Source organism: Condylura cristata, unplaced genomic scaffold, assembly GCF_000260355.1.
Source record: "Condylura cristata isolate star-nosed mole 26May11 unplaced genomic scaffold, ConCri1.0 scaffold00011, whole genome shotgun sequence".
Lineage (NCBI taxonomy): Eukaryota > Metazoa > Chordata > Mammalia > Eulipotyphla > Talpidae > Condylura > Condylura cristata.
In genome coordinates this window covers 56334642-56389361 of record NW_004567112.1, presented here as the reverse complement: position 1 = coordinate 56389361, position 54720 = coordinate 56334642, and the positions used below count along the sequence as shown (strand labels likewise).

General features: G+C 43.2%; 1 protein-coding gene and 1 pseudogene across 2 annotated transcripts; both read right to left on the bottom strand.

The window, feature by feature from the left end:
* Positions 1-2499: 2499 nt before the first annotated feature.
* UPB1 (ureidopropionase, beta) lies at positions 2500-31103 on the bottom strand. 2 transcript variants are annotated; one of them, XM_004680916.2, is made up of 10 exons: positions 30932-31103; positions 25083-25254; positions 23215-23302; positions 16883-16977; positions 14441-14602; positions 12620-12789; positions 8779-8860; positions 7773-7815; positions 6562-6716; positions 2500-3435 (listed from the first exon to the last, which is right to left on the bottom strand). In XM_004680916.2, the coding sequence occupies exons 1-10, from the start codon at positions 31033-31035 to the stop codon at positions 3352-3354; spliced, it is 1155 nt and encodes a 384-aa protein (XP_004680973.1). In that variant the 5' UTR covers positions 31036-31103; the 3' UTR covers positions 2500-3351. The 2 variants fall into 2 exon arrangements, with proteins under 2 accessions (XP_004680973.1, XP_012578948.1); XM_012723494.1 differs by lacking the exon at positions 25083-25254.
* Positions 31104-37687: 6584 nt separating this feature from the next.
* Positions 37688-41033, bottom strand: LOC101625397 (annotated as a pseudogene).
* Positions 41034-54720: the final 13687 nt, after the last annotated feature.

The window sequence follows — 54720 nt, the reverse complement described above, 5'->3', positions numbered from 1 at the left end:
AGGGAGGGAAATGCACGAGACTATGGTGGTGGCACAGGGGTGATTTTTTGATGGGAAACCCGCGGGGATTACAATCGAGATGTACAAAAAATTAAAAAAACAAAAGAATTATGCTTCCTTTTGTCTTTTTAAAAAAGAAAATATTCTTTATTTTTAAAAAGATTTATTTATTGCATAGAAGAACTCAGGTGTAGGCCAGAGTGTGTGTGGGGTGGAGGGGTGGGGTAGGGTGGGAAGGTGAGGGGATTCACCAGAGACAGTGTGGAGAGAATAGCAGATTTTACTGAAATACATTAAAGGGAGCAGTGGGTGAAAAAAGGAGAAGTCTACTGTGCCATATGTGGGTCACTTCCCTGGCCAGGGATCAAACTGAGGCTGTAATGGTGACAGTGCTGATACTTAACCTCTAGGTCACCAGGGGTTAAGAATAGTTTTTTTTAATTTCCTTTTCAAATTGTTCATTCTTCCTGTATAGAAATGCAACTGATTTTTGTATATTGACTTTGTATCCTGATACTTCATATGATTTCACTATTTTACAATTTATTTATTAAAGATTTATTTTATTTATTTATGCATACAAGAACTGGAGTGCAGGCCAGAGTATGGGGGTGCGAAGATTCAGCAGAGACAGTGGGTAAGAGAACAAGTGGATTGACTGACATTGCTGTGGGAAAATACACAGGTTTGCTGTGCCATGTGGATCACCTCCGTGGCTGGAGATCGAACTCCTGCTGCGGTGGCTGCCAATAGCTTGATAATGCTGAGACTTAACTCTTTGTTCAGGGATTAAGCTCAGGGATTGGAAGGCCCAATCTTTTCAATTTATTAAGCCTTGTTTTGTGGCCTAACATAGCCTATCCTTGAGAAGGCCTTCGCCTTTCTTTCTGTTAGATGTACTGTGGTCTTGCCATCATCCTCCTGACCCCTATGTTCCCCCCCACCCATTCTAGCAGTGAAGTCACAGGTTGGCAGGCATGCTGCCCACAGAACTGCAGAGTATCAAACACACCCACCTCTAGCCTTAGAGGTGGGAAAACTGAAGGCCAGAGAGGTCAAAAGCCTTCACCTCAAAGTTACACAAGAGCCAATGGGCCATAGAGCCAGTGCACTGAACTCTCAAGTTCTCTCCTGTGGCACAGCAATGATCACTTTGAAACAACAAATTCTACCTCAGGGTTATTCAACAAACACGTGTTGAGCATCTGCACAGTACAAACATGAGTTAAACCTTCAAATGGCACCATTTGTAGAGGACCTGCCTACTCTAAGATGAGCCTGACCGTCTCACTGACATGCTGTGAGAGGTATGGATAATCAAATTGCTTCTGGCATATTAGAGCTTATTCTATAAATGCACCAACTGATTACCTAAGTTGGTCTCTACACCTCCTTAGACACTGATGGCTGAACAGAAGAGCTCACTATGTCTGCAGGGCTGGATGACAAAGTAAGGTACAAAGGATTGTCAGGTGATCTGAAAGGCCTATTGAAAGAGAGCAAGTGGCTTAATCCAGCATTATGGTCAGATTGCTCCATCCAGCTTTCTTACCCCCGGTTGCTGTCCAGGAGCATCCTAACCCTGGCATGGGTTGTCCATGCAATCCAGCTGCTGCACAGTGAAGGACCAGGCTGCTTCTGTGACTGGGGACTACAAGGGCCCCACTCTCACCTCTAATGCTTTGGTCAGTGTGGAGGTCTGAGACTTGGCAGGCTGAACTCTCATTGTGCAAAGGGCAGGCACTGAACTCACACAGCCCAGGGGTTTCCTGGTCCATCTAATCTGCCTCTTACCAGCATCCTGTGACAAAAAGTGGAACAGAGGACATGGTCTCACTTTACAGATGTGAAAACCAAGGCACAGAGAAATGGGTAACCTGTCACATCAGGCAGGCCTAATATGTGTATGTATGTAGTCATACATATTAGACACATGACCATGTATATATATATATATTTTAAATAATATAACAATTTATTTTTACATCATTTTGTACATTTTTTTTTCATCTCAATTGTAATCCCTGTGGGTTTCCCATCACCTGTGTGCCATCACCATAGTCCTTTGCACTTCCCTCCCCCTACTGTTTTTGATCCCATTCCCCACTCCACCTCCACAAAATGTCTCTGGTATATGGCTGTTCATCATGGCCATGTGTGTTATACATTTTTTAAAAATATAGATCATATGTGTATTTGTAGTATGATTATTATAACAGAAAATATGTATCGATATGCATACACATATCTATACACATACACATGGGATATATGTAGATAAGTTTAGTGCAAGGAATTGCATTGCATGATGATGGGGGCTGGTTAAACAAACCCCAAATCCACAAATAGGGCAGGCCACAAGAAAGGGCAGGAATCCTAAGTGATTTTAAATCCAATGAAATTAGATAGGATTCCAGAAAAACCTAGAACCAAACTTGTCCACGCAGAAAACTCATCTTTAAGATTCTGTTCCTTTAGATCCACTTCTGATATCAGAATCTGTATCAGTCAGGGTCCAATCAGAAGTAAAATCAGTTGGATATATATATCAAGAGATTTATTATAAGGAATCAACATAAGTGATTGTGAAAGTTGGAAATACAAGTCTGAAATCTATAAGGCAGGGAGTGAAGGAATGGAAAACTGGAAGCCCCAGGCAATGGTGGAAGCTGCTGTGTGCAGGCAGAAGTTTCTTCTTCATGAGGAAGCCTCAGGCTTGCTCTTAAGTCTTAAGTTGACTAAATCAGGCCTATCTGGATTATCTGGGATAATGTCACTTGCTTAATTAGCTGGGTATGGACTTATAATCAAACCTATAAAATATCTTTGCAGCAACACCCAGGTTAGCATTTGATGAAATAACTACTGTGGTCTCACAAGTGGACACAGATGGCCCCCTCTGCCACAGCCATCTGGCAGGTGCAGTGACCCTGGGCCAGCCTCGCCTCTCAAACCAACACATACTCACATGGTGACCCTCAAACTGCTGATGGTCTCAACAGGGAAGTGGAGTCTTACAAGGAGGGTGTCCCATGTGTCTAACTACAAATTAACCTTCACTATTAACTAGATTCACGTAACAATGCAAGCAGTCATTTTCAAGTATATAGTTCAGTAGCATTTGGTATGTTAACTATGTTTGGGGAATCATCACCTCTATGCAGGCAGTTTCGTTAGCCTAGAAGAGCGCTTTATACCCACTAAGCAGTCACTCATCAGTCTACCCTCTCTGCCTGGGCATGTTTAAAACAATCAAGATTACCAGGGCACCATTAGGGAGAGAGCTTGGAGTTGTCAAGTCGGTTGCATGTGCTCCCCTGCTGGGGTACGCGTGCCTCTCTTGCTGGGAAGCTACTCTTTCACAATATTGGGGCTGTAGTTTGGTTTGACAGCTTCAGCAAGCTCCTGGGCATACATCTCATATCTGCCAGTCATCTGAAAGTAAAATAGACATAAATTAAGAGGTTCCTCCTTTAAAAACACTTACCACTTGCTCACCACCACCTCTCGACACTAGAGGGCAGCCACGGGACAGAGACGCTTCAGGAAGACAAGTCAAATTGAAACATCTGTGATCCTGTGGCCCCTGGCAAAGGTCACAGATGACTCATACCCCCTGGCTCCTCCTCCATGAAGGTCTCAGTGTGTTCTTGCGTGGTATAGGAGGGAGAAGGCTTGTCCTGCAGTCCTACAGAACCCCAGGAGGGCAGCCCACAGCCAGCCTGCTCCAGGTCACCAGTCAGGAATGGAGTTTGTCAGAATTTGCACACTGGTCTCCTGGATCTGAGTCTAAGGATTCATTCCACATGGCATCACCACAGACATAGAGGCTGGGAGAGGGAGGGCACAGGGCTACACAGTCCACCCAGGGTACTTATACCCAGTATTCTTCCTTCCCCCTCCATAATCCTCTTCCTCTTTACCAGACTTCCACAGGACTCATGCAGATCACCAAGCATAGACTGGGAAAGTTTCTACTTTTTAAGTTTCTAAAGAAAATCCTTCCTCCTTAAGGGGCAGGGCTCACAGTGAGTGCTTTGGGGGAGTATCTAGATTTAAGAATTTCACAGGGCAGGTGGTGGTTTGCTGGGGCCAGGTTACAAAATGTGTGGGTTCCCTTTGCATTTAGGTGCTCTTTAAGGGAGTATTTGAGTGGGGTTGTGGGCTTCTGCACTTCCCCTGAAATTGGGGCTAGGGTTTGGACACTTCTTGTAATATAGAAGGTTGGATGCACTGGAGGGTGCATAACGCCCCTATAAGATTTGGGGCGTTAGTGAAGCTACTTAGAAGCAAAGTAAAGAATGTGAGGGCACTATTTGCTGCCCTTTTTTTGTTTGTTTGTTTTTAAAATAATATAACTGTTTATTTTTACATCATTTTGTGCCTTTTTCCATCTCAGTTGTAATCCTCGTGGGCTTCCCATCACCAAATCACCCTGTGCCATCACCATAGTCCAGTTGTTCGCCTTTTTTTTTTTAAATCTAATGAAAGCAAACAAACAAAAGTTTCTAAAGAGAAACCTATATTCTGTTTCTTGGTTCCAACTTCTAATTTGCATGGAATTTTGCATTAATCTTAGCTTCCTAGGAGAAGTAGAGGTAGGTTGAGACATGGAACATGCCCAAGGACCCTTGATACAGGGGGCAACCAGCCTGGAGCACATCCCAGGTTGGATCTGAAGTCCTAGTTCCTCCCAGACATGTGGGCAGAGTTAGTCAGTTGTGACAATGTGACACTTATTTGCATATATAATTTACTTAAAATTGGGCACAAAATTTTGGAACTACTGTCCAGCACTAACATAGGAAACTGCAGTCATGATGAGATGCCACAGTCTGGAGGCTACCAGGCCATGGGTGCCATTCCAGGAGAGTGGACACACACTCCTCTCACAACCCCTGGTGTCACAGGCAGTAAGGCTCAAAGGTCACTTGGGGTCTCCAAGGTAAGTTTCTTGTTTTATACGGTGGACTACAGTTGACCTTTGAACAACATGGGTTTCAACTGTGTGGGTTCATTCAGATGTTTTTCAATAACTGGAAATACTTTTTAAGATTTCTGGCATGTAGGCATATAGCCTAGACATATTGAAAAAAATTAAGGTATGTGATGAGTACATAAAATACATGTAGATAGTAGTCTACCATTTACAACCATAATATATGTACAAACTGGGCCCTCCCTGTGGTGCAGGAGGTTAAAGCAGAGCACTAAGAAGCTAAAGCCACTTCAGCATGAGTTCGATCCCCGTCCCAGAGGTGATCCACATGGTGAGGCAGACCTCTCCTGACCAGCCTGCTGCTCCCCTCAGCAGTGTTCTTCATCAGTTGGCCTGTTCTGCTCTCCACTCTCTCTGGTGAATCCTCTCACCACCCTTGCACCTCTCTCTGGTCTGTACCCCAGTTCTATATGCATAAATAAATCTTTAAAAAAATATGTACAAATTATTATGAAGTCAAAATTTATCAAAACTTGTGCATACACAGACTGTACACAGTGCTATTCACAGTTGACAAAAATACACAAATGTAGAGCTGCAGTATTAAACCATAGCGGTGTAAAATTAACTGTCTGCACACTGTGGTGACTTTGTAGCCACCTCCTGCTGCTCTTGTGGTGGATTCAAGTGTTGCCTTATATACCGAAAAAGTTGGGGGCCTTCCTGGTAGTGCAAGGGGTTAAAGCACAGCACTATGAAGCTATCTGCAGCCTGTTCTATCTCCACCCTGGAGATGACCCATATGGCATAGCAGACCTCTCCTGACTTGCCTGCTGCTCCCCTCAGCAGTTTATGTCAGTAAATCTGCCTGTTCTGCTCCTCACTCTGTCTCTGGTGAACCCTTTCTCCCCCCCCTCCGCACTTCTGTACCCCAGTTCTTCTATGCATAAATAAACCTTAAAAAAAAAAAAGCTGTGTGATGCTGATCACTGTGTGAGCAGTTCCTCTCTTCAGTAAAAAGTGAAAAAAAAAATTTCTATGTGGATTTTTCAACTGTGGGTGGGTGTGTGGGAAGGATAAATGCCCCAAACCCCACGTTGTTCAAGGGTCAATGGTACTAAGGACTGAGGCAGAGAAGACTTGCTTGAGGTTAGCGAGCAAGGTCACGGAAGAGCCAGGCCTAGATTCCACTTCTCGGCAATTCTATTTCCCTCCCTCATCAAGGCCTAGATGGTGTGGTCTGGCCACAGGCAGAACCAGACATGCATATTTATCTTGTGATAAGTGTAAATGCCTGGAAAGGCAAAAAGGATTAGAAAAGTCCATCTATTTTATTCTCTGGACAAATGAAATTGAGATTAATTTGGCAGAAGGCACTCTGCATGTAAATCAGATGAGAGATGAGACCTGCTGCTTGGGCAGTGCTTGGCCCAGACGCTCCTCCCTGGCTGGGAAGGCTGGAGCCAGAGAGGCACAGACCTGGGCCTTTTTTGCTCATCTCAGATCAGAGCCACACAGGAATGGCCTGGCGTGAGGGCAAAGCAACAGAGGCAGTTCCCGGTTGGGGGTGGCGGGGTGTAGGAAAAGGAGGAACAGGGCAACACTATAGGACTCGGGCTCACCTTGAAGTTCCAGATATCATTCATCTGTCGGCAGAGGTTGAGGTTGAGTTCAGCAACCAGCAAACCGTCCCTATTGCGGGGGAGCCCGGGAGTGCGGCTGCTGTCGGGGGCTGCTACATAGCTTGAGCCATAAAAGTAGCCGAAGTCCTGGTGAGCTTTGGAGGAGCGAAGGAAACCACCATCACCATCAACCGTGAAGACCGAGCCAGGAACCCTGACACCCAGAACGAGAGGGCCGGCCGGCCGTGCCACTCTCCCCAGCAACTGCCCAATGCTGAAGCCTTAAGGATTGTGTCTCTCTTCAGGCTGAAGGCCCAGCAAGTTTGCTGTAAGTCATCCTCACAGTCTTGCCTCTGGCCTGGGGATATTTCTAAAGGTCACCTCTGTAGAGGTGTTTTGGTTCTTTGCTCTCAACATTAGTTACAGCACAAGAACACCATATGGCTCCTTGGGGGCTTCCTGTGTGACCTGCTTCTTGCGGTGGACCTGCTTCTTGCAGTGGCCACACAGTGAGCTGGCGGCTCTGTCCTCCCTGGCCTTGCCAGCTTGTCACCTTCACTCTCCTGCCGCTCTTGGGAAGTGGGGCTAACTTGAGGAGCCACCCCAAAGGTGCATCGGGAGCAGGTGAACGCAGTGCTGAGCCAAGCAGGGGCTTAGGCTTGTTCAGAAATCTCTTTGTCCCTCCCTCCCACATTCTGGGCCAGAGAGTGGGACCAGCAGGGGAGGCCTCACAGCTGAAGTGAGGCAATACTTGCCATCATGTGAGTGAAAATAGGCTGTGGATTCTAGGAACCTGAAGTAATCTATGCCGGTGTCTGTTTTTTTTTTTAAATAGCTGCCAGGAGGTAGACAAGGACAGAGGAAAGGAGGGAGGGAGAGCTGTCTGCGGGGTAGATGAAACACGCCCCTCTTTCAGGGAGCACACAAAGGACTCTCCCATGTCTTCTCAGCCTATCTTCACACAGGTCCCTCGGGGGGAGGAATGGAATCCAATCTTCATTCCATCCCCATTGGAGAATGAGGTGGCTGCAAGCCCAGGACTGCCTGTCCAAGGCTCGGCCATACTCAGCCTCCCCAGTTGTGGACAACAAAGAAAAGAGAAGTCAGCCCAGTGGTACACGGGGCAGCCCCTCCCTGGAGGAGGCTGATGGAGACGGGAATGGTGGGGACCTTTCCTCAGGTGCAACACCATGAAAATTCATGCAACGTACCTTTCTTTCCATCTCCAGAGGTAAACTCATTTGGGAAAAGCTCCTGTGAAATAAAACCAATGTAAGATACACCTATAGGTGGCACTACCACTCTGTTCATCACAAGTCAGGCTGAGGCGGCTTAGTAAGAAATATTAATAGTTAGCAACATAGAGGGCCTGTGCTCGCTGGGCTATCAACAAGTCCTTATTAAACGTCCTTGCTGAGCACCCAGTAATGAGCAAGTGCAGGTGGCCAGACCAGCAGGGAATCTGACAAGCAAGGTGAAGACCCAGACTGCCGCTGGGGAGTTTATAATCTGCCGGGAGAAAAGACTTCGGGCACTGAGTGGTTCTGAGGCCAGTGGAAGGCTAACAGCGCCAGCCAGAGTGATAAAGTTCCAGCCCCAGGTCTGTGAAGGAGGTAAGAGGGTGTCCACACAGTTTTCAACATTCCCCAAAGCTTAATGAAAACACACACCAACCTGTAGCGGAGTTACAGACTAACTAAAACACTGAGTCTCTTTATGTCGCCAGAATTAGGCTGTCTTCAGTGTAGAAACTATCTCAGACTGATGAGGTGCTGTTATTAGAGTTTGACATCTCCTTAATAAGAATGGGGAATAGGATTATTACATAATAAACACATGGTGTGTGTTGGTCAGACTCGTTCAGTGCATGGGATCCACAGCAAGACATGGGAGAAATATGAAACTGGATAGTTGGTGTTAACAGCATGAGAGCTGTTCAACATGGTCTCGTTGAAAACAGAGTAACATAGTGATATCCCAAAAGAAACAGGCCAAGTCAGTTTCTCCCCATCTGTAACTCTTAGATTTGTGGCATGCAGAGAGAGTAGCTAGAGGAGGGCTGCCAAGTTCCCCCCCCCCGCCCATGGCTTTCCCCACTGGCTGCTGGTGGCCTAAGGGGCCTCCCTCCTCTCTGCAGGCAGCTTTGCCAGCAGCTTATCTGTCTGTCTCTGCCCCAGTACCCCTGGTGACAGAGCCATAGAGCTGGGTGGGACTTACCTCCCCCACTCGGTTGATGGCACAGGTGAAGCAGTGATTGGCAATGGCTGCGTTTCTGGCCTCAATGGGCCATAGAGATTCACTGTGAGGGAGGAAGGGGAAGAACCTGGTTGCTGACTCTGCAGCCAGACTACTTGGGGGCTTAAGCCAGCTGTTGGCCTCCTCAGGGTGTCCAAAGAGACTCATGTCCATGGGTAACCCCAAACCGTCAGCCATGCTCAAGGCCATGCAGGCTGTTGGGGTGGCCTGCTGCAGACAGAACAGTCCTGGATCAGCTCCTTGCCTGAGACTCAAGTTTCCTTTTCTGAAGCTTTCTCAAGGGAGATTGTGAAGAACGAATTAACATTCCGTTGATGCTTCTAAAGGGTGCTGTGGGGCAGGAGCTCCATACCACCACAGCTACTTCTCATCTCCTTCCCTCTGCCCAGTCAGGTAAGCAGAGCCTTGCCAGGTGAGAGACAGGAAGGAGCTGGGGTGGGGCCCTTGCTGGTGGCCAATGGAGGTACTGCCTGCCTCATTCCTACTCTGCTGTGTTGCCTTGCCAAAGCAGTTTCCACAAGGGGAGATTTAGGTTGTATAAACAAATAAACTTGAAAGGAATTTAAGTATCAGGGGAAGACAGTTCTGCAGCAGTGGTCACCTCTCCTGAGCTGGCTCTGGGTTCCCAAGCGCCTTCCTGTTCTCCTCTCCTGAATCTTGAGTCTCTATAGAGAACCCCTGGTTCTCTCACTGGTCTGGGAAGGAGCCACTCCTCAGGCAGGGCTGAACTCTGAGCCTTTCTTAGTCCAGCACTCACAAAGGGGAGGAGGTGGTGAGGGGGAACCTCACCCCAATTGGAGGCCTGTCCTTTTCCAGCCCACCAACTAAATTGTGCCATGGAATTCAGTGGGTCTTCTTGTCACTAACTATCTCTTGTCTAAGGAACAACATCATTAAGATTCTGGATTGACAGGCATAATGCCCACTTAGAAACACTGAGTGACTGGGAGCAAAATGTCCTGGAATCTTCCTTCCTGTCAGCATGCACCTGGTTTAAACCAGGGAGTAGGTGGAGGGGGTGGGTGCTTGTCACAAGCCTAATTCTCAGGAGGATTCACGAGTCTGGAAAAAAAAAAAATCACAGGCTTGATTGAGGGGACTCATTTTGCTGCTTCCCCCCACCCCAGCTGCTAAGCCAAGCTGACAAAACTTTTAAGAAAGGATTTTTACAGAAACACGCCCGTAATTGACATTTTCAGGAATTAAATAGACAGTTGCAGGGCGAGTGCCATAAAACATCTTTCTTGCAATTCTCTAGGGAGGGTATGCTGCGTAGGACTCAGATTCACAGCTGGCAGTAAAACTTGTTCTCTTAAAGCAAGCAAGGGGAAGGGAGGAGAGGTTTGTGAGAGTGCAAGAGTCAAGGGGAGCCTGCTGGGGGCCTGGGGACATCTGTCCTCTTCCCAGTGTGGTGTACACAAGCCCCTAAGGATAATCACAATGGGAAGATAAAATGAGACCAGGGGATTGGAGACAACTTTCTGATAAACATAGATATGGGGCAGAAATCTGAGACCACTCAGGTTTCATGAATGGTCAAACTGACTCAGTTCATCAAAAAGCACTTTGATTCTATTGTGTGTTTAGAACGCTGAGATTCCAAAATGGGCAAGGGCACAGTGTCACCCCGTAGTGTGTATGTGGGTGCATGTATCTAATATGGGGGTAGGAGTCACCAGAAAAGGGACAGGGGCTCTGGAAGCTGTGGTCCGGCACCTGAGTAGCTAGCGGGGACTAGCCCCGCATCAGATTAAAGAAGACTCATAACTCCACTAACAACTAATTTTAAGAGGTGCATTCTGAAACCCACTAAGAAGCCACCCATTGTAAATTTTCCACACCCCATGAACATTCTTAGTAAAAAATTTTGCAGAACTCTGACCACAGCCTGGAAACTTTTTTTTGCTATGGGCTTTTGTCATGTTGCTGCATCATCTTCCCAGCTCATGGAAAACAGGCTAAAATTTACCTAACCCTGACATTTCTCTCACTTCCAGTTTTCCTTTTTCATATAACGCTGCCAGAAACATCTTCACGGGTATAGCCTTCTCTTCTGATATTTCCTCAAGCTTACGTACTAGGAGAATAATGTCTGGCTAGAGAATGAAAAATACTGCTTTCGAAAAGACCTGCTATTGTTTTAACTGCCAGCCTTGCCACACCCTTGAAAGGCACAAGTTGGATGATTGTTGGCTGAGGAAGGAAAATCAATAATTTTTAATAAGCCTAATAGGCTGCTGAGGACATAAGCAGTTGTGTGTATATTACATCAGGGTGCTTCTGTTTGCTTAATTGGGCCTAATAAAAGCTTGAGGAAGTGGGGTCAGGGAGGTGGCCAGCTGAGTCTGAGGCTGCAGTTTTGCCTGCCGTGGCTCAATGGCCAGTTCAGTTCGGGCCCAGATGCTCAGCAGGTTCCTGTGGGGAGATGAAGCAGGAGGGGGCTGCTCTAGGAGGTGGGCCGGTAGCTGCATAATCAGTAACCTCTATATTACACTGCTAGAGGATGCTGCCCAAGGGGTCTGGCTGCCATGATGCCCTAAGAGCCCCAGGGGAGAGCCAAGGCATGATTTTTCTCCTGAACACAAAAACCTTTGACAGACACAAGGTAGCAAAGAGAGTTTGCATCCTACTATGGTAAGGGTTCTGCTCTGCAGATCAGAATGCTGAGGGAATACCACTCATGAGAAGGGGACACCATGCTCAAAAAAAGAGAAAGTTTTTAGGTAAACATCACCATCACATTCTGATCTTTAGAAGAAATTTGACTAAACTGAGTCAAGAGCAAGGACAAGAGGTATGGACCAGCAGGGAACTCAAAAGTGTCAGGCAAAACTCCCCAAGGGCCTCAGCTGTCCCCGCTCCTCCCAACAGAGTGGGACACTCCCACCCCTAGCCCTGCCCTGCCGGATAGTCCAGGAATGAAAAGTAATGAAATGTAATGGAATGAAAGTAAGCATCTCCTATCCAGGAGTCCTGCTTTGGAGGAAGTGAGTTGGGAGAAAGATATTTGCACATACGTGTCTAGAGCTCAGGCTCTTGTGATGATACAAAACTGGAAACCACCCAAATGTTCAGCCTTTGGAGAAGAAGCAGCAAGCCAGCAGTGCAGTCCCGCTGGGTCGTCTCGCTTGTTGCTTTAATTAAAAGAGGGTCCTCCCAGGAATGTAGGTACTGCTGGGCCCACCCCACCACCTTGGTCAGAAGCTTTATCTGTTGCAGGTTTAGACTAACACCTAAATGCATATAGGTGCTAGAATAAGAGAACATCCTGCTGGTTAAGAGTAAGTTTCAGAGCTGCTTGACAGATCTCTTAAGGATCTTCTCAGACCCAAGCCCCTCATTTGTCCCTTCTCTTATCTAAATGTCTGGCCTCTCCCAATGCTGGGAAGGTTTGGAATTCAGCCCCTACTCCCCCTGCTCTTCCAGGAGCACACAGAGCTGTGACTGGGAGGGAAGTTCTCTAGGCCGGGCACTGATGAGTCACTGGCCACTTTATAAGCTGAGCTTTTAAAATCCTGACAGTTGGGGTACTGAGGGATTGGGAGATTGTTATTATCTATGTTCACAATTGTGGCAAAGGTTGATACTTTATAGCAGAGCAGCTCTTTAGGGGAACTGTAACTGTCACTTATGAGTACTTCTCTTCAGGGAAAGACTGGCTAAATACACAACATGCAATCCCAGGGCTCAGGTACGTGGGAGACCTGATGGTGATGCCTGGCTGCTGTCTCCAAGCCCTCAGCCCAGCCTCAGGCCTAAGGGGACAGCTGAGAAGCTCCCCAGGTCCTGCCTGCAGAGCTACCTGAGTGCGCCGATGGTGGCTGAGGGGTTGAAGATGATCTCAGCCCCGTTGATGCTATACATAAGCCAGTTGAGAGGGTGGTGTCGCCCATAGCAAATGTTCACTGCAATCCTCCCGAATTGAGTCTGGAACACAGGGTGGCCCAGGTTTCCCTCCATGTAGTAAGTTGACTGCAAAACAAAGGGCCATACATTGAAGCCTCTGAGGTGTAAATTTTCCCTTGTCTTACACTTTACAGAAAAGATGAAATACTCTCAGTAGTATTTTCAGGGAGTAGGGGTCAAATCCTAAACTCCAGGTATGAGACGATTTTTAAGTCCCAAAATTTCGATACACTCAAAGGCCAAAACAAAATAAGAGGACAAATAAACAAACAAACAAACCCAGACACAATCTCAGCAAATCAAACCAAGGGGTAATCCACTATGGTTTAAACATTTATCCACAATTTCTTGCATGACATGTCAAAAAAAAAAAGTTTCCAAACATACTTCCCACAGTATTTTAAGGATAAACTGGTTAGATTTCAATCACGGTACAACTGAAGGCTAAGGTCTGGTCAACCTTGGTATGCATTGGTCAATATCCTCACCAAACACACATGCCTGAGAGCTGCTCTCTGGTAACCCTCGCTTTGCTCTAGAAAGAGAATGTAGTGTGAGGAGAATATGACTTGCCCAGCTGCTGAACTCCCCCCCAGACATGTTCTTCAAACTCTGTGTGCAGGAGGCTAAGGATGTCCCTGCCAGTGCCGAGCAGGCAGGTAGGCCCCAGCCCTGTCATCCTCTCTCTCTGCCTGCCCCTCAGGGTGCTGGCTCTGGAACATTTTCAGGGACGGCAGTAGAGAGGTAGAGGGCTATTCAGGTCCTGAACAGATCTTTTCCCAAGTATTTTGCCTTCTCCTATTAATTCAAACCTGCAAGGGCCAGGCAGCAATTAGGATGTACACATGGTGGACATTGGAACAGATCCTGGTGTGTTGAGACAAGTTCTTCACTATCTGCAGGGAGCTAAAGATTAATCTTAGGGTAAACAGGGACCTGTCTTCCCACCCCCGCCTCCAACTGTTATTGAGAAACACGGGGTTCTTCTTTCTTCCCAGGAATCTCAGCTAGCTCTGCAGACCCTTTCTTGTCTCCTGACCAGTCTGAGAGTGGCCGGGAACAGCACAAGTGAGCAGGGGCGTGAAGGACTGGGGACACCACACCCTGGGCAACTGCATATACAGCAGATCAAGCTCAGATTTCCTATCTTAGGTATTAGGTGGAGTTCACTTCCTTCCTTCAGATGTCTGCTCCCTTCAATTAACCATTCAGAAAGCTCCCCTGGCATGCTCTGATCATAGGCATCAAGCCCCATCTAACACACAGGTTCACCAACACACACATTTCCCACTGTCACTCTGCAGGTGGACATGGCTAGGACCCCTCTTGAGCTATGAAAAGGACCCCAAGCCCTAAGACTAGGCTGTGAGGAGTGGGTTTAGAGTCTGAGGGACTGCAGGAGTCATTTCACGTGTGTGTGCTATTTATTTTGGTTTTGATTTCTATACTGATTATTTAAAAAAATTTTTTCAGAAGCCTATACAGGTGATATTAAAGAAAAAGACCAGTGCAAAATGATTCACCTGGGTGAACCACCTACATCCCATCTGCCGCTGTGACACAAGGCAGTGCCTAGAGGCCCCTGACCAGTGAGCCACACTGTGTCCCAGCACTACAGAGGTGACATGGTCCGAGAGAACCTCCCTACAGAGAGGCCCACAGAGATCTGCATGCAGAAGGCATGAAAGCTGGGCTGGTCACCTGAGGGACAGCTCACCTCATTGAAATCACCCACTCTGGGGATGTGGTTTTTCCTGGTCTTCCCCAAGACGGCTCCAGAGTTGGAGATCACCACCGCCGTATTCCACAAGACGTCCCCATGTTCTTCATCTCGTTCCAGGATGGGCGACACCACCACCATGTCATGCTTCTTTGCCAACTGGAAAAATGATAAAATATCAACATTTACTTCCAAATCATGGAATTTTCATTGAAGAATTCAATGACCCTACCCAATCATTAGCTCTGGCTCAGAGCTTTCACTTGCATGCATTCATGGTTTTGTTCCCGGCCCTCTCCCACCCCCCAGATATCGTAGCCCTTACTGCCATTACAGAAACTGAGGGGGTGGAGTTTGTTGGTGCAGTTCCAGGTACACAGTGTGGAAAACCCACACACGCCTCCCCGTCTAAGACACAGGATCTACTTCCTGAACTCTAGCAAAACTTAAGGCAGAAGGGCCTCTGTGGTTCACGACTTGCATGTGCATGACCAAATGCTTCTGCAAATCCTCATGTCCACAACTTAATTAAATAGGAACAATCACTGATCTTGTACACTATTGCTAGGGGTGTAAAATAGTGCAGCTGCTGTGGAAAACAGTGTGGCAAGTTCTGAAAAATTAAAAATGGAAACAATCATAGGGTCCAGTTCAGGGTATGTATCCTAAAGAAGTGAAAGTAGAATTTCCAAGAGATATTTGCACCCATGTCTACAACAGCACTCCTCACAACAGCCAAAAGATGAAAGCAATCCAAACCAGCATTGATGGATGAATGGAAAAATACAATGTGGTCTCTCCATATAATGGGATATTTTTAAATCTTAAAGAGGAAGGAAATCTTGTCACAAGATGTCATCCTTGACATGGATGAACCTTGAGGACGTTATACTCAGTGAAATAAGTCAATCACCAAAGATAAATACAGTATGAAACTGCTTATGTGAGGTTATTTGAAGTGTTCAAATGCATAGAAAGTGAAAGTAGAACTTTGGCTTCCAGCACCTGGGGCTGGAATGTAGTTGTTAAATGAATACAGAGCTTCAGACTTAAAATATGGAACAGTTCTGGATCTGGTTCAAAACAGTGTGACTATACATAATACTACTGAACTGTACACTTACAAATGGTTACGATGATGAATTTTATGTTATATGCTTTTTTAACCACAATAAAAAAAAAAGAAAATCATATCACTTCTCATCTATACTAAAAATAGGGGGGATAAAAAAACTCCTTGATACCTAATTCCTTTTGTCTCAAAAGGAAACACTAGGACCTGATGATGGGCAGCCCAGCTGGCCATGTGTCTTCAGCTCTAACTAGCCCTGACTGTCACTGACTTTGTTGACAGGAGAGGAGAAGGTACACTGGGCAGAAGGTCCCTGTCACAGTTCTCACTCCACCCGCCTTCTCTCTTCCTCTGATCCTGGCTCAGGTGTGCCATCTGCAACCACCTCCTAACTAGTGCTCTTCTTTCCTTAGCACAAAATCAACAACCTGGTGGATGAGAGAATTTTTTCTCTGCTAGCCTGAGAATACTGATGCCTAGAATCACAGCTCATGGAATCACCATGATCAGATATGGCAGAACCCCTCCCCAAATATAGACCTAAAGTCTGAAATGTGAACTGGAGAAATGAATGGAGGTTTGTTAGAAGTGAGAATAAGGATGTGTTATCATTCACAAACTCTTTGAACATTATGGATCTTTTTGATTACAGATTCATTAAGATATAGCCCACAGAGCAAAAGATTCATTTCATTTATAAAATTCATTTTTAAATTATGCTATTCACTGGTTCTAAGTACATCCACAGAGCTTTGTAACCATCACAATCTAATTTCAGAACATTTCCATCACTCTAAATACAAATCCTGTACCCATTAACAGCCATTTCCCTTCCCTTTTCCCCATCAGCCCCTGGCAACCAATAATCTGCTTTCTGCCTCTATGTATTTGCCTATTTTGGACATTTCATATAAATGGGATCATACAACATGTATTATGAGGTTTTAATAAAGAAAAATGAAAATCAGTTTCTATACTGATGAGACAGCTCATGCACAGCTTACATAACTCAGGCAAGCAGTTAGCAGAGTAGGCAGAACTCTGGACAAGGGCCAAGTCCCTGGGTACCTGTTCTGCCAGTGTGCTGCCCCTGGCGCAGTACCTTCTATGGGAGTCACCCCCGGGGCACCCTGGGCTGCAGCTCCCTCACCTGAAGAAATCACTAAGGGCCCTTCTGGCTCTGAAACTATGATGTTTAATGAAAGTACACTGAAAAGGGTAGCAGATCGTCTTATCTGTTCTAACCTACCCAAACAAGCCCCCAAAGGCTACATTTTCCATGAAGGGTCATAGCTGGCAGCCGTGGCTGCACTCTGTGACCTGCACATGTTTGGCAACCGTTGCCAGAAGAGTAGTTAATGTCCTACCTTCTGACAGAACCTAGTGGTGGGACCAACCTCTGCTGACTCAGCAAATTCCGTCCATGGAAGCTTCTCTCTTGTACAGAAAGCAAAGGGCATGGCTGTGAAGAGGAGAAAGGTCAGAGTCACATCCAACACTCATGCCTTCTGAAGGGGCTCCTTGGCCTGTGGGCAGAGGATCTCCACTGAAGAATCTGGCCCTGGATTCTACTCACTCACTGGATCTGGACACTGAGCAGACTCTACCCTTCTGGACTTCGTGATAAAATGAAGGGCTAGGTCTCAGGACTGTCCTATACTCTTAAAGACAACTGCAGCAGGCCTTCCCTGGTGGTGCAGCGGATTAAAGCACAGCACTAAGCAGCTAAAGTCACTTCAGCATGAGTTCAATCCCCGACCTGGAGGTGACCCACATGGCGCCGCAGACCTCTCTTGACCTGCCTGTTGCTCCTCTCAGCAGTGTACTTTGTCGATCTGCCTGTTCTGTTTTCCTACTGTCTCTGGTGAATCCTCTCACTGCCCACTACCCCTGCATCTCTGGCCTGTACCCCAGTTCTGTAGGCATAAATTTTTAAAAATCTTAAAAAAAAAAGATAATTGCAGCAGGGACTTGAATAGACATTTACACACCCATGTTCAGAGCAGTGTTATTTACAACAGCCAAAAGATGGGAGTAACCCAAGCATCCCTGAGTGGATGAAACGAAATATGGTGCGTACACACAATGGAATATTGCCCAATCATGAAAAGGAAATTCTGACACATGCTATAACATGAGTGAAACTTAAGGACATTATGCTAAGTGATGTAAGTCAGTTACAAAAGGACAAATTCTGTATGATGCCACTTACAAGGTGTTGAGAGTAGTCAAATTCATAGAGACAAAAAGTAGAATGGTGGTTGCCAGGTGGGGGGAGGTAATGGGACATTCTTGTTTAAAATGGACATAATTTCAGTTTAGGAAGTTGAGAAAGTTCTGGAGATGGATGTGGCAATGGTTGTATAGTGACATGAATGTACTTAATGACAGGGAAATATATGCTTAAAATGATTAAAATGGTAAATCCTGTGTTACATATATTTAGCACAGTGTGTGTATATATTTTTAAAATTTTCCAAAAAGTTAAAGCCCAAAACTGTTCCCAACCAGCAGATCCTTATCTGCTGGCCAACCTGTAGGTTGCAAAAGCACTACTAAGACTCCTCAGGGATACTAGAACATGGTGCTGGGACCCCTAGCATGCCACTATGGAATAATCCCCTTCCCAGGGACAAGAGCACTTCTTCAGGACAAGAAAAGCCATTTGCTTAATGATCCCACAAAAGTTTGGGAACCACTCCGTGGGCTGAGAATTTGCCAAGGATATATGCATTATTCCTATGATCTTGAGTAAGATGCGACCAGAGAGAACATTTAATAATAACTATCTTTAAACTAATTCTTGTTTATTTTCCTTACTCCCCCAAAACAGCAGATACCTATATGTGTAGTGATAGTTCGAATAACACTGGACACAACAGGGTCAAAATCCTCTGTGGGAAGGCTAATGTGCTAGGGGTGAGCGCCAAGGACCTCTGAGCAGGCATTCCACTCCTCTTCAGCCATTCTTGAAAGAGCTGGGACATTTTCACTTTTTAATAACTGCCAGACTAATCATGGTGTATAGCACCACGATTAAATATGTGCTTTCTTTTCCCCTAGTGAGGTGAAGCACCTTGCCACATGATTACTGGCCTTACTGGATGACTTCCAGGCACTTTTGTTTGAAGCCTTTGCCTACTTTCTATTGTGATGTTTGTCTTTTTCTCCTTGGAGTACAGAATTCCTTGTCTGGACTGATTCCAAACACTGTTTAGATTCTCTTTCTCTCAATAATGCAAGTCCATTCCTTTCAGGGGGGATGGACTGGCCTAGGAGCCTCTGCAATTGATTTTGAACTGACAAACCTGCAGAGAGTGTTTGTGGAAGCTTTAACTGGTTGAAGATTGCAATTAACCTTTTCCAAATGGGGGTTACCTCCTGATAAGTTACCAGACCTGGTAATAAGCAGCTTGCCCCTGAGGCCCCTGCCAGGTAGGTAGGACTCTTCTGCTTTATGAGAGGAGGAAGAGAAACTTAGCCTCCCTACTCCTACCAGTTCCAGGAAGTCTGGAACCTACAATGGTGTCAGTGTAAAGAGATCACTGATGGTACCACTACCATCCTGGCTGCTAGGTGGAGGCCCACAGAGGCAGCTAAGAAGGCAGCAGGTTCTGCCAGCAATAGCCTCAGGGGCCTTGGCTCAAGACTCCCCAGGCTCTCTTTCCACAAAGAGGGATGAACTATTTTAAGGAAGCCAATGACAACAACCAAAACAACAACAACAAAAAAAAAACTGTTGACAACCAAAATGTCCCTTAATGACCATTCATTCTCAGCTTTCAGAACATTAGGAGAAATTCAAATGTCCCAAGAGAATAAATTCTCCTTTTCTGATTTCATTTCAGGTTGCTAAGCTCTCCAAATTTATCCATTTCCATTTTAATGACTTCTTTTCCTGTTTATACAAGCACTCTAATGTAAATGAATCTTCAAAAGAAGGATGTGGAATGGAGATTGGGGGAGTTTGGCTGCAAAGTCCTAAGTACAGTTTTCTTATTAGAGGGTAAGGGAGTTGCCACATCATTGTAACACCACTCCTAAGCTCAAACCTGGCCCTGCCTTCAGGAGCTGCCAATCTAGAAGGGCAGTGGGGGGCAGATAATATAACTCGAGAGCTGAAAGTTATTTGAGAAGCTGAATTTAACTTCTGAATTATAACCTGGCATTACTGTAAAATCTGCTAGGACAGAGTGTTTAGCTCTGTGTAGAGAAATTCTTGGCTCTCATGGACAAGCGGTTTTCCTGATCCAACAGAGGGAAGAAACCATTCAATATGTATTTTTTAAATGTCTGTCATGTTCCATGGATTTTCCTATACACTAAAAATAAGATAAGGGTGGGGAACGAATTTTTAAAATGTGCTGTGATGGAATATTATACAGCCACAAAAAGCAATAGAATTCTGACTCACGCAACAACATGGATAGATCTTGCAAACATTAGCTAAGCTAAAAAGCTAGACACAAAAGGGCAGAATATGCACTTATGTGACAGACCTAGAATAGGCAAAATCATAGAAAGAAAGAATAAAGAATATCAGAGGTGAGAGAGGAAAGGGATTTGTGGTTAAATAACTTCAGAGTTTTCATTGGGGATGATGACATAGTTTTGAGTGCTATACAATTCTGAATGTATTTAATGTCACTGAATTATACACTAACAATGGTTAAAGAGAGAAATACTATGCTATGCATATTTTACCATGATGAATTTTTTAAATGTAGAACAATAGGGCTGGGAATTGCAATGGGAAGATAAACAAGACCCTGCCATTTGCCTCATGGAGCTTATAGTCTAAGAGAAGGGACAGAGAGGTCAAAAGGGTGGCACAAACAAGAGTGAAAGTATACAAAACCAAGATGAACTTCTGGGTATAGGTGGCAGATTGGACACATACCTTGCTCTTTCCTGAAGCCCCACCAACATGACAGTAAAGGGACTTTTATACAAAAGTATAAAGCTGCATGGATGGGGCTCTGAGGGAGGGGCAGTAACAACAAAACACAGGAGGTTGGAGAGTGTCGGGGAACATTAGATGTGTTAGAGGAGCACTGAGAAAATCGAGTTTCCCAATAGTGGAGGAGACCCAAGCCCCCCCAGTCTCTATAATACACCCATTAAAAGCTTAGGAACCAGATGTGCCATGTAGCTTAGAAGGCAAGGAAGAAGAAAGGGATGACAATGAAGAAGGATGGATTGAAAGTCTGTTTAAGAAGCAGAAGTCCAGAAGCCCTCTCTACTGCAAAAGGCTGGGACATGTTCCTTCTACCTAGTAGAAGGCTGGAGGCTCCTTCTCTAGCCCTAGAGGGTCTCTGGCCTTACAGAAACCAGGGCAGAAGACAAGCAGAGTGTCAAAGACAGAGAGATTATGTAAATACCACTGTACTGGACCCCTGTCCTCTTATTTTCTGGGTAGAAGATAAGAAGAAAGTTTTCTGGGGAATCTGAGCACCCTTAAAAGAATGACCTAAAGACACTACCATGAGGGAATTATCTAACAAACAGTTAAATTGGGTCATCCTATTATGAAGTTCAGCAGAGGAGCCCCTCCTACAAACTCAGAACTTGCTTAGTCTTCAATCTTAAATTATAATCAGGGGGGAAAAGAAAAATTTGGAGAAAGTAGGGATGATGCAGAGAGAAAAAAATACGACTTAATATATTCAGAGATAAGAGAAGTTATTGTAGCTGTAAAATAAGAACAGGATGTGGTAAAACATTAACTTGCGGACCAAAAGAACTCTTGTAAATTCAAATGATAAGAATAGAAATTGAAGGCTGAACAGTGGCTGAATAAAAAGATTAGATAAAAATCTACCAGAAAACGAACAAAATGGTAGAGGTAAGAAATGGGAGGAAATATGTAAGAAAACTGGTAACCAGTCCAGGGTTCCAATGTCTTAATCATGGGAGTATCAGGATGAAGGGGGGGGGGGAGGTTGGGTAAGAGAAAAATCACTAATGAAACAATACAAGAAAATTTCCTTGTAATGAGGAACCCAGATTTCTAAAGTGTTAGAACATACTGGGTGCCCAAAATAATGGATTAAAATAGAACACACAATGGCACACTGTTATGAAATTTCAAAGTATTAGGGGAAAAAAAAAAGAAGATACTATAACTTTTCAGAAAAAAGTAAACATGTAATAAACCACAGGTGATAAGCCAAAATGTCTTTAGATTAGTCCAACAAATCCAGAAGATAAGAGAGCAATTAATTCAAACTTCTGAAGGAAAATAATTTTTAATCAACAATTCTATACCCAACCAAACTACAGAGCAAGTGACAAAAGACACATTTTCAGATATGCAGTCTGAAAGCTTACCTCCTGTATTTTCTCCCAAGGGAATTACTCAACCAAAATGAGGGAGTAAAGCAAGAAAGAGGAAGGTGTGGGATAGGAGAAACACAAGGCCAGGCAAAGGAAAAGGCAAAATGACAGCTGTGTAACCAGCAGAGGGTGCAACTAATTCAGAGCAAAACTGTCAGAAAGTTCTGGGACACATTCCTTCAAAGAGATGGAACTGATAAGCTGCTTTATGGATCTAACTCTTTTGAGGAGATTTAGGAAACTGGAAGAAAGCTTGGGGTAGAATTTGTGGGAAGTATGTAGAGAACAAAGCAAACTCCATGGAAAACAGATGACTCAGGAAAAGAAATCAAGGTTTATACAATGGCTTATTAAAGAATGGTTGGGCGATGGATCAGGAAGTATACATATGTGTAGGGGGCAGAAGGTGGACAAGGATCAATCTTATCATCATCCATAGTGGGAAGCAACAGATACAAAACTGAAAATTTTTCTAAGGAGCAACACAAAGTTAAATTTCAACAGAACTGTCTAAGAGTTGAAGATGGTTACCTCTGGGGTAGAGGACAGCTATTTTTTGGCAACAGACTTAACAGACTAATTTGTAAACTCAAAATCATGAGTTTTTTTTTTTGACAAAAATGAAAATGAAAGAAAAGGTACATGGTACCAGGTACCTATAACAGCAGCAGAGCTTTAAATAGGAATAGTGGCTCTGGGCTGAGACCTGGAGCTTGAGCAGGGTTCATAAGGCTAGGTGTGGAGGATGCATTCCAGCTAGAGACCAGCTGGTACAGTGGTCTGGGAACAAGGAGATCAAGGAAGAGCCCAGTAGAGATGGACCCTTGGACAAGGGCAGTGGTAAGGAGTTGGGAGGAAGGAATGAATGGATTCATAATAACTTGGGAGGAAAAACTGACTGGACCAGACAATATATTGAGGCATACTAGGAGGGTGGGCAGGAGTTCCTGGCTTCTTTGTGTTTTGACAAAGAGTTTTCTATAAATGAGAAAAGAGATTAAAAAAAAAATTAGCGGGGCCCTCCCTGGTGGCACAGCGGGTTAAAGCACTGCACTGAGAATCTAAAGCCGCTTCCGCATGAGTTCGATTCCCGCCTGCCCCGGAGGTGACCACATGGCGTGGCAGACCTCTCCTGACCAGCCCACTGCTCCCCTCAGCAGTGTACTTCATCGATCTGCCTGTTCTGCTCCCCACTCTGTCTCTGGTGAATCCTCTCACCCTCCGCATCTCTGGCCTGTACCCCAGTTCTGTATGAATAAATAAATAAATCTTTAAAAAAAAAATTAGCGGGCAATCTTGGCAATATGGAGATAATACACTACTGTTTGAAAGCAATAGAGAAAGCACCCCAAGAAAGACTTACTCCATGCTTCCTGGAAGCAGACAATGTTCACTCCACACATTGCAGCCACCTCTACAATGGCCTCTATGCGTCTGTGAATGGCAGAGACCTGGCAATTAAAAACACAAGTATAAGAACCCATAGTTCCATTGGTTGAGAACACTGTCAGAACTCATCCCAATGTGAAGCTCCCACCCCGCCAGCTATAAAAGGATAAGTAGGGTGGGGAGGTTCAGAAAGTCATTCTCATCAGGTCCAAAATTTGCATAAAAGTGAGTTGCAGAGGCTCTGGGTCCCACACAGACTTAAACACTGCTTTGTTGAATCTATTTCTTTACCTGGAGAAAGGAGGGCATACCATCTGCCTAGTGAATTGCTGAGAGGAGTGGGTGGAAAGATACACACTGTTTACTGAAGAAGGAGTTTTACTCTGTGGGCTCATCACACACAGAGGTCACCCTCCATGGTTAATTTCCCTCACTCTGGACACAGTTCATGTTCTACCATCCTCATTCGAGGGTTCTGGGATGCCTTGTCCTGCCACCGCTTTCTTCCTGTGGGTATCTGATCATAGCATGCCTTTTCTATAACTTGCCTTTTCCAGCTGTGCCTGTGTCAATTCCTCCACCCACCCAATCTTCCCTGATGTGTCATCCATATCACGTGGTGTCCACAGAGGGGCAACTCTCCAGAAAAAGCTTTGTGTATCAAGGTACTATTGGGCTCCCAGCCTACATGGAACCCTCACAGCAGCACCATTCCCATCGTGCTGGCTCATTCTTCTGCTGTCACTCCCATGACCTCATGCGCCCCTTGGGGGCAGGAGGAAAGGGGCCTCATCTTCTCCATGTCCTCGGCACACGCTATGGTTCCCAGGAGACATTCACAAGTGCATATTCAAGGAAAGACCACAGAAAACAAGCTGGAAGCCCAGCAAGCACAAACTCTTTCAAGGCTGCCTCTTCTTTCGGGACTACACACACCAGTCCTTGAGGGTGAGCTGCTGGACACTGACAAGTGCAAAGCATGTTTTAGGTGCTGTGGGGATGAAAGCAGCACCTTGCCCCTTATGCCTGACAAAATGAGATAAGGAGAGGAGACAGAGTCACAAACAATCTAAAGACAAAAAGGGAACTGAGAACCAGGAATGTTTTAGTTCAACAAAGTAAAGGAAGGATCAACATAACAGATGATGCAGAACCTGAGTAGAAATCCAACTGGCTTTAGTGTTTGGAGGTTCCCTGAGAATTAATTCTTATACATGCTGTATGCCGAGGAACGCTCCACAGAAAAGCCTTGAGAGTTTGCACAGCTGGAGGAATACTGTGAAGAAATGTATTCAACAAATCACTTGCGTCAGTGGCAACATGTTTCTTTAGGGAAGTACAGCTGCTGTCACATGTATATTAATCGTAAGATGATAAACAAATGGCTATCATATTTCTGAAACCCTGCAGGCATCATCAGTTGACAAATGTTGGGGTGTAAGAGTTCCTGTCTTTAGTATCAAGGCAGAAGAATACAGGGACTGACAGGGACAGTCTTAACCAGTCTGTGCTGGGGGGTGGCCTCCTGACTGAGAGGCAGAGTTCCACAAAAAGAGTGTGAGCCAGCCAAAAGAGTACCATGGGGAAATGGAGCAATGGATCAGTCACAGGAGAGGGAGGAGAGTAGGAGGTGGAAAGAACAATCAGTGAGGAAAGCAGAGAAAGAAGAACCAGAGGAAAGAGCCAGAAGCACAGGCTGGAGGGCAGGGCCAAAGCAGAAGCATCAGGTGAGCCCCAAGGTGCTACAGACCCAGAGTGAGGCCAGCCAGGGACTGTGGACATGTTCAAAACACAGAGAGGGGCACAGCCAATTTACGTATTTATGGTCCAAAGAGGCCACACCTGTTTTGCCACAGGGGCATCTGCAGGGAGGGGAATTTGGTTCTGAACAAGCCCCACACGCACAGTCCGGGGGCGCCTCAGCTGTTCCTCTGCTGCCTCAAAGGCGTATCCCTGCAGCTCGAAGTCCCCTTCCAAGGCAGCATCGAAAGCCCTGCTGGGCAGCTCCAGCTTCCTGAAGGGCAGAGAAGAGAGCGGGCAATCTGCATGAAGTCTGCTGAATTCAAAACTTCCCCAGTCCTCTCCAGTAATTTATCAGGGGTAAAGGAAGTAGGAGTTCCTGGCAAGAAGGCATAGAGCTGTGGGCCTGGGGGCTGAGTTCAGGCCAGAAGGCTGGGCTTGGTCAAGGGGATGAGGCTGAGGGAGGACACAGCAAGGCCGAAAAGGGACTCATATTGAGCCTGGACTTCACCTGACCAAGAAGGGAGGCTGTCAAGAGGTTGATGCTTTTAAAGTTGCTGAAATCAGTGCAGGGATTAAAGTCCCAGCAGGCAGCACAGAAGGGAGGGTATGAATTCCCAAAAATGTTTGCAGACTAGGATCAGAGGGTCTGCTAAGTGTGGGGGATGGGGTAGGCTGCCATGAAGGAGGGGCTACTGAGAACCAGGCCTAGGAGGCAGCTGAGCGGAGAGGCCAGGAACTGATTGCATAAACATGGGGCCTATGGCACTCTGCCACTAAGGATACAAGTCTCTGGTGACCCCACCACCCTGTCCTGCTGCTGCTCCCACTGGGCAGTGTACAACTCCATGCCCAGTGCTGGGTGGGCTTGGCAGGACCCAGGTGTCTGGACCAAAGGCCCAGTGCTTATCCTGATTTGTGGTTTATTAACAAAGGCAAGTGGATTATTTATAAAAACCTCCCACTAAAGTGACCAGTGGCCAAACAGCAAACACCTGATGACTGTTGTGTGCTGGGTGTTGAGGTGAAACCGCCAGGGGCAAGGGACATGGCCTCTGGCCAGGAAGGGCTTACCATCTAGGGACAAGATGGTTATGAAATACCCAGAGAACACATCAAAAAATAACCTGACAGTCATTATCTAATAATAATATTTCTCTCCTACTTTAAATCATTTTCTTAAAGACATTTCTTTCAAAATCACAGCCCTGTCAGTCCAAGCCCCCTGTCACCACCCCCTGCCAGGCGATTTTCCTGTGACGGCCCTGACAGCTCTGAGTTCGGTTCCGCCCCTGACAATCAGCCTGCTTTTCAACTAGTCAGGGTTCCATTTCTTTAGTAGGTTAGAAATAGCAGCAGTGCCCACACTTTGCCTCCCCTTGCCAAGACTGCATCAGCGTCAGCCCCCGGCCCCCTCCCCCCTCTCAGTCAGAGAGCACTGCCTGACCCAGGCAGGCTCAATAGGACAAGTCACTTTATTGGACACAAAGGGTGAAGGCTCTGTGAGTCTGTTTCCCCTTAGGCCCTTGGGTTGGGGAGCCAGATTGGCTTTTCAGTGAGTTCCTGGCAGGCCCTGTCTTCAGCCTGCGGGCGCACCCCGGGGAGGAGGGCAGGTAGAAGAGCTCTTCTCAGGCTTGTAAGTCCAGTTGTGTCACCTTTGCAATATCCTTAGTTTGGGCCCTCTCAGCCCATCCATTGCCCACAGCTGTCCTTGCTCCCTATCTTTCCACCACCATCAGTCCTGTGACTGCGTGACATGAAGCTCAACCTCCCCGCCTCCTCGCTGTCTATGCCAACTGCTGCCTCCAGCTCTCCAACTTCTAGTCCTCTTTGGACTCATTCTCCTGGGCCTGAGGGAATGCAGAGCAGACTGCTCCACTCTCACAGAGAATCGGCTCTACCTCTCCTCAGCACCCCACCCCTCCTGTCTGACCACCACCTCCAAGGTTTCCCTGCCCTCCTATTACCCAGTCAGTCCATCACCACGTACTGACTTGCTTCATCTTGGAGAACTCTACCAACCTTGAGCTCTAGTCCATAAACATCTGGCCCCCAAAGGCTTTTTCAGTCACAGTGTGGGTGAACTAAACTAGTGCTTTGTTACAAATGTGACACATGCACATAGGGTAAAAAAAATCAAACAGTGAAACAGAGGATCAACCGGAATATGAATTCTCCTGCCCATCCCAGTCCAATCCCTAGTCAGGAATCTTAGAGATGACCCTCTTAATGACACTTTATGTAGCTTGCCAATGCTTTTCTATCTACATGTGTGTCCCACCTACAACAGCATCCTTCTGTATGTTCTGCTCTTCTGCTTGCCTTTTTAATTTAATGATTTACATGGTTTGGGCATCTCTCTACCTCCCACATACTACCATACCCATCATTAACGTTGCTTGAGTCTCTCCCATAAAATGCAGGCATTAAAGTGGGGAGAAAGTCCCTCTTATTCCTTTACTTGCGCTCTCTCCTTTCCCCTTCCCTGAAGCCCTCACTCCCGTCCCTTCCTCAGCCCCTTGTCTCCCAAGGATACCTCCCAATAGTCTTCTCCTTGTTACCCTCATCCTAGTAGATATTACTGCACCACCCAAAACTCTATCCCTGCTCCATGCAGCATCCATGCTACGCCCTTTAGGACCCTCCTACCACGCAGCCTCACTTTTGGGGTCTCCCACATAATGACAGTTTCCTCTGGTTCTTTTAATATCCAAGGCTCTCCAGAATTCCACCTGGGCCTCTCCTACTCTGCAACCCAGCCTCCACCAACTGGAATAACCATCTATCTCCAAGACAACTCTCTCCTGAGGTACCCCCACCCAATGGTCCCTGTTGTTGGTTGAAAGATGGCCCTGCAAAAGATATGTCCACAAACATATGGAACCTATGAATAGGTTGATAATCTGAACTTGCTTGGTTGATAATCTTTACCAATGTAATTAAGGATCTCAAGATAAGTCCATCCTGGGTTATTCCAATGAGCTCTAAATTCAATGACAAGTGTTCTCATAAGAGACATCCAAAGGAGGGCAAAGGGAAAAGAGAAAGTCATGTCAAGATGGACGCAGAGTCTGGAGTGCCACTGCCATAAGCCAGGGAATGTAAGCTGCCAGAAACTGGAAAAGGGAAAGATTCTCTCCCAGGTTTCTGAGGGATATGGTCTTACCAACACTTCAAATTTGTACTTTTAGTCTTCAGAATACTGAAAATAATTTTCTTTTAAGCCATTCAGTTTGTGGCAACTGGTTACAGCAACCCCAGGTAATACAGCAGCATCCCCAATTCAACCCATCAGCCTTCCCCAAAGCTGCTTCTCACCAGATGAATGCACCAGTCACCTAATGGCCCACACCAGAAGCCTGTAGGATCTTGATCTTGTGCATCACACCCACTGCTATCTACACTGCTGCTGACCTTCCTGTGACCTCTGGAACTTTTCCACCTCTCTGTCTCCAAGAACAATGCTTTCTCATTGTACACATGCTCTTTCCAAATTCTTTGAAAGCCGCAACCACCATCAGATGAGAGCCTCAGCAGAGTGTACAGAATCCCCAGGACCCACCTCATTCACTCCCACCTCTTCTCACAGCACTCCAAACTCCCTGTCCCCAAATGGGCTCCTCCATTGGTGTGTGCACCTTGGCCTGAAGCCCCTGAGGCTGTTCTATCTCCAGGCCAATGTTCCATCTCCTTCAGGATGCAACTCAAGCATGTTGCCCTGGAAAGTCTTCCTGACCTGCTCCCAACCCTGCATCTGTAACTCTCTCCAGCTCTTCCTGCATCTTTCTCTCATAATCGAGGGCAACCACCAAAAGACAGAAAGCCCCTGAGGCAGAAACTACTAGTGCCAAAGAGAAATGTAAACACTTGATGAATGGTCATTGAATTAATGACTTCTTCCTTTTAGCAGTCCTAAAATTGAGAGCTCATCTTCTCTGAGGATGTCACCTGTCTGGCACAGGCAAAAGCCCTCATTCATTACCTCATTCATTTACTAACTATCATCTTTGTGTTGGGCACAGCAAGTAACTGGGAGAAGTGGTCTTGTAAGGAGTGTAGCAGGAATCCGGAGAAGGGCCTGAGGGTCTACCAGCCTTCCCAGAGGGAACATGTCAGACTTGGCGGTGAGAAATGAGCAGTTTAAATGGGAGAATAGTTTTTAAATAATCAATAATTTCCTATCTTTCATTTGCAGTCCTGTTCATAGTCAAATCCTACCCCATCTCAAGGAATAAGCAAATATGAAGGTTTATAACCTAGAGGTAAAGCCTGGATGGACTCAGTGGTGAGTGGAACAGAATCAAGGAAACAGGAAACAGGAAAAGGGGAACCACTTACTCCAATATTTGAACCAAGCCCCAGGATTGATCAATGGATGGGGCTGTCATTTCATTATTCCTTATAATCCCTTCCCACCCTGGAGCAATCCAAATGCTCACATAAAGTGCCTCTTGCAAGGTAGTCCTTACCTTGATCTGTAGAATGAGCTCCACTGAGCTTCACAGGAAACAGCTCTTTTCCTAACACTCTTGTGCTTTATTTCTGACACCTACGAGTTCTCGCTGTTTCTTCCCTGAGAGAGCATACCTACACCACCCTTAAAACAAATGTATTCCATCCCTAGAAACTGTAGCCTGAGGCACCCTAGTTTTGTGACACCTTTGGGAGCCTCAGCTCTTAGAGACTTGGCCCACAATGAGTCTTTATAGGTTGGTGGAGTGGTACTCTAGCAAGAGCCATGGGAGAGGCCCGGAGTCACCCAGTACTTCTGGGTGAACAGCCCTTCGTACCACTCCCAGGCCTATAGGCAGTTGTTCTACACTTACTACCCACTAGCAGTAAAAACACTCCTGGATCTCAGGTCTGGTCACCCTGCAATAACTCTACAACAGGTGGTGGGAATCGCTGTTCTAATATACATTTCTGAATTTCAGACAAATTGACTAGGCTTTTGCTTCAAGGTCACTGCCACAAGGTCAGGCAGCACGCAATCTGGCTAGATGGAAGGAATCTGGCTAGATGGAAGGAATCCACACATGGGCAAGGAAGCGGAAGGTCTCTTTAGGAGCAGCGTGGGGTCTGAGGTTGGATTTCAGTCTAAAGCCTGGGAAATCCCTTAAGAGTTTTAAGCAAAGGAACAATAGGATATGATTTACATTTTCTGATTGCTACAGTTTCTAGGGATGAAATAAGCTTGTTTTAAGGGTGACACGGGTATGATCTCTGGGGGGAAAAAGAGAACTCGTGGGTGTCAGGGAGAAATAAAGCACAAGAGTGTTAGGAAAAGAGAAAGTGAGTCTACTGAAAAGAGTGTAAGGGTTAGTGTCTTCCAGGTTTATACACCCAGTGTCCAGCAATGCACTGCCCTCAGAAAATTCTAATGATGCACAGACTGGCTGGGAATGGAAAACCATCTGCACTGAGTGAAACCATCTGCTCTGATGTGGTAACTAATTCTTGTGGCTTGTCAGTGGGAAAGGTTCCTTGGCCAAGCAGACTCAGCTGTCTCTGTCTCCAAGGTTCCATCAAAGGCTGTCAGTGCTCCCAGGCAGGGCTGCGTCTGGACAATTCGCTGAAGGGCTGGGGATTCTGGTTGGGGGCACTGACGGAGGCAGACACTCAGAGTACAAGTCTCCCTGTGGGGAGAAAGCTGGTCACTAGAAACAGGGAAGGAGAGTTGGCTGGCCATGGAGAAAGATCCAGAGAACAAAAATCCCCCACTTGTCCCTTCTGGTTAGGGCAACTGAGGGAGAAGTGGCATGTAAAATTCACCTCGTGGTTTAGCAATTCCTGAGTCATCGCATCTCCTCTCACTACCCACCAACTCAGGACTTCATCATCGCTCCCTCAGAGTCCTACAGGTCCCAAATCACTCCCCGTCCTGTCCTCCCCCAGACCGTAACTCGCGGTCCGAAAGCTCCCCCTCATCCCCAGGTCACCGAGTCCCCGACCTGGTCTCCTTGCCATAGAGAAGGCGTTTCACCTCCCGCAATTCTGCGGGTGGTAGGTTCTTCTCCAAGCACTCCTCCAGCGACCCCCATTCTGCTCCTGCCATGGCGGGTGTCCGCAGGCGCCGAAGTCCACACCGAAAACAGCCTTTTGCCCTCAAAAGGAGTGGATGGGGGGGAGGGGAGGTGGAGGCGGGGGCTCGGCCTGCGCACGCGCCCTTCCCTCCCTCTGCTCTGCACTTCGGCCCCCCAGAGAGCCCGACACGCCCCCTCCTCGCGCCTCGCCAGCCTGCAGCCAATCAGAGCTCAAGGGCATCGCCGGTGGGCCCGCCCCTTGGCTTCGCCCCTCCCCCGGCACGCGCCGCGGCACGCCCAGTCCTAGCGCACCTGGGCTCTCAGCCCTCGCGCTTCTCCCGCCTGCCCTGGGCCCAGGTAGCTCCCGCTCCCCCACTCCGCCCACCGAGGCTGGGGCCGTTCTTTCGCGGTCTCACAGTCCCTCGCCTTCAGGTTCCTTCGCTTATAGGCCCCTAGGTGTCGGGTCGGGGCGGAGGCGCTGAGCCCTAACTGGCGCGGCCTCCTGGAGGTCTAGGTAAAAGGCCCACCTGCATTCCCGCTCGGTTGGGGCGCCCTCCGGGCTGCGCCTCCCCCCTCCACAGCCTGGAGGCTGGTTCGCTCTCTGCCACAACTGCGGTGTCTGGTCGGCTGAGTGGGGGCTGCAAGATGGCCCTGCACACCTCAAGACACACAGGAAGGTACCTGGGGTGTTTCAGTGTCCCTACGGGCGGAGGTAACTCCACCGTCTTCCAGTAACCTGCATTTCCGAAAATTCGTAAGCCCAAGGGGCTAAGCTCTGAGCCCTTGCACTGGGCCTGACCGATGCCTTGCGGTGGCGCCCCCGATTCCTAGCTTGGGGGCCTGACCACAGTCCACAGACGCGATCGCTGACACCGCTTTCACCCAGTTAACTCTACAAAATGTCCGGGCGTCCACCCAGTGGACCTTGGGCCCAGCACTGCCCCGGGGGCTTTAGACTGTGGTTGAGATGATCCGAGGCCGCTCCCTCGTAGTTACAGCCAAGTCAGAAGTCCTATTCTCTGGCCTATTTTCAGTACTATTTCCGTGCTTAATTCTAGCAAGGTGGCACTGTAAGGGAACAAATCTCTCCCTTTTCTGGTTTGGCCACTTGCAAATCTTGTGACCCCAGGCAAATTATTTAGACACTCTGGACTTCGTTTGCTTTATCTGTAAAATAGGAATACTGCTACCTTGCAAGGTTGTTTAAAAGATAAGCACAACAGGAGCTAGCTATTGTAAAAGTGGGTGCTACAGGGTCAAATACTTCAGATGTTTTCTGTAAGCCACTAACAAAATTTGGTGAATTGTTTTGATACATGCTAACTGGCAGTTTCTGAGTATCTGATGGAGCTGCCTATTTGAAAACCCGCTTTAACTGAAGGCCTTTTGCATCTAATAAGAGACTCCAATAAGGGCTGTGCACAAATGATCAAGACCCAGTACTTTTTCTCCATGATTTAAGGGAGGGACAAGTTTGAAAAGCATATGAATAACAGCAGATTTAAGAGATACAGAAAAAGTATACCATATGCCATGCAGCTCAGAGGAAAGGGTGATTTCTGGGTTACAAAAAGAAAATCAATGACGGCCTTTTGCAGGCCTTTTGACAACTAAAAGTGCCTTAAAGGGAACTTTCTCAGGCCTGCTCTTATCTTGTGTGAGGTATTTCCTATTTTAGTTAATGACTTCACTACCCACTCATTTGCCAAATCCTTGGGAGTCATCGCCAACTCCTCCATGTTCTTTCTTGATGCTTGTAATCAAGCATCAAGTTCTGCTAAATTTATCTCCTGAATTTTGTTTAAAATTCTTCCCCCTGTCACCTTGTGCCTGCAATCATTATCTTTTGCTTGAATTCTTGCCAGCATCTAACTTAATCTCTCTACCGCCAGTATCTCCCCTTAGTTGTCTTTTTAACACAAGTATCTTACCATCCTTTGTATCCTCTCATTCATTGTCTCCCTATCTGGAATAACTTTCCATCTTCTGTTTTAAGAACTCCTACTCATCCTCCAACGTAGCTCCAACTCAAACATCATGTCTTCTGGAAAGTCTTCTACAATATCCACAGAAAAAGTTAAGACTTTACTAACCCCTCTATGGACACCTCTGTTAGAACATTTATCAAGCACTACTATGTAATTATTATTTTTTAAAGATTTATTTATTTATATATACAGAACTGGGACAGAGGTGCAGGAATGGTAAGTAGTTTCACCAGAGACAGAGTGGGAGCAGAACAGGCAGACTGAGGAAGTACACTGTTGGGGGGAGCAACAGGGGAGCTAAATATTAAAGCTGCTGTGATGTGCTGTGACTTGCAGTGCTGCACTTTAACCGTTGCACCATCAGTGAGGGCCCTATTTATTTATTTTTTAAAGATTTATTTCTTTATGCATACAGAACTGGGGTACAGGCCAGAGGCACAGGTGCGGTGAGTGGATTTACCAGAGACACAGTGGGGAGCAGAACAGGCTACCTGACAAAGTACACTGCTGAGGAGAGCAGTGGGTGAGACAGGAGAGGGCTGCCGCACCATGTGGGTCACCCCCCACCCCCAGCAGGGGATAGAACTCGGGGCAGTGCTATGGCTAGTTTGTAGTGTGGCATCCTAACCAGTTGTGCCACTACTAGGGAGGGCCCCTACTGTGTAATTGTTGCTGAGATCTGGGTCTTGTCTACTTTTGTATCAACAGGGCTTTGGCACTCATAAAGTATAATTTTGATGGGATGGACTCCTCCACTCCATTTAATATTCATTAAATCACAACTTGTGAGCCGAACATTAAAGCAGAAACTATTCTTACATGTTAAGTTGCTTAATCCATCTTGCCTACTGTTGGGTGACATGTCACACTAAGTCATTATAAACAAGTGATTCACAAATATGAAACACCAGAGAAGAATAATAAAAATATTAGACATTCTAAATATGCTCAATCTATTTTTCACTCTTAAATAATAATGGAACACTTCTTTAGATCCTTTTGTAGGTATCATTTAAAAAAGATTTTAAGTTGTGTCCTAGTTTCTTTTTGCAATATTTAGCCAAACCCCAGAAGTTTAAACTGCCTATAAACATACTAGAGTGAGGGACTCTTCCTTGTTTTGTGGGTCATCTCTTTCTGTGACAACATGGCATGGTGGGGTTTCTGGGATATATAATTGTTTGGTAAGTGTATGAAAACATGAGCAGGAAGGGTGAAACACACCACAACTTCAGTATGCTATTTACCTCTGGAGAGGGAGGTGGGGGAATGGGATAGAGGGATCAGGATCACCTGATTTATATAGTATTTTATTTAAAAAAAGATCTAAAACATATGATATATAAACATCTTTTAAAAACCTGGATGTTTGTTGTTATGCTTTTCTTTATGTTTGAGTTATTTTATTAAAATAAATTTTTTAGAAAAAAAACAGCCTTAGACCTGGAGTCAGGAAAACTGCAGGTTAGACTATGTTCCACTATTACTTTAGTTTTCTTCTTGTAAGAAAAGCGGGGGAGGAGAGGAGGCTAGTCTACAGAAATGATCTAGGCCTTCCTAATTCTACTAAAACATGATTTTAGTAATTAGTCATATATAAATTCCTCTTTATGTGTTTAATGTGACAAAAGAGTTTCATTTTAGAGGCTGGTTTTATAATAAGAGTTCTTGTTTAAAATGTTTGTTCTCTGGTGTTACTTTTAAATTCACAGTGTATGTTAACTTTAATCTCTTAGCTTAGGTACTCAAGGTACTGTGGATACTGCTTATCAGCATTCAAAGCACTCAAGTTTTATGACCATCACTGATGAGCAGTCCCCGCAAGGCTTGATCCTGAGATCCCACCTGTCCTCTTTTCTCCTATGAGTCAGAGAGGCTACTATGCTCACGTGGAACAGTTATAGTACAACAAAGCTTTTGCCTCTTTTTATCCCATTTGACCCTCTATATAAATACTGTGAACTATGGGGCAGAGCATCTTGGTATTTGACAGAGTTCCAAGGTAAACATGACACTCACACTTACTGGAAATGAAAATATAGGAGCCAGTGTTTCACTTTATAGTCAAAGGGTTTCCATCTGAGATGACCCGATTTCTAAACAACTTCCTAAGGGCACAATTTCTGGATTAACTTGTCACCGCATGGTGTTCCTTAGTTAGAAGTCACAGTTCTTTTTCTTTGCTAGGGTTTATTTTATTGTTCTTATCCTTATATAGCTGTAATGCCTACATAATAGACATCCTTATGTATGCTTATGTAGTCTCATATGAAAGAGTTTTGGCATAGAGCACTCAAGCTGACAGAAAATGGGCTTTATAGTAGAGCAGAGCCAGGCTAGCCAAAGTGGTGACACAGGAAGTTACTTTGCCTCCCTTTTAGCTACCTGAACTCATTGTGCTTGTTTTTGCTTTGTGTCCCTTTCTTCTCCCCTCATGACTGGCCCTACCCCTCCCTACAAAGTTGCCTTCACTTGCAGTAAACTTTAATAATCCATCTTAGCATTAGCTAACCAACACTATAATGTATTAACCAGTTCCGTTTTAGTAGGGGACTTTTAAAGTGTTTAGAGAAAGAACTTCTGATGGTGTAAGTATCAGGCATGAGAGTGACCCTGGGAGAAAAACTCAGATGAGGAGATTCCACCTCCCAGACAGTATTTTCAGTAGCTTCCTTTTCCCCGGATTATGGCTTATCTGGTGCATTTATTCTTATTACTACTTACACATTCCTTGCACAAGCTCTCATCAGCTCCTAGATTACTTTGGCCAGTTCTTAGTGAGTCCTGCTGTTTCCCAATGTTAAATACCCCCTGGCCTTGGTTCCTAAGGTGATGTTTTTCAGTGCTTTTTCTCTCCTCACCCCACCCCACCACTAGTTTAGGCTGAAGTCTAAGATGGCATAGCATAAGGTTTTCTGATTTGGCCTCATCACGTTATAACTCTTCCCTGGTCCATATTTTGTTAAACAATTTCCAGTTGCATAAATACTCCACACTATTTCAAGCCTCTGTCTTTGATTAGCTCCTTATTCAATAGATACTTGTTACCCAAGCCTTTAGGTTTAATTTAAGTGTCTCCTCTTTAATAAAGCCTTTCCTGGCACCTTCAGGCTTGCCTTCATTCTCACATCTGTGTTGCCTTATGTTGAAATCTGTTAAATTTCTTCAGCATAGAAGTATGACATGTCTTTGAATCTACACTTTTTTTGCATCTAAATGGTGCAATAAGTGATTTATAAAACAAATAGCACCATATAAGTATTTACAAATGTTTTATTTTTATTTATTTTTTACATCATTCTTCATTTTGTGCATTTTTTTTAAAATCTTGGTTGTAATCCCTATGGACTTCCCACCACCAATTCACCTGTCCTGGCCACTCTTCCTACTCCAGTTTTTATCCTATTCCCCTCTCCACCCATAAAATGTCTCTGGTTTATAGTTGTTCATTGTTTTTCTTTTTTACTTTATTACAATTGCTTCCCCCCGCCCCCATCCCCTATGCTCCTGCTATGAGTGAAACCATCCAGTTTTTTTCTTTTTCTTTCTGGCTTATGTCACTAAGCATGATCCCTTCCAGCTCCATCATGTTGCTGCTGCAAAAGGCATGAGTTTATCTTTTTTGATTGTTGAGTAATATTCTATTGTGTGTATGTACCACATCTTTTTAGTCCAATCTTCTATTTTTGGGCTGATTCCATGTCTTCCCTGTTGTAAATAGAGCAGCAATAAACATGGGGGGAGGGGTGCAGATGTCCTTTTGAATCAATGTTTTTGTGTCTTTTGGGTAGACACTTAGGAGTTGGTGGGTTGGGGTTGGGGGGTCATATGGAGGCTCCATTTTTAGCAGTTGGAGAAAGCTCCAAACAGCTTTCTGTATAAGCTGCATTGTACTAGTTTGCATTCCCACCAGCCATGCAGGAGAGTTCCTTTTTCTCCACATCCTTGCCTATATTTGTTGTTGCTAGTTGTTTTAATATGTGCCATTCTCACTGGTGTGAAGTGGTATCTCATTGTGGTTTTAATTTGCATTTCCTAGCCTACTTTTTAAAAAGACCACCCTTAGTTGAAGCAGATTTAGAGTTCCCTTCTTTCAGTTAGACTCTCAGCTGTCTTTGTGCCCTGATCATATGGGACTCAAGTAGTCTAAGTCCTTAAATGACACAACAACAGAACATATGGAGTGGGGGATCCACCCTCAGGGAGTGCTTCATGTGACACAATATACTTACTGGAAGTTGCAGTTTCAATATCTTATGGCTTATTCCTACTTGATTAGTATTCTGGCCCATATTTCCTTGGATTAGAAGTTGGAGTCCTTGACTTAAATTTCTTGAATTATAGACCCCATTTCCAGAAATGTCCTAATTATAGGGAACAGCTGCTTATTTTGAGAAAAAGTGTAGTAGAATAGAAAGTCATTGGATTATATTGGAAAGTACATAAATAGATTCTAGTTCTGGTTTTGATATTAGGTAACTGCAGCTTTAGGTAAATTACTTAATATCTCTTCCTAATTGTTGTTGTTTTTCTTTCACTTAACCATAAGCCAGTTTTATTTAAAGAATCTTAATTAAAACATTCTATCAGCCATTCATGATCTGAAGTTTGTTGTATGACATCAATTTAAACATGGCACACACCATATTTAACATGAAGTATTTCTGTTTTGTAATAAATAAGGTGGTGCCAACTATTACTCATGAGTAGCTTTTTTACGATAAGCTGTCATCTCTGCCCTTTCAGATAAAAAAAGAAAAAAAGAATAAGATCATTTTTGTTCCAGGCATGTATTTCGTGGGACTCTCCAAATACTCCATCAGAGTGTCCTCTTCCTAGGTGACATCTTTGTTCTTGTTGGCATCTCTATAAGAAAATCCAAGGCCTGACCCTTTTGTCCAAACAGACCATGGAGATTTGGCCCAGTTTGCGCTTTGCCTTCCTTTTCCCTGGTGTGGCCCTGGAAACACTTTTGAACAAAAATATTTTCCTTCTCAATGTCACTCACTTTTAAATTGTTTTTGTCATGTATGACACAAGGTTACCCTCTTTTCCTAGTTCCTAAATTTAAAGATACTGGATTAATTTTCATAAAATCTATGATTGTATGGTTAGGTTTTGGCATTTGGTCAGCACTGCAGCAGCTGTTTCCGGTGAGACTTTCTCTTTTTTTTGCTTATTTATTTGGAGGGCAAGCACAAGTAGAGCAAATTTTTGTCTAACACTTAGAGGAGAACTGGTATTTAATTGCTTAAGGCCTGGCATGGGTATGCCATGGGTCTACTGGAAACTGTACTGCACTAGAAGTTCAAGGACCAGGGGTTCAGACTTGGTTCTGCAGCTTTTTAGTCTTGTAGCCATAGATATGTTGTGACTTTTCTGGAACTCATTTTTTTTTTTGTCTATAAAAGAGGACAGTTATACCCATTTTCATTTTCTTTGATTTGAAAGCCTCAACCTAAGCTGAAACATCTTTGAAAGTCTGTTAAGGATTATTTCTATAAGATACTATTTTTAATCAAGGAAAGGGTGTTTGGATATAACACTTTTAATGCACCGGATACTTTTCTTTGAGTTATTTTTCCAGTTATGCTAATGCCTTTGCATTGAATCATTTGCACTGATTCTACCAGTTTTTCTCTATATAAATTTGAGTAAATTTGAAGGCAACAGTCTGAGGCTGTCAAATAAAGCAAAGCTGACTAGCTTAAGTAGAAGCCTAGTCCATGATTCACAACTAATTTGTCTAATCATTTGAGCTAGGAAAATAAGCAGAGACTTGTGTATCACCGTAAATACAAAATCCCAGGTTGAATTTTGGGACCCAAATTTCATGAAGTATCAATGTGTTACAAAACCTTCATTCTGCCTCCTTCCCCTAAAACAGTTACATAAATCTGCAATGAACTTAACAGCAATATATATGGCAGTGAGGGGTATTTAGTTGTCTGTAAGCTCAATGTGAGCCAACAGTGTGTTGTGGCTGTCACAAAAGCTGTTTTAGTCTAAGGTTGTATGTATTATGAGATACAGTATCCAGCACACAAGGGAGGTCACTGTCCCATTGTCTTCTCTGTTAAGCAGCACATACCTGAAATTTATCTAGCTCTGGGCTAGATAGAAGGCATATCAATCATCTTGAATATATACAACAAAGCAAAGCAAACAAACTTAGGGAAGTTACTGTCACTTTATTTAGATATCAGAAGGGGCCGTATATAAGATTTTTATGTTTGCCCCACATGATCCTAAGGAGAGGAGTTAGAATTACTGGATGGGAACTCATGGAGGCATATTTCAGCCCCAAACAGTTCTTTCCAACAGGACTGAAAGGTGAATCTTCAGGAGGTTAAGTTCTCAGTCATTCAGGGTATTCAAGGACAGTCTAGGTGACCACTTGGTGGGAGTGTTATAGAAGAAAGTTAAGAAATCATTACATAGGTAGTTGAACCAGGTAGTCCATTGTTTGTGTATATTGATTTAACATGGACCAAGAAACCTTGGACCAAGGTTTAATATGGACCAAGAAATACAAAGAAACATAAAGAGACCACAGGTTAATATAGGATAGGCAGTTTGTTATCTGAAGACGTGAAAGTAAAAAAGTGGAATCCTACTGAAGAACCAGGTAATGGGAAGATTTTATTATTTTCAGCAGCAGTAGCAGCAGCACTGTATTGGTTTTTTTGGGGGGTGGTTGATTTGATTGGTTTTAAAGGAATAGGAAACATTTTATTATCTAGTATCTGTAGACCTAAAGTTTTGAGACTTAGTAGTGACAGTTAATAGTCCCAGAACAGAGAATGAAACAACTATCTTGTAGTTATAAAGAGCAATTTCAATTTGGAAGTGGTGTAGTTGGTTCTTAATTAGGGGGAATGTCACTGTGTTGGGGCAGGGAGGGAAGGATAGGTCCAGTTAGTACACAGCTATATACAATCTAGAGGTGAAATAAGTATCATTAGATATCTGTTAAAAAGCCAAACAGATTTGCTTATGGTACTCATCATCTTTAGATAATTGGCATCTCAAAATCCTTCACACTGGAACAAAGTAGATTTTATACCCTGATGTTCTCTGTGTCTAATAATCCATCCTGGGTGGCTATTACTGTAGTAACTTCTGTGCCATCACCAACAACCTTACCACTGGCAACTCCTGTCCTTAGTCCCAGAATCAGAGTCCTGCTTCAGATATCAACCTTGCTGCAAACATGGCTGAAGCAGTGTTCTAAACTAACAACTTATCTGCCATTTTTAAGGCATTAGCCTTCCTACACTTCAGTTTAGAAACTGGATCTATATTTATTTCCTTAAATATAGATCTATCTGACATCCCAGTGTTCCATCCCTTTTAAACTCAGTGCCACCAAATACTTGAGTGTGAATTTTGAGTCTCACTTTGGTCTCTGGGCCCTGCTAGCTCTTGCCCAGATGCTAATACAGACTACCTCCTAGATTGCCACTGCTAAATCCCAGGTCTCCAAAATTCACCTTTGGGTCTCTGTGGGTGCTTCAATTCTATAAAAATCAGGCACTCCCTTCATCATCAGCTTTTTTTTTAAGTCCTAAGTTTCTCTCTGATCCAAGGAAGTTAGTCTACCATCTACACCTGGGGAGCCAAATTGACATTGGCCTGTGTCCAGAGCAATCAACAGAAAGTCTTCTTCATTCTCAGGCTCTATGGTCACTTAGGCTCTATGGAAGCACTAGCTTCCTGAACCTGGTGCTACACATTCTGCTGGACTTCCCAGCTGTGCTTCTGGCCGCCTCAGCCCAATCTTTATTAACTGGGTGCTTTTACTGTCCAGAAGAGTTAGTTTTAGCAGTTAGTATGCTACACAACTTGTTTCAGAGGATCTTCTAGCCATATAACATTTGTTCTCTTCTTCATGGTTAGTTGTATAAACATTTGTTGAATGAGCCTGATGTTGTGTCAGGCGCTAGGATCAAATGTGAACAAGTCATATGGTGCTTATTCTTACAATGATAACAAAGGCTCCTATTTTTTTGAATACCTGCTATGTATAAGGCCTTGTACATAGTGACAGACTTTACGGGGACGGGAGGTACATGGCTCAGGGTAGGAAGAAAGCTAGCTAATTTGTGTTATGTACATAAAGTTTCAGACATAGCACATGGTTGGTGCTTAATAAACAGTAGCTGTGTTTACAATGTTAGATGATAACATTACCAAAAGTGCCACACAGGTCCAGAGGTAGGAGAACAAACATCTGAGTCAGAAGGATGTGTGGAGGACATAGGAAGGTCAGTCTGAGGAGAAGGAAAAGCAGGACTACAAGCAGAAAAAGATGGTTGTTGCAGTGTAGCCAGTCTGTCTGGAACATCAGAGATAAAGGCTTACATTGCATCAATGTAAAGGAAGCATACTTAAAGAGTTCTAGTGGCACATGTGCTAAAAGAAAAACTCTAACCATGAAACCTTTTATCATATTCACAGGAGAAAATGATTGCATGAGATTGTAAAACCAAACAAAACCCGGAAGGATAAAGCAAGCTTGAAAATTATCCCATTAAAGTGGAAGGAAGATTGCACACTGCTTAGTCACCTAAAAAGAGAGAGTAGACCTTACAAAATGAGGGATGATTACATCACTTAAGTGAGCATTGATCAATGTGTTTGGCAGGACAAGTGGAAATGTTTTTCTCTTAAATAATTCAAGCCAACATACTCCCAACCCAGTTTCGGATAGTGTGTCTGCTATATATAAATGTATATGATAGTCCAGTGGTGAATGAGTAGAATTTAAAAGAAAAATGAGTAAAAATTACTGTCTGTATAAACTGAGAGTGCGTGAATAAGGCCCTGATGGTAAATACATTATAGCTCAGTTAACATGTCGTATAAGGAAAGAAGTACTATTTGCTTGTTGAACTGGATTAGGACATCCTTAAATCATATAATAATATAATCAGAGAAAATCAGACCTCATGGTTTAAAGACATTTCTAGATTAATATTCTATACCTCTATAAGGTAGACCTAACTCCAAATCTATGACAAATTTCCATTACTTGTTGTTCACATGTTCTTCAGTATTTCGATGAACTAACTGGTTACAGAAAATGGTGGGAAACAAAAATTAAAAAGTATTCAAGTTATTGCAATATGAGACAGTGTTATATAGTGTCACACATTTAATTAATAACTTTTTCATCCATTGTGGAGCAGTGTTAAATTAGCAAAAGTACCATGGTAGAAACCCCAAGGGACAGGAACTGCCAAAAGAGTAAGTGACATAGGCACCGAGAGCACCTCCTGACTCACAGTGCTGACCCCACCTTGTGCCCTGTCTCACACCCTGCAAAGGAAGTGTGTCTTAGATGGCCAGGTCATGACGGGATGGAAAAACCCTGCTAGGCAAAGATCAGGACTGAAATACCTTAGTGTGGGTGACTGAGCTTGAAAACGACAGTAATGTGATGACTATGATGAACAGTATTATTGCATTTTAGATGAAGATAGTTGATGAGTTAGAAAAACAGATGCAAGAAGGTAAAGTTATTATTGCTTACCATCGTTATGATTTCTTCTTTGAATAGCAGTTTCGTGTGGTTTTTGTGCTAAAAAGAGGTAACACGGTGTGGTAGAAAAGGCTTGAAACAAGGGCTTATAATGAGAAGAAACTAAAAGAAAATATTCAGTGAGAATGTTTTTCAAGATTTTCACGAAGAACTTAGCATCCTACAAGGGAAGAAATACTGTACCAGCTTTAGAGGAAACTGTTAATCAGATCTGAAATTGGATTGAGTAATGGGTCAAAGACCATAGCTCTTAACTTACAAGATTAAAAAAAAAGATTTATTTATTTATACATACAAGAACTGGGATATAGGTCAGAGGTGCAGTTGGGGTGGGGGGGCGATGAAAGACAGAGTGGGAGCAGTACAGGTGGACTGGTGGAAATACATTGCTGGGGGGAACAGCAGGCAAGACAAGAGAGGTCTGCTGTACCATGTTGGTCACTTCCCTGGCTGGGGATTGAACTCATGCTGCAGTGGCTGTGGATGGCTTCAACCCCTTGCACCACCAGGGAGGGCCCTTGACTTACACAATTGACCACCTTATAATCACTTTTGATAATGTTCTACTCACATCACAGGAATTATCAGTAAAATTTTTCCTGTTAAAATTGCGTTCCAGGACTAGTAAGTAGATATTATCAAGTTTCATGTTTGAGTTTTTAATCTCCAGTTTTTATGTTTGAGTTTTTAATCTTTGCAATCTAAGCAATCTGAAGAATAATGAATGTAATAGTAGTAATATTGAGAATAAAAACTGTCATTTAATGCTTTAATTACTAAAATAAACAAACATGTCTTGCCCAAAAAGACAGTGTGGTACAGTTGCAAAATCACATTTTTAAAGTCCCAACTCTACTATGTTTGTACTATGTGCTATACATGGGCTAGCTCCCTGGCAAGGGATCGAACTCAGGCTGTAATGGTAATGGCCCTAAGACTTAACCCCTAAGCCATCAGAGAAGCTACCAAGGTTGGATTATAGATGGACCCTGAAAGTAACTACAACAGAGAAGTTCCAGAAAAATGTTGAGCAAAGCCCTTTTTTTTCTTTTTTAAATATATATATATATATATATATATATATATTTTACATCATTCTTCATTTTGTACATTTTTCTTCTCAGTTGTAATCTCCATGGGTTTCCCACCACCAATTTACCAATGTGCCATCACCAGAGTCCTGTGTGCTCTTCCCACCCTAGTTTTGATCTTGTTCTCCTCTATGCCCTCATAGAATGTCTCTGGTTTATAGTTGTTTGTTGATTTTAGGTTTTACTTTATTACAATTACTTTTTTTTGCTGATCCCTTACACTCTTGCTATGAGCCAAATCATCCAGTATTTTTCTTTTTCTTTCTGAAAGTCATAACTTTTGAGATCCATTTTGAGTAGTTCTTGTATTTTAGACTTCAGCATTTTTACATTATAGTCACACCTCATTTCTGTGGAAAGGATGATGCAAAATGGCACTGATAATAGTGGCAAGCAGAAAGTGAAAAGAAAATAAAACAAAACTTGAAAATACATAGAGGCTCTCCTACTGGCAGTGTTCCTTTACTTTAAAAATTCCTTTTAAAGGACTGATCACAAAGACATACAAAGAACTGATGAAACTCAACAAAAATAAAGTAAACAACCCCATCCAAAAATGGGCAGAAGAGCTAAAAAGACACTTCTCCAAAGAGGAAATGCAGATGGCCAACAAGCATATGAAAAAATGTTCAACATCACTCATAATAAGGGAGATGCAAATTAAAACCACAATGAGATACCACCTCACTCCAGTGAGAACAGCACATCTTCAAACAACTGGCAACAACAAATGTTGGTGAGGATGTGGAGAAAAAGGAACTCTCCTGTACTTCTGGTGGAATGCAAACTAGTACAAGAACTATGGAAAACTGTTTGGAGGTTCCTCAAACTGCTAAACATGGAGCTTCCCTACGACCCAGCAATCCCACTCCTAGGTATCTACCCAAAAGACACAAAAACACTGATTCAAAAAGACATTGGCAACCCCATGTTTACTGCTGCTTTATTTACAATAAGAAAGACATGGAAAAAACCCAAATGCCCCAAAGTAGATGACTGGATTAAAAAGATCCTATAGACAGTGGAATATTACTCTGCAATCAAAAAGATAAACTCGTGCCTTTCCAACATGGATGGAGCTGGAAAAGATCATGCTTAGTGAAATAACCTGGAAAGAAGGAGAAAAATACTGGATGGTTTCACTCACAGCAAGAGCATAAAGGACCAGGAAAAAAAATAATAATGATGAACAACTATATACCAGAGACATTTTATGGGGGTGGAGTGGGGAATGGGATCAAAAATAGTGGGGGGAGTGTACTGGACTACGGTGATGTCACATGAGTGATTTGGTGATGAGAAGGGATTACAACTGAGATAGAAAAGGCACAAAATGATGTAAAAATAAATTATTATATTATTTTAAAAATTCCTTTTAATACAGTTCAAACCTGCGTGCTAACAATTTTAAATTTCATTTCTGAATCATACTATACTAAGGCTTATTATTGATATATTTTCCAATGTCTGCTTTGTCTTCAACTTTGTATACCATCAAGTGAACTTATTTTATCCTACAAATATCCTTCTTTAATTTCCCAAACTGAAAAACTAATTGTGTTATTTTTCTTACAGTAAACACATTACAATTATTTCTGCCTTAGAAATATCTTACAATCTGTACTTTTCCCCAGTATTACTGTGTTGACCATTATCACTAGATTTTGACTGAATCATTAATTAGCAAGTATGTTGTATTGTATAGGAAACTAATTTCTCCAATTCTAATATTTTTGTCTTCCAACGAATTGTTTTAGATTAATACTTTAAAATTAATTTTCAAAAAATAACACTACCCTATTGCATATATATTTGTTACAGTACCTAAAACATTGATTTATAATTGTCTATAAGGTCTTAATTTGTTTTGTTAAATTTTGAGATCTTTGGAGGCAGAAAATTTATTTGTGCCATTAATATTTAATATAGGGTTTTGCACAAAGCTGTGGGCCTCCAGCAAGTTATTAAACAAAAAGTGCCACAATATCCTTATTCGAAAAATTAGGATAATTGTATTTCTATAGGTTGTTGCATTAGAAGAATATATTGCCCAGCACTAAAAGCCAGACTGCCCAGATACCAGCCCTGACCAATCTTGGGATTAGCTGCAAGGCTTCTTCTGGCCAGGGCCCACCTGCTGCCCAATCCAGGACACTGTGATACTGCTTTACTCCTAGCACCACAATAAACCCCAGAGGCACTGACTACCATGCCCATCAACCAGTAAATGCTCAACAAACCCCTAACTGTGGCAGAACAAATCGAAAGCAAACCGTGGAGAAAGAAAAATAAAAATAAATGGCCAAGGAAGTCCCCAGGATAAAAATATACCACAAAGAGAAAACATATCTTGAAAACCAGGTCATGGTTTTCAAAACAAAGACATGAAAGAGCTATTCTCCCTATCAGATATAGAATTAATAACTACCATAATTAAGAAAATCAAAGGAATTGGAACAATACCAAGAAAACTCAGTTTAGAGATAGTCAAGAAAACTCAGGAAAGCAAATGAATGCTATGAGAAACACAATTAATGAACAAAATATTGAACTTGAAATAAGAATTTCAAAAGAATAATAGAAATACAAAGAGGAAAAAGTATCAATGGAAGAGATGAAAAGTTCTGGAGAAAGCCAAAGAATAAACCAAGTGGGGGTCCTCCCTGGTGGCAAAACAGGTGAAAGCACAGAACTGTGAAGCTATTCACAGACACTACTACATGAGTTTGATCCCTGGCCAGTGAGGTGACTTACATAGCATGGCAGACCTCTGCTGTCCTGTCTCCTGTTCCCCTCAGCAGTGTATTTCAGTCAGTTTGCCTGTTCTGCTCCCTGTTCTGTCTCTGATGAATCCTCTCACCCCCACACCTCTGGCCTGTATCCCAGTTCTTGTATGCATAAATAAATAAATCTTTTAAAAAATAAATAAGAATAAAACAAATGCAGGAATGAATCAGTGAACTCAAAGATACAAATGGGGAAAGATTCAAAATAGAAAAAGAAAGACACAAAGGAAAAACATTGAAAAACATTGTGAATTATATGATACCATGCAGAAAGAATCCTAGATAAGGATAGGTAAAGAATTCTAGGTACTCCAGGATAAGAGAGAGAGAGGGAACTGAAAAACTAAAGAATTAATGGAAGAAACCTTTCCAAAATTGACTTTCAACTTAAAAGGTAACAAAACAGGAATAGACATTATATAATGATTAAGGGAACAATACAACAGAAAGACACAGCACTCATCAACGTATACTCACCAAATGAAGGAGCACGAAAATACATCAATTACTATTAAATCTGAAAACATAATGGACAGCATACATATATGGTTGGAGACATCAACTTACTTTCACCAAATGGACAGATCGATGAGACAGATCAAAGAAATATATTGCATTTATTTAATAGACATATGTAGGGCATGCCACCCCCGCCCCCTCCCCAAAAAGCTGAATACATGTTTTTCTCAAGTGCACCTGGATCATTCACCAGGATTGACCAATTATTGGTTCACAAGATAAATAGTGTGACCCAAATTGATGATGAATATTGAAATTATATTAGCTATCTTCTCTGATCATAAAAGTATCACATCAGAAATCAACTACAGAAAGAAAACAAGGAAATCCTTTGATACATGGAGACTGAACAACATACTACTGAACAATCATTGGATTAATGAGGAAGTCAAGGAAGAAATAAAAAATTATATTGAGACAAATGGTTATGACATAGCCTTCCAACACATGGGACACAGCAAAAACAGTACTAAAAGGGAAATACAGACCCACAAGATATAAGAAAGAGCCCAATTTAACAACCTTGTCTCTTGTTTAAGGGACTTAAAAAGAAGAACAAAAATATGCAAAAGTCCATAAAATGGAGGAAATACTAAAAAACAGAGCAGAAAAAAGACGGTTTAAAAATATCAAGAAACCAAAAGCTTGTTCTCTGAAAAAGTAAAATAGACAAATCTCTAGTTAGGCTGACTAAGAAAAGAGGACAAAAACTCAAATTAATAGGCTAAAAATGAAAGAGGAGAAATTAAAACAAAGTGCATAAATTCAGAGAATAATCAGAGATTACCACAAATATTTATATACAAACAAGTTTGACAAGTAAGATGAGATAGGCAGATTCTTAGAATTATACAGTCATCTAAGACTGAACAGGGAAGAAATAGAAACCTTAAACAAGCCAATTGTAAGCAAGGAAATTGAAACAGTAATCAAGACTCTGCCCCAAAACAAAAGTCTAGAATCAGATGGCTTCACAAGCCATTTCTAACAAACTTCCAAAGTTGAACTAATTCCTACCATGCACAAATGCTTTCAAAAAAAAAAAAAAGTTGAAAAGAAAGGAATACTCAAGTATATTTTATGAGGCCAACATTACTTTAATACTGAAATCAGGGTCTCACTGTAGACACAAGGAGTTAAATCTTAGCAATATGAAATTACCCACAGCCACTGCAGCATGTGTTCTGTCACCAGCCAAAGAGCTGGTGCAAGACACCTCTCCTGTCTTGCCTTCTGCTCCCTTTAGTGGTGTATTTCAGTGGATCTGCTTGATCTGGCCTACACTCCAGCTCTTGTCTTCGTAAATAAATAAAACCTTTTTAAAAAATACTGAAATCAAATGAAACACAAAGAAATAATACTACAGACCAATTTCCCTAATGAGCACAGATGCAAAAACCCTCAGTAAAATCTTCGCAAAACAAATCCAACAATACATTAAAAGGTTTATACATCCTGACCAACTGGGATTTATACCAGGAATACAGAGGTGTTTCAATATCTAAAAATCAATCAGTGTAACTCATCATATCAACAAAAAGGAAAGTAAAAACCACATTAACAGATACCTAGAAAGTATTTTATAAGATTCAACATCCATTTATGAGGAAAACTATTGAAAAACTTGTGATAAATAGGACATATCTTAATATAATAAAATCCATATATGATAAACCCACAACTAATATGATGCTCAATGGTGAAAAGTGGAAAGCCTTTACACTAAGATCTTGTACAAGCCAAAGGTGTCCATTCTCACCATTTTATTCAAGATAGTATCAGAAGTCCTAGCTAAATCAATTAGGCAACAGAAAGCTACAAAAGGAAACTAAATTGAGAAAGAAGGTGTATAATTATCATTATTTACAGATGATATAATATACATAGAGAACCCAAAAGACTTCATAGAAAAACTAGACAAAATAATAAACCAGGTCAGCAAAGGGGCAGGATTCAAAATCAACACACAAAAATCAGTTGCCTTCTAATATTTAGTGAACTAAATTAAGAAAGCCATTCCAGTTAAAAGCACACACACACACACACACACACACGCAAAACTGGATAATTGAGAATAAATTTATAAAAGGAGGTGAAGGAACTACTCAAAGAAAACTATGAACAATTGTTAAAAGTAGTAGAACAAGACAAAGAGGTGGAAAGATATTTCCTGCTCATGAATTGAAAGAATCAACATTTTCAAAATGGCCATACTACCCATAGGAAATTACAGATTCAATTCATTTCCAATAAAAATCCTAATGCAGCCCTCCCTGGTGGCGCAGCAGGTTAAAGCACAGCACTGAGAAGCTAAAGCCACTTCCACATGAGTTCGATTCCCACCTGCCCTGGAGGAGACCACATGGCGTGGCAGACCTCTCCTGACCTGCCCACTGCTCCCCTCAGCAGTGTACTTCGTTGATCTGCCTGTTCTGCTCCCCACTCTGTCTCTGGTGAAGCCTCTCACCACCCCTGCACCTCTGGCCTGTACCCCAGCTCTGTATGCATAAATAAATAAATCTTTAAAAAAAATCCTAATGCATTCTTCAATGAGATGAGATGAATATTAACAAAATTCATATTGAGTCACAAAAGACCCTGAATAGCCAAAGAACTCTTGTCAAAAAAGGGGAAAGATGATGGTAACACACTTTTACACTTCAAAATATACTATAAAACTCTAATAATTAAAAGAGCATGATATGGGGAACAAGATACACATACCAATGGAAAAGATTTGAGAGCCCAGAAATAAAACTACATATTTACGGACAACTAATTTATAATAAAGGAGTGAAGTATTTACACCAGAGTACTGGGAAACCTGGTACATGCAAAAGAATGAAACTAGACCATGACTCATATCATACACTACAATCAACACAAAATGTATAAAAAAAACTGGATGTAAGACCTGAAACCATATAACATATAGAAGAAAACTGAAAAAACATTCCATGACATAAATTTCAGAAACATCTTTGAGGATTCACCTTAGGTAGCCAGGAAAACAAAAGAACATAAACAAATGGAACTATATCAAACTAAAAAGTTTCTGTATAGCAAAAGATAGTAACCAAAATGAAGAGAAACCCTACTAAATGGAGAAAATATTTTCACACTATGCATCTGATAAGGGGTTGATATAAAAAATCTACAAAGTGCTAAAAAAATTTTACAAAGTGCTCATACAACTCAATGAAGACAAAATGAATAACCCAGTAAAAAAATTGGCTAAACTAAGTAGGTGCTTTTCAAAGAAGACATACACTTGACCAATGGACATATGAAAAAAATGTTCATCATCACTCATGATCAAGGAAATGAAAGTCAAAACCACAACCATCTCATATCTGTGAGAACGGCCCATATTAAACAAACAAACAAAAACATGTGCTGCCGAGGTTTAGAGAAAAAGGAGCCTTCTTAGACTGTTGGTGGGAATGCAGACTAATTCAGCCCTTATATAAAGCCTTGTGGAAATTCCTCAAAACACTGAAAATGGATCTGCCACATGACCAGCAATCTCACTCCTAGCTAGCTACTCTAAGGATCCCAGAATACTAATTCAAATAGAAACCTATCTTCCTGTTTTTGCAGCACTATTTATAACAGCCAAGATAAGGAAACAAGTTAAATGACCCAAAACAAATGAATCAAGATGTGGTATATATGCACAATGGAATACTACTCAGTGATCAAAACAAACAAACAACAACAACAAAAAACACTCATGCCATTTGCAGCATCATGAAAGGAGTCGATATTAAGCAGAATAAGTCAAAAAGAAAAAGGTTAATCTGGTTTACCTTACATGATTGAGAAACCAAGCAAAAGGTTGATCACCTTAAAAGCTGACTGTAGATCTGAGGCATCTAGAAAGGGAGGAAGGGAGAAAGGAAGGGTGAAAACGGGAGGGGGAAGAGCACAGTGAACTCTGAATAAAGCTACTAGAAAGCAAGGGTGATGGGGTGGGAACAAAATGGAGAAAGGGTTTAGTTGGAGGAGTGCTGGGGTTCTGATGGTGGGTGTGGCAAAATATCATACATTTGTAGAGATGTAAACCTACACCCCGAAGATCTATATTGTGATATAAATAAACATTACTTCAATAACTACAAAGAAAGAAAAGAATGTGTATGTCTGTGTGTCAGAGTGGCTTTTGTATTTTGATAGCTTTGTTATGTGATTGTATTTGCATTTTTAGAGCATCAAAAAAAGTTATTGCTTATTCTAGGGAAACTCCTTTTTTTCTGACTTTTGAAGACCTCTGTTTTCTGGCCAACCTTACCTCTTCAGGTTAGTCACATCATACCTCAATATAATCTCCCACTCCCACTTGGCTAGAGTTCCTTCTGCCTGGCAAAAATTTTGTATTTTTGTGTGCCATTTCCATCCTGGAGCATCCTGCTTCTTCCACTGTGCTTACAAAAATTCCACTCATCCTTCAAGATCCTGAGGCAGTCTCTGTGAAGTTTCCACCTGCATTCTAGCTAACCTGTCTTTTCTGAGCTCCTCTGGCACTTACACTTTGTATCTCAGTTTGGGTACTAGTTTTTCTTTGTGTTTATTTGTCTCTCCAAAAATAGTATATGCTCCTAAAAGACAGGAACTATGTTGTTTCTATTACCCATGGCACTGCTATGGAAGATTTTAGAGTAGATTATTAATATGCTTAGATCTACTAATTAGATAAATCATGGGTAGGAGATGCATGAAGTGAATGATTAGAAGCAAGAACATCCAATCTGAAGCATTACCTGAGACATGACAAAAGCCTGAATTAAGACACTGGAAATCAAAAGGATGAATTCAGGAGATGTTGTGACAACAAAAATCAAAATAATTTATGCCCACTCAAGTACAGAGTGCAAAGTGTAGAAGACAAGGACTTTCCAGGATCTCTGGTAGCTTGCTAGAACATTGGCTTTATAGTGAAACCATTTAGATAATAGAAGCCATCAGAATAAAAGTAGACTTGGAGATTTAGATGTTCATAGAAACTCCAGAGAGTCTAACGAACATTTGGAAATTCAGGTCTGGGATCTACGTTGGAATTTAGATTAGAGACAGTGAGAATTGGAAATCTAAGCAAATTGTGATTGTTGGATCAATGGGAATGGAAAAGGTCACACAGACTCAGAATGTAGAAGTGTGAGAGGTAGGAAGTGAACAAGACAGAAACATTCAAAAGTTAAAGGAGATGCAGAAATGTGCAGACCATCAAGATCAGAGTGCTAGGCAGTAGTTAGGTGCAGCTTTCAGTGTTCAGCAGAGTACTGAAATGGACCAAGTGAGTTCCTAGGAGAAGCTTAATACGTAGAAACTGAAATGAATTGAATAGGGGAAGAAAGGACCAATAATGTGAGCACTCTGAATACAGTTGGAAGGACAGGAAAGAGAAAGAACAGTTTACTATTTGAAAATAAGATAGACCTTTTTAACAAATGAATCTCTTTGGAACTTTCTTTTTGTGAAGAAAAAGGAAGGAGCCAGGCGAGAAGGGAGGGCAGTACATATCATGCCTCTTTACACATTCTCTCATTTAGTTTTCATATCACCTTGAAGTGGTGTTTCCTCTCCATTTGACTTGAGACTGTGTGGTTAACTAATCTATCCAGAGGGGTGAAGATTTGTTTGACTACAAGACTAAACTCTGCCATACTACTATATCCAGACCCTATCCACCTCTTTGTAATTTGTTGGTCTGGATATAGAAAAGGGTGGGAAAGAATGAGTCCAATGTCAGCAGGGGACTTATGGGTCACTCCAGGACAGGAGGCTGATGTGAAGAGGAACCTGTGCGTAAGCCCTGAAGCTTACACACCAGAGCTGAAGAAACATACTGAGCCTTAGCCTATCATCTCCTAAGAGGAAGGGCAGAGGAGGGTAGCAAGAGGCGATTAAAAAACAGTTAATTGAATGGCAATTAGAAATCATTGCTGAATGATAGTTTTTTAAATCTTTGGTGAAAGGAGGGAATGTTAAAAGGTTTTGAAGTTTTCTTTTTAAAAAAATATCCTATCTGGACTAGCTTGGGAATGGGCAAGATGGTGGCAGAGTAAAAATGCCAAGACAACTATGTCCAAGCTCGCACGGGAATATATAAAAACGCACTATAGACTTACATGCTACGAGTTTCAACCCAAAATGAGAACACCCTGGACTCACTAGAAGGAAGATAACTGAGGGAGAATTGGCGATTGGGGAGTCCCCATAAGGGAATTCCTAACCAGAAACGCTACAGTCAGGGAGACACTGCAGAGGGAGACTGATGGCGGCGGCAGCTGTGGCTGCGCTGCACAGCAGCAGCAGCTTTTTGCCCCAGCCCTGGTGATAAGCTGAGACAACCCGGCTAGGGAGAGGAAACCAAATTGTGGGAAAAGACTGTAGCTCGGAACCAGGAGTGCCCAGACGCAAGGATACATGTCAGATGTGTTGCCGTTTTTTTGCCACAGCAGCCCTGACAAAGCCCTGGGTATAAACTGAGACAACGCAGCTAGGTGAGCGGACCCCAAGCTGCTGCAGGGGGCAGGGGAAAAAGAAAACCTGCTCTATTTAGAGCCCAGGAGGTGGAGAGGAGGACCTGGCAATTGGGGCCCCTCAAACTCTACCCACATCTCCTGCCCTGAAAACAGAGATCTCAGACTAGGCAATGTTAGGATTTGGTCAGGTCTTGGTGCCATTTTTTTTTTAAGATTTATTTATTTATTCATACAGAACTGGGGTACAGGCCAGAGACGCAGAGGGAGAGACAGAGCAGGGAGCAGAAAGGCAGATCGACGAAGTACACTGCTGAGAGGAGCAGCGGGCGGGCCAGGCAAGGACTGCCGCACCATATGGATCACCTTCGGGGCAGGCAGGAATTGAACTCATGCGGAAATGACTTAAGCTTCCCAGTGCTGTGCTTTAACCCACTGCGCCACCAGGGAGGGCCTTGGTGCCATTTTTAAGGCGTGATCAGCAAGACTCAAAAAGCCCCTGAGTTAAAGAGGGGGGAAAAAGTTAGACAGGACCCAACCCACAGGCCCAACCCTACGATAATGCAACAACTTTAACAATCTTCCATGGGCATATTCAACATAGAGAGGTCCTAGGAAGTTCCTCAAATGAGGAGACCTGCTGAAGGGTCTACCTGCTTACTGCATCTACCCACAAAATCTGTGGTAAAACCCTGGAGTTAAAGAGATACAGCTGGGCTCTGTGAGAGGACCTCAGGCAGTGGGGAGGCACTGCTCAGGGAGGGACTGTTTGGACTAGAAACAAAGAACCCTGAAAGCTCAGAGGGAGGACCGGCAGCCTGCTCAGCTGGGAGGATTTCAGCCCTCTGGCACTCCTCTGCACTCCTGTGGGGAGGGGGAGATCCCACCCCCACAGCAGCGGCCTGAAGACTTGTGAATCAAAAAGGCTCACAGTACTTAGAGAGTAAATAAAGCCAGCCACTGACTCAGCCAAAGGCCCATCTCCAGGGAGACCTACAACACTTCTTATACATCATATCCACCACGGGCACACCAAGCATTGTGGGAACCTGGGACATCCGAAGGCTACAAATATCAACAGACACATTCCACAAACAGGGACTCAACATGTTACTAGATGAGGCTGAACACAAGAGACCCCTGACTGTTACCAGCTGAGATGACAGACACAATTACACACAGTGGGGACTGGGAAAAATAACACAACTCAGAATACCCTCCACAACTGAAGTGTCTGGGAGTCCCTCAGCCATTCCAGAAAGAATATCCAAAAAAAAAAAAAAATTGCTGGTGAATAATAGCAACAC

What these genes read in the sequence shown, in the direction of transcription:
- UPB1 (XM_004680916.2), bottom strand. Translation starts at nt 31,035, where the DNA reads ATGGCAGGAGCAGAATGGGGGTCGCTGGAGGAGTGCTTGGAGAAGAAC. An exon ending in CTCTATGGCAAGGAGACCAG is followed by an intron (nt 25,255 to 30,931) that starts GTCGGGGACTCG and finishes TCTGCCCTTCAG; the next exon opens with GAAGCTGGAGCTGCCCAGCA. An exon ending in GAGTGGGTGATTTCAATGAG is followed by an intron (nt 12,790 to 14,440) that starts GTGAGCTGTCCC and finishes TTTGTTTTGCAG; the next exon opens with TCAACTTACTACATGGAGGG.